At 43.4% G+C, this 72,089-nt stretch overlaps 2 protein-coding genes across 2 annotated transcripts; one reads left to right on the top strand and one right to left on the bottom strand.

Annotated features, from left to right (window-relative positions):
* The first annotated feature begins 5,059 nt into the window (after window positions 1–5,059).
* On the top strand, window positions 5,060–43,641 carry ABRAXAS2 (abraxas 2, BRISC complex subunit). Its single transcript, XM_089669083.1, has 9 exons — window positions 5,060–5,188; window positions 28,245–28,335; window positions 28,429–28,465; window positions 31,118–31,184; window positions 32,343–32,533; window positions 34,569–34,688; window positions 38,403–38,487; window positions 38,577–38,691; window positions 41,865–43,641. Exons 1-9 carry the CDS (start codon window positions 5,117–5,119, stop codon window positions 42,251–42,253), a joined length of 1,167 nt encoding a protein of 388 aa, XP_089525209.1. The 5' UTR covers window positions 5,060–5,116; the 3' UTR covers window positions 42,254–43,641.
* LOC149474219 (uncharacterized) lies at window positions 17,797–21,657 on the bottom strand. The gene has a single exon (XM_089669070.1). The coding sequence runs from the start codon at window positions 20,187–20,189 to the stop codon at window positions 18,387–18,389; it is 1,803 nt and encodes a 600-aa protein (XP_089525196.1). The 5' UTR covers window positions 20,190–21,657; the 3' UTR covers window positions 17,797–18,386.
* Window positions 43,642–72,089: the final 28,448 nt, after the last annotated feature.

Here is a 72,089-nt window from a genome sequence, read left to right on the forward strand (position 1 = left end):
ACAGATTCCCTTTAGTGGGCTATGATTGGGGTCAGTGACACCAATGTTGGGGGCTATTATTACAGCCACTTACGCCATTGTTGGGAGGCTATAATTGGGGTCGCAAACACCAATGGTGGGAAACTATTATTGTGTGCTCACTGACACCTATGCTGGGTGCTATTATTGAGGTCCATGATACCAATGCTGGGGGCTATCATTGGGGTCACAAACACCAATGTTAGGGATTTTTATTGTGGACACTGACACCAATGGCGGGGGTATTATTATGGTCAATGACACCAATGGTGGGGGTTATTATTGAGGTCATTGACAGCAATGTTGGGGGCTATCATTGTGATCACTGACTCCAATGGGAGGGGGGACGACTATCATTGGGGTCACAAACACCCATGTTGGGGATTTTTACTATGGTCACTGACACCAAAGTTTAGGGTTATTATTGTGGTCACTGACATTTTGGGGGGGGGGGTTGGTTATTACTGCAGTCACTAACACCAAAAGCTATTGTTGGGGTCACTGTCACCAATGTTGGGGGTTATTTTTGTGGTCACTGAAACCAATGGGGGTTTATTACTGCAGTCACAAACACCAATGGTGGGGGCTATTATTGAGGATACTGACACCATGGCTCCAACACTGTATTCAGCATGCATTGCAGTGTGATGCAGAAATTTCCAGACATTAAGCTGCGTCATATTCATTTTGAATAGGTTGCTAAATTTATTCGAGGTACCTCAGTGCCCAAGCGTCAAGGGTTGTACTTGAGGCTCTCTATTATTTTACAGTTGACTGCCCATACACTATCATGCACATGTGTGCTCACATACACGTCTTCAGGTCCTTGTACACTTATCACAAAACGGTAGTGCAGTGCTAAAATACATTAAAATGTATGTGCAATACAATAGTGCAATGCAAAATATATGTGTCACCACAAATGGAAAAAATAACGGAATCCAAATGTGAAGCCAAAAGCTGAGTTCAGTAGGTAGAGACGGAAGACACGCCGCTATGCATACATAATCCCAGCCATCTTGGATTTTGGAATACGAGTTGTTTATATGATGTGAAGTGCCTGATTGTCATCTTTTCATTATAAGTGAATTTACCACATTAAATTGGTGTTTTAATCAGGATTGCACTATGGAGAGCCTGTCTTTTTCTTTTTCATGATTTTCATGATGTCCAACTGGGTATATATGCACAGTGATCTGATATAATGCAGCAGTATCATCGTTTGACACATGGTTTTCAGGAAAGCTGAATATTTTGGATTGATACACAAGTGCTGATTGACCACTCTTTATATGACTCTAGTAAGCCTCCCTTTGTTGTACACCGAGGTGCTGGGTGCTTCATCATTAAGAAGTTTTGGTGGTGTTTGACATCCACATCTGTCATATCCCTCATAATCAAAGAACCACTGAATTCAGTTTTTGGCTTCACATTTAGATTCCTTTATTTGTTGAATTTGTGGTGACACTTAAAGAGTTTGACATATTTGCATTGCGCTATGGTATTGCACATACATTTTAATTCATTTTAGTACTGCACTATTGTCTTGTGATGTTTATTATACTATGTATTATGGTATCGTGCTAGCTGCTATGTTTTTTTTTTTTTTACATCCAATGGCATCTTAGCGCGGTTTTTTTCGTTCTCATTCCTGGTACACTTATATTGGTCCAAATTACATCCCCTGGAATGGGATGGGTATGTTTTTTTTTTGTTTTTGTTTTTATGGATCTGAATGCAGCAATACTATGTCCATAGATGCATTGGCTGTATTTAGATCTGTACAGAAAGCTCTGTATGGCATAGTTGCCAACTGTCACCGATTACCCGGAACAGTCCCGATATTCTGAAAGATGTCCTGCCATTGCTCAGTCCCGGCCAGTGTCCCGGAAATCTGAGATCAAGGTAGGGACAGCTGCAGATAGTAGTTCGTAATTCTGTGTGAGCCTAGGGCAGTGAATAAAAATTAAAAACTTTCCTGTTGCCATTTGCTATGCGGGAAGGGGGGCTGCGGCAGTCTTTTTCTTTATGATGTACGAAACTCCTGGCCACTTTTGTATCAATCCGCCAGATTCCCCCGACGGCATTATGTAGAAAAGGCTGGGAAATTAACTTAATTCACGGGAGCCTCTGCACTGCAGATTAGTCTGCCAGACTCGAAAATGGAAAAAATAGTCCTCAGGCTGCTACGGCCCCCCCTTCCTGCATAGCAAATGGCAACAAGAAAGTTTTAAAAAAATTTTTTTAAATGCTCTAGGCTCATGCAGAACTACGAAGCACTATCTGCGACTGTTTCCCCCCAAATCATGAGACACAGGACAAACTGGACCAGGGGATCAATCACTCCAGAATCTTCAGCAGAGAACAGAATGGATTGGTGAACTGCATTTCTCAGTGTAAGTACCTGTCACCATACACAGATTAACACAGATTTCCACGTGTTGCGCATAGGGCAGCCCATTCACTTCAATGGACTGTCCTATGTGTGCTTGTCCCCAAATAGAAGCTCCTCCTTTTTGGGTGACAAGCTTTGCACAGTTTTTAAACTCAGACCCTCTCCTGTACTACGCCTGCAGCCTCCGACCCTCTCCTGTACTATGCCTGCAGTCCCTGACCATGGTCCTTGACTACGCCTGCAGTCCCTGACCATGGTCCTTGACTACGCCTGCAGTCCCTGACCATGGTCCTTGACTACGCCTGCAGTCCCTGACCATGGTCCTTGACTACGCCTGCAGTCCCTGACCATGGTCCTTGACTACGCCTGCAGTCCCTGACCATGGTCCTTGACTACGCCTGCAGTCCCTGACCATGGTCCTTGACTACGCCTGCAGTCCCTGACCATGGTCCTTGACTACGCCTGCAGTCCCTGACCATGGTCCTTGACTACGCCTGCAGTCCCTGACCATGGTCCTTGACTACGCCTGCAGTCCCTGACCATGGTCCTTGACTACGCCTGCAGTCCCTGACCATGGTCCTTGACTACGCCTGCAGTCCCTGACCATGGTCCTTGACTACGCCTGCAGTCCCTGACCATGGTCCTTGACTACGCCTGCAGTCCCTGACCATGGTCCTGTACTACGCCTGCAGTCTCAGATCATAGTCTTTTACTACGCCCGCAGCCTCCGACCCTCTCCTGTACTACGCCCGCAGTCCCAGACCATAGTCCTTGACTACGCCCGCAGTCCCAGACCATAGTCCTTGACTACGCCCGCAGTCCCAGACCATAGTCCTTGACTACGCCCGCAGTCCCAGACCATAGTCCTTGACTACGCCCGCAGTCCCAGACCATAGTCCTTGACTACGCCCGCAGTCCCAGAGCATAGTCCTTGACTACGCCCGCAGTCCCAGAGCATGGTCCTTGACTACGCCCGCAGTCCCTGACCATGGTCCTTGACTACGCCCGCAGTCCCTGACCATGGTCCTTGACTACGCCCGCAGTCCCTGACCATGGTCCTTGACTACGCCCGCAGTCCCTGACCATGGTCCTTGACTACGCCCGCAGTCCCTGACCATGGTCCTTGACTACGCCCGCAGTCCCTGACCATGGTCCTTGACTACGCCCGCAGTCCCTGACCATGGTCCTTGACTACGCCCGCAGTCCCTGACCATGGTCCTTGACTACGCCCGCAGTCCCTGACCATGGTCCTTGACTACGCCCGCAGTCCCTGACCATGGTCCTTGGCTACGCCCGCAGTCCCTGACCATGGTCCTTGGCTACGCCCGCAGTCCCTGACCATGGTCCTTGGCTACGCCCGCAGTCCCTGACCATGGTCCTGTACTACGCCCGCAGTCTCAGACCATAGTCCTGTACTACGCCCGCAGTCCCTGACCATGGTCCTTGACTACGCCCGCAGTCCCTGACCATGGTCCTTGACTACGCCCGCAGTCCCTGACCATGGTCCTTGACTACGCCCGCAGTCCCTGACCATGGTCCTTGACTACGCCCGCAGTCCCTGACCATGGTCCTTGACTACGCCCGCAGTCCCTGACCATGGTCCTTGACTACGCCCGCAGTCCCTGACCATGGTCCTTGACTACGCCCGCAGTCCCTGACCATGGTCCTTGACTACGCCCGCAGTCCCTGACCATGGTCCTTGACTACGCCCGCAGTCCCTGACCATGGTCCTTGACTACGCCCGCAGTCCCTGACCATGGTCCTGTACTACGCCCGCAGTCTCAGACCATAGTCCTGTACTACGCCCGCAGTCTCAGACCATAGTCCTGTAGTACGCCCGCAGTCTCGACCATAGTCCTGTACTACGCCCGCAGTCTCAGACCATAGTCCTGTACAACGCCCGCAGTCTCAGACCATAGTCCTGTAGTACGCCCGCAGTCTCAGACCATAGTCCTGTAGTACGCCCGCAGTCTCAGACCATAGTCCTGTAGTACGCCCGCAGTCTCAGACCATAGTCCTGTAGTATGCCCGCAGTCCCTGACCATAGTCCTGTACTAACTGCAGTAACCTCTAGAATCCAATCAGTGAGCGGTAATGATGTGCTGTAACCTCCAGCAACCAATCAGTGAGAATGAACCAGTTCTTTATGTTAGGTTTTTTGAGATAAATCTATGATTGTGCTTATTTGTTTTTTGGGATTTTGGGGTGGAGAGCTAAATTACATGGGGGGAGCCCAAGAGAATCTCTGACTCTGTTTAACCACATCCCCTTTAAACCACGCCCATTCCACCATTAGGCCATACCCATTGATGAATGCCCCACCCCTAATTAATATACTGCTTACCTACACTGTCTTTCTTGACATACAGGAAAAAAGTGTCCCTAAAAATGATTTTGAAATGTTGGTGACTAAGTGTATGGTAATGAATGTTGTGGTTTTAATATGAGTTGTAAAAACATGTCCATATACACACAACCAGAGCACTGGGTATTTTTATCAGGCTTATCTCTGTTAAACACATATGTTACAAAGAATGAATTGACGCCCCCCTATCAATCACTCTCTTCCTGTATGGGGGTCCAGCCCCATGCTGGAGGGCCGATCTCAGACTACAACTCCCAGGAGGCTTAGCGCAGGAGTGCGCCTGACGTCATGACAGGGCGGCGGCGCGCTGCGTTGTGGGAGGGAGCGGCTCCACCATCATGGCGGCTTCCATTTCGGGTTATACGTTCAGTTCCTTGTGTTACCACAGCGCTAATAGTAACTCAGATCACGTAAGTGCGGGGAACCGGGGGGACGGGGCCCGGGGAGGGCGGCATGGGGGACCTGTCACTGGGGGAGGAAGAGGCCGGGGTGAGTGCTGGGCTGTGACAGGGAGCAGGGGGTCAGGGTGTGGCTGTCATCCTCCACTCTGACATCTCCTTGTGCCGGCTGTGATTCGGGGAGACCAGCACTGCTAGAGGGGGGCACAGAGCCTGAGAGGGGGAGGGGAAGAGGGCTGTCATTTCTCATAGGGATGTGTGGGCTGAGCACTGGGGTGTGGGACCATACTGGGGGGCAATGGGGGGATGTGGGGTCTGTGCTGTAGAGAAGGGGGGGCATGGTAACAGGGTATTTGGAGTCAGTTCTGTGGGGGTACATAGGGCTACAGTAGGGAGTACAAAGAGACTGGGTGACGGTAGGTGGATCTGGTGCCAGGTCTGTAGGAGGACATATGGTGACGGTAGGTGGATCTGGTGCCAGGTCTGTAGGAGGACACATGGTGACGGTAGGTGGATGTGGTGTCAGTTCTGTAGGAGGACATATGGTGACGGTAGGTGGATCTGGTGCCAGGTCTGTAGGAGGACATATGGTGATGGTAGGTGGATCTGGTGCCAGGTCTGTAGGAGGACACATGGTGACGGTAGGTGGATCTGGTGCCAGGTCTGTAGGAGGACACATGGTGACGGTAGGAGGATCTGGTGTCAGTTCTGTAGGAGGACATATGGTGACGGTAGGTGGATCTGGTGTCAGTTCTGTAGGAGGACACATGGTGACGGTAGGCAGATTTGGTGTCAGGTCTGTAGAAGGACACATGGTGACGGTAGGTGGATCTGGTGCCAGGTCTGTAGGAGGACACATGGTGACGGTAGGTGGATCTGGTGTCAGGTCTGTAGGAGGACACATGGTGACGGTAGGTGGATCTGGTGTCAGGTCTGTAGGAGGACACATGGTGACGGTAGGTGGATCTGGTGTCAGGTCTGTAGGAGGACACATGGTGACGGTAGGTGGATCTGGTGTCAGGTCTGTAGGAGGACACATGGTGACGGTAGGTGGATCTGGTGTCAGTTCTGTAGGAGGACACATGGTGACAGTAGGTGGATCTGGTGTCATTTCTATAGGAGGACACATGGTGACAATAGGTAGATCTGGTGTCAGTTCTATAGGAGGACACATGGTGACAATAGGTGGATCTGGTGTCAGGTCTGTAGGAGGACACATGGTGGATCTGGTGTCAGGTCTGTAGGAGGACACATGGTGACGCTAGGTGGATCTAGTGTCAGTTCTGTAGAAGGACACATGGTGACAGTAGGTGGATCTGGTGTCATTTCTGTAGGAGGACACATGGTGACAGTAGGTGGATCTGGTGTCATTTCTGTAGGAGGACACATGGTGACAGTAGGTGGATCTGGTGCCAGGTCTGTAGGAGGACACATGGTGACGGTAGGTGGATGTGGTGTCAGTTCTGTAGGAGGACATATGGTGACGGTAGGTGGATCTGGTGCCAGGTCTGTAGGAGGACATATGGTGACGCTAGGTGGATCTAGTGTCAGTTCTGTAGAAGGACACATGGTGACAGTAGGTGGATCTGGTGTCATTTCTGTAGGAGGACACATGGTGACAGTAGGTGGATCTGGTGTCATTTCTGTAGGAGGACACATGGTGACAGTAGGTGGATCTGGTGCCAGGTCTGTAGGAGGACACATGGTGACGGTAGGTGGATGTGGTGTCAGTTCTGTAGGAGGACATATGGTGACGGTAGGTGGATCTGGTGCCAGGTCTGTAGGAGGACATATGGTGATGGTAGGTGGATCTGGTGCCAGGTCTGTAGGAGGACACATGGTGACGGTAGGTGGATCTGGTGCCAGGTCTGTAGGAGGACACATGGTGACGGTAGGAGGATCTGGTGTCAGTTCTGTAGGAGGACATATGGTGACGGTAGGTGGATCTGGTGTCAGTTCTGTAGGAGGACACATGGTGACGGTAGGCAGATTTGGTGTCAGGTCTGTAGAAGGACACATGGTGACGGTAGGTGGATCTGGTGCCAGGTCTGTAGGAGGACACATGGTGACGGTAGGTGGATCTGGTGTCAGGTCTGTAGGAGGACACATGGTGACGGTAGGTGGATCTGGTGTCAGGTCTGTAGGAGGACACATGGTGACGGTAGGTGGATCTGGTGTCAGGTCTGTAGGAGGACACATGGTGACGGTAGGTGGATCTGGTGTCAGGTCTGTAGGAGGACACATGGTGACGGTAGGTGGATCTGGTGTCAGTTCTGTAGGAGGACACATGGTGACAGTAGGTGGATCTGGTGTCATTTCTATAGGAGGACACATGGTGACAATAGGTAGATCTGGTGTCAGTTCTATAGGAGGACACATGGTGACAATAGGTGGATCTGGTGTCAGGTCTGTAGGAGGACACATGGTGGATCTGGTGTCAGGTCTGTAGGAGGACACATGGTGACGCTAGGTGGATCTAGTGTCAGTTCTGTAGAAGGACACATGGTGACAGTAGGTGGATCTGGTGTCATTTCTGTAGGAGGACACATGGTGACAGTAGGTGGATCTGGTGTCATTTCTGTAGGAGGACACATGGTGACAGTAGGTGGATCTGGTGCCAGGTCTGTAGGAGGACACATGGTGACGGTAGGTGGATCTGGTGTCAGGTCTGTAGGAGGACACATGGTGACGGTAGGTGGATCTGGTGTCAGGTCTGTAGGAGGACACATGGTGACGGTAGGTGGATCTGGTGTCAGGTCTGTAGGAGGACACATGGTGACGGTAGGTGGATCTGGTGTCAGGTCTGTAGGAGGACACATGGTGACGGTAGGTGGATCTGGTGTCAGGTCTGTAGGAGGGCACATGGTGACGGTAGGTGGATCTGGTGTCAGGTCTGTAGGAGGACACATGGTGACGGTAGGTGGATCTGGTGTCAGGTCTGTAGGACAGTTTAGGGGGGGGTGACCTGAAGCACTCAGAATCTGGGGCAGCTGTACATGGTAGCCAATCAGCTTCTAATTTCAGCTTGTTTAATTTAAAGTGCTACTAAACCCACAACAGTAAAATCAGTTTGTATATGCAGTAAAGAATGCTTGTTATACTCACTGTGGAACCTAAGGGGTTAAGCCTCCGCATTATGTAAAAAGCCTGTTCGATCCTGTCTTCTCTGATCCTCTTCTTCCACAGTCCCCAATCCATCTGCTGATAGCACAGAGCCCTAGGTGACACTCTACACATGTTCAGTTTGGTGTGTATTGCTAAAGAGTTTTTTTTTTTGGGGGGGGAGGGCGCTGAGGGTGCATGTTATACACACAGGGCTAATCAGCACTGTCCAGACAGAGGGTCAGGGGTCATGCAGCCTCATAGGACATTCAGAGGAGAATGAAAACTCCTACAAGCTTTAACCTGTGCTCAAATGGACACTGATAGAAGTCACAAGACTGCTCTAACTGCTGATGAGGAAAGGTATTTAGCAGTTTATATTTACTACAATAATTGCACTTCCATCTTCTGTGTACTGTGAGAGACCAGATATAGTGAATGGAGGGTCCGGGGAGACCAGGTATAGTGAATGCAGGGTTCCGGAGAAACCAGGTATAGTGAATGCAGGGTCCGGGGAGACCAGGTATAGTGAATGCAGGGTCCGGGGAGACCAGATATAGTGAATGCAGGGTCCGGGGAGACCAGATATAGTGAATGCAGGGTCCGGGGAGACCAGGTATAGTGAATGCAGGGTCCGGGGAGACCAGATATAGTGAATGCAGGGTCCGGGGAGACCAGGTATAGTGAATACAGGGTCCGGGGTTTTGTAACACTTAAGCTTTGGCAATAAAACCTTGAAGCTGATTGGTTTCTCTACAGCAGTGACACTGATTTTTTCCACACTCAAGTTGTAGTAAATAACACCCGGGGTGTGCCTGTGGAACCAATATCCTTTCTTCCTGCTCAGTTGTTCTTTTAGTCATAAGGCTGGCCATACATTATACAATTTTCTTGAGAATTTAGATTTACCAAAAACCATTTAATGAGGTCAAACCTAAACAACACTTTCAACTGTATCCAGTTAGGCAGGCTTTTGCACTACATAGTTGAAGGTAAATCTCAAGGAAATTGGACAGAAAATTGTAAGAAAATTGTATAGTGTATGGCCAGCCTTAGTATAGACCTGTAGATGTATCGCACCTGATCCTTAGGCTGGCCATACATTATACAATCTTCTTGAGATTTTTGCTTTATATTTACCTAAACCATATAATAGGTGGTCAAACCTAATCAACACTTTCAATTGTATCCAATTAGGCAGGCCCTTGCACTACATGGTTGAAGGTAAATCTAAAGGAAATTGGGCAGAAATGGACAGAAAATTGTATAGTGTATGGGCAGCCTTACTTCTGTAAGTGCCCCAACTAATCCCTGCTGCTACTTATCTGAAGATGGTGTCACTGTTCCGGGTACCTGTACCAAATGTGCCTTTATTTTTAATGTGTTTACCCGATGGGAGTACTAAACTACATTTTACAGTGAGGGGGTTACTATGCTTCCCTTTACCTTTTACCAAGCTGCTGGATCCCAGTTCCTGCTTTCTTGCTCTGCTGATCTATTGATGGTGGTGGACCTGTCATTCATTACTGTCACTATACTGTATGGATACTGTTAATCTTTCTATGGTAATTTCCGGCTTGCAGGATGGGCCTTATTGGCTTCATGACACCCCCTGACCCGTTTGTGGGACTGCCACTGGGCCTTTTGGTTTTTGTTCTTTTTTTGGGACTCCAGCTCTCTGCGTTTGGGATGGATGAGCAGGGTGGGATTGGTGGGGGCAGGGTGGTTAGTTTTTTTTTTGACTCACAAATGTTGTGGATTTTTTTTTTGTGTCTCACGAGTTCTCACTTCTGTGTCCTGCTACTAGTTCCTCAACTGAGATCACTCTGGTATGGTTTACTGCAGGGCTTAAAATTTCAAGTCCTGAGCTACTAGTCTGGCCTTAAGAGTTACTATCCACCAACAAACAGAGACACCTGTACACACACACACATACAGACACATGTATACACACACAGGCACGTACAGACACGCATACACACAGATACATGTACATACATACACAGACGCATGTACATACACACACACACAGAAACATGTACGTATACACAAACACACATGTACACACACACACAGACACATGTACATGCATACACAGACACACACAAGCACACACACACACACACCCCCCCCCATAAAAAGTTGCAGTACTTTGTTGTTCACTCACAGATCCGAGTACTGCACTCTAGGGGGAAGCAGAGAGCACAGCACACACTCCTTCCTTTGCTGTCACTGCGCTCAGAACAGTCTGACGGCTCCCAGTGCCAATGACAGATCTGGCCTGAGCTCTGAGCCTGCTCAGCAAGACAGCCCTGGGGGACACACTCGCCCCCACCATAATTTCCACTCGCCATTGGCGAGCAGGCGAGTGGAAATTTCAAGCCCTTGTTTACTGTACTGTGTGCTTCTTTATGCTTGTGGGGGTGTAGACATTTTTTTAAAAAAGTGCTTGTCCAGGGGCTAAATCAGTGTCGCAGTCTACTTGTCCCTCATGACAATCTACATGTCCTGATTAAAAAAAATAAATGTGAACCAAAATCATATTTAAATCTGAATTGCTTTTTGGAATGTCAGGGGCTTTTAAAATCAAAAGGGGTATTAAGGTCACTTAAACATGTAATACTTTTAGCATTGCGCTGTTTATCTCCTCCTCCCCTCCCTGCCTCTTTCCAGCCCCGCACCCGGGGACTAGCAGGGAGGGGAGAGACCTTGCAGTGTAATGAGCATGGATTGGCTGCTTGTTGGGAAGGGGGAGTGTCAAGCTTATCATTTATCCCTTTCTTTGCCAGAGCCATTTTTGCGTTTTTTGCACGTTTAAGAAATAATTTTAGGCCTGAAGGTTACACAAAACCCCAAACATTATATATTTTCTGAAAGCAGAGACCCTACAGAATAAAATAGTGGTAGTTCCAAATTTTTATGTCGCATGATATTACCGCAAAATTTCAGTAAATAATACAGATGAGTTAATTTTAGGGCACAAAAAAAAGCAATAAATTACCCCATTTTTTTTGTAAAATATAAAAGATGAGGTTTCATCGAGTAAATAGATATCCAACATGTCAAACCTTAAATTTGCGTGCATCTGTGAAATGGCGGCGATCTTCAGTACCCTGTATTTTCTATAGGTGACACTTTTAAAGCCCTTTTATAGGTCATCAGTATAGTGTATGGAGGGGGTCTCATGCTAGAATTATTGCTGTCATTCTGGCGTGTGCTGCGATATGTAACGTGTATTGATCGATGTTTCCAATCGACATTTCCATACATAGATGCCCCAGCTTGTGCCTATATGTGGGAGGGCCTTTATTGTTTGGGGGGGGGGGGGGGCCCAGAGATGTTATGTATTTGGGTGTAACTTTGATGTTTTACAATTTAAACAAATTGTTTTTTTCTTAATTTTTTTTTATATTCACATAGGGGACAAATGTGATGATTTTTGATGACAGGTTCTATTTATTGAGATATCCAGCGCCTAAAACACCCTGAAAGCCTCTCCTGAATGTAATGCAGTGCACATCGCACTGCATTACATTCTTTCCTGGCTTCAATGGCCTGGAAATCTTTGACTGGGGAACAGGAAGTGACATCATAACGTCACTTCTGGGTCAGGACAAGAAGAGGAGGGGAGCGGATTTGTCAGTCTCCTCCCTCCCCTCTAGCAGATGACAGTGTGCCAGTCCCGGGCCCGCAGATGGGCAAGTGGAGCCCGGAAAACAGTGGGCGGTTCACACGGGGGGGTTGCGGAGCGGAGGCTGGAAGCAATCGGCAGCAGCGCTGCCGCACTAATGCTTCCACCTGACAGGTGAGCCCTGCTGCTTGTCCACAGCATGGCTGCAGGATAAAAAAAAAACTACCTGCCCGGCGCCCGGAACTACAAGTCGGGCGATACAAATTCAACATCCCTGTGGTTCTATGTACAGTTGTGTTCAAAATAATAGCAGTGTGTTGAAATAAGTGAATAAAGCTCAAAATCCTTCTAATAGCTTTTATTTCCATCCACACAAATGCATTGGGAACACTACACATTCTATTCCAAATCAAAACATGAAGAAAAATATATCAAATTTGTGTTGTTCCTCTAAAAAAATTGAAGAAAAGTGAATATTAGACTGTTCAAAAAAATAGCAGTGTTTGTATTCTTCTTTACAAACTCAAACATTCGCTATATAAACTGAAAAATGTTTGAAGATTTTGCTTTCCTTTGAATCACTTAATGCAGGGGTGTCCAAACTTTTTTCAAAGAGGGCCAGATTGGATGAAGTGAACATGGTGGAGGGCCGAACATTTTTCCAAACATTCTTTGAACCATTACAATTAAATGCAAATAAATTATTTTATGCCAAGTTACCGTATTTTTCGCCGTATAAGACGCACCTGACCATAAGACGCACCTAGGTTTTAGAGGCAGAAAACAGGAAAAAAAAATTCTGAACTAATGGACTGCAGACACAGTACAGGAGATGACCAGAGACTGCGGACAGCACAGGGATGACCAGAGACTGCGGACAGCACAGGGATGACCAGAGACTGCAGACAGCACAGGGATGACCAGAGACTGCGGACCGCACCGGGATGACCAGAGACTGCGGGAGACTGCGGACCGCACCGGGATGACCAGAGACTGCGGACCGCACCGGGATGACCAGAGACTGCGGACCGCACCGGGATGACCAGAGACTGCGGACCGCACCGGGATGACCAGAGACTGCGGACAGCACAGATGACTGCTGACCTTTGGGGAGGTGGGGAGTGGGTACCTGAATTTGACAGGTACCCGCTCTTACTTCCGCAGTTGTTCTTTGATCTTACCTGTTCCTCGATCCAGTCGTGTGCTGTCTTCCCGGCTTCTGTAATGGCGCTCGGCATGACAGCCGGGTGCCCAGTGCGCATGAGCGAGAAGCACTTGCTCTTTGTGATTGGTCCGGCGGCTTCTGGGATCTGTCATGTGTCCCAGGTACCGCCTTACCATTCGCAAAAAGCACCGCTTCTTGCGCATGCGCACTTGGCACCCGGCTGTCATGCCCAGCGCCCACACTACAGAAGCCGGGAAGACAGCGCGCCGCTGGATAGAGGAACAGGTAAGGTCCCGCTGCAGAGCTGAGCGGCCGGCCCGGTATTCTGACACGGCCGCAGTGGAAATACCGGACCGGCCGCTCCATAAGACACACTGACACACTGACATGGAGGGCCGTATTAAACCGACCCTCGGGCCGGACTTTGGACATGCCTGACTTAATGAATATTTAGTTGTATAAGCACTGTTTCTGAGAACTGCTGTACATCTGTGTTGCATGGAGTCAACCAACTTCTGGCACCTGTGAACAGGTATTCCAGCCCAGGATGATTGGACTACATTCCACAGTTCTCTATTTCTTGGTTTTGCTTCAGAAACTGCATTTTTGATGTCACCCCACAAGTTTTCTATTGGATTAAGATCCAGGGATTGGGATGGCCACTCCATAACGTCAATCTTGTTGGTCTGGAACCAAGATGTTGCACGTTTACTGGTGTGTTTGGGGTCGTTGTCTTGTTGGAACACCCATTTCAAGGGCATTTCCTCTTCAGCATAAGGCAGCATGACCTCTTCAAGTATTCTGATGTATTCAAACCGATCCATGATCCCTGGTATGCGATAAATAGGCCCAACACCGTAGTATGAGAAACATCCCCATATCATGATGATTGTCTTGTGTCTTCACAGTGTACTGTGGCTTGAATTCAGTGTTTGGGGGTCGTCTGACAGACTGTCTCCGGCCATTGGACCCAAAAAGAACAATCTTACTTTCATCAGTCCACAAAATGTTGCGCCATTTCTCTTTAGGCCAGTCAATGTGCTCTTTGGCAAACTGTAACCTCTTCAGCACAAGTCTATTTTTCAACAGTGGGACTTTGCGGGGGTTCTTGCAGATAGCTTGGCTTCACATAGGAGTCTTCTAATTGTAACAGTACTCACAGGTAACTTTAGATCTTCTTTGATCTTCCTGGAGCTGATTGTTGGCTGAGTCCTTGCCATTTTGGCTATTCTTCTATCCATTTGAATGGTAGTTTTTCGCTTTCTTCCACGTCTTTCAGGTTTTGGTTGCCATTTTAAAGCATTTGCGATCATTTTAGCTGAGCAGCCTATCATTTTCTGCACTTCTTTATATGTTTTCCCGTCTCCAATCAATTTTTAATCAAGGTACGTTGTTCTTCTGAACAGTGTCTGGAACGACCCATTTTCCTCAGAATTTCAGAGAGAAATGCACTGTAACCAGCATGTACAACATTTGCTGCCTTCCTTCCTTAAATAAGGGCAATAATTGCCACCTGTTTTTCAAAGAATGAATGACCTCACTAATAGAACTCCACACTGCTATTATTTTGAACATGCCCCTTTCAATTAGTGATTCAATTACACAGAATCAGCAGCATGCATGTCATGACTGTTGGGTCTGTTGGATTTCTATTACTCTACTACACCTGCTAGTAAATTATTTGCCATGTAGAAATATCATTTCTACCAAAAACAGTGATTGATCAGGTTAGTGATGTCTGACTGCTATTATTTTGAACACAACTGTATTTCTTATGGCTACTGCATTGAGCATAACTTCCTGAAATACTAGAGGGTTAAACTCACCTCAGAACTGATCCCTAGTGTTCTCTTTTCTCAAAATATATAAACCTCATATTGTCTGTTTACAGGAGATCCACCTACTCAATTCTAAAATTTTAGCTCTTGAACGTTACTGGATTGCTAAATCCTTTCATGCCACCCACACTGCTAATGCTGGATTCACACTTGAGAAATTTGTAGCTTGAATCCCGAAGCTCCGAAAATGCTCAAACTTAAAAAAATCAATTGTTCTTTATGGTGCCTGTTCACACCTTATCACAAGAACGGGCATCAAAGAGAACAATTGATTTTTTTTAAGTGTTTTGGAGCTACGAGCTTCAAGCTACAAATTGCTCAAGTGTGATTCCAGCCTTATTCCAGTGGAGTGTCTATTCTGTTGGCCAAATCACTCCTTGTAGATATAGTACAAGTGTCTATAGATGAAGACGGACGTTTTGTTATGTTAAAGCTGCAGATTGTGTCTGTTACGTTCACTCTGGTAAATGTACAGTCAGGTCCATAAATATTGGGACATCGACACAATTCTAACATTTTTGGCTCTATACACCACCACAATGGATTTGAAATGAAACAAACAAGATGCGCTTTAACTGCAGACTATCAGCTTTAGATTGAGGGTATTTACATCCAAATCAGGTGAATGGTGTAGGAATTACAACAGTTTGCATATGTGCCTCCCACTTGTTAAGGGACCATAAGTAATGGGACAATTGGCTTCTGAGCTGTTCCATGGCCAGGTGTGTGTTATTCCCTCATTATCCCAATTACAATGAGCAGATAAAAGGTCCAGAGTTCATTTCAAGTGTGCTATTTGCATTTGGAATCTGTTGCTGTCAACTCTCAAGATGAGATCCAAAGAGCTGTCACTATCAGTGAAGCAAGCCATCATTAGGCTGAAAAAACAAAACAAACCTATCAGAGAGATAGCAAAAACATTAGGCGTGGCCAAAACAACTGTTTGGAACATTCTTAAAAAGAAGGCACGCACCGGTGAGCTCAGCAACACCAAAAGACCCGGAAGACCACGGAAAACAACTGTGGTGGATGACCGAAGAATTCTTTCCCTGGTGAAGAAAACACCCTTCACAACAGTTGGCCAGATCAAGAACACTCTCCAGGAGGTAGGTGTATGTGTGTCAAAGTCAACAATCAAGAGAAGACTTCACCAGAGTGAATACAGAGGGTTCACCACAAGATGGAAACCATTGGTGAGCCTCAAAAACAGGAAGGCCAGATTAGAGTTTGCCAAACGACATCTAAAAAAGCCTTCACAGTTCTGGAACAACATCCTATGGACAGATGAGACTCAGATCAACTTGTACCAGAGTGATGGGAAGAGAAGAGTATGGAGAAGGAAAGGAACTGCTCATGATCCTAAGCATACCACCTCATCAGTGAAGCATGGTGGTGGTAGTGTCATGGCGTGGGCATGTATGGCTGCAAATGGAACTGGTTCTCTTGTATTTATTGATGATGTGACTGCTGACAAAAGCAGCAGGATGAATTTTGAAGTGTTTCGGGCAATATTATCTGCCCATATTCAGCCAAATGCTTCACAACTCATTGGACGCCACTTCACAGTGCAGATGGACAATGACCCAAAGCATACTGCAAAAGCAACCAAAGAGTTTTTTAAGGGAAAGAAGTGGAATGTTATGCAATGGCCAAGTCAATCACCTGACCTTAATCCGATTGAGCATGCATTTCACTTGCTGAAGACAAAACTGAAGGGAAAATGCCCCAAGAACAAGCGGGAACTGAAGACAGTTGCAGTAGAGGCCTGGCAGAGCATCACCAGGGATGAAACCCAGCGTCTGGTGATGTCTATGCGTTCCAGACTTCAGGCTGTAATTGACTGCAAAGGATTTGCAACCAAGTATTAAAAAGTGAAAGTTTGATCTATGATTATTATTCTGTCCCATTACTTTTGGTCCCTTAACAAGTGGGAGGCACATATGCAAACTGTTGTAATTCCTACACCGTTCTCCTGATTTGGATGTAAATACCCTCAAATTAAAGCTGACAGTCTGCAGTTAAAGCACATCTTGTTCGTTTCATTTCAAATCCATTGTGGTGGTGTATAGAGCCACAAATGTTAGAATTGTGTCGATGTCCCAATATTTATGGACCTGACTGTATATGTCCCTCCTCCCTTTTTCTTCAAACCTCCTAACTGCATTGTCTCTTAAGACCTTATCCCTCTCTAGGGGCCAATTCATTTATATTGATGATTTCAATGCAGTGGTGGACCCTACTATGGACCGCTTAGAAGGGAGTGGAACACTCAATCGGAAATTTCTAGTTTGGATACAGGTTTGTTGGCGGTGGGAGCATCCGAATACTCTACAGTATTCCAGACTGTTTTCATACTATGTCTCGTATAGATCTGGGTTTTGCTACTCCTGTCATTCTTCCTTTAATTTCTCCTATTTTCCTAGAGGCATCCCTAACCCTGCACCCCTTCTGTTAGAATTACAACTTCTCCCTCATATGGGCTCCACTCTCTCTAGTGTTTAAACCCACTGTGGTTAGAGGATGAAGTGAAACAGGGAGAAAGTAAACAGGGCGTTGGCGGTTATTGGACTACGAACCTGCATTCTGCTACCCCATCTGAGTAGGAGGCCTTTAAAACCACCCTCCATGGAACTTCTATGTCTATTATGGGTGCACTCCTTAAAAATAGTCACAAACCGAGGAGCTGGAAGCTGCTATGCTCCAGGCTAAGGGTAAGAGAGAATATGAGCTTTACCTATCGGATTTAACTAAGAAAATAATTCTTTATACTACACACAAAATCTTTGAACACGGTGTTTTGCCTCAAAACAAAGTGTTTTTAACACTACTACAATCGCTCACTAATACACGGATTAGGCTTAATAAATATTACAGCAAAACATGATTTATTGAATAAGTTCTGTTAGTATAAAAACATAAGAATTGTCAGAATTGCAAATCATATTTAGATCGTATTATAGCAAGAATAAAGCATCAATACATCACCGGATATTGTAGCATCACCCACTGCCCAGTGACTGGGGGACTCCAACAGTCAGCAAAGGGGAATCCGGGAAATCACCGCAAGGCACGTCTGCCGCATCTTCAATGAGTCCCAAATTCCCCTAGAATCCCCCGTCTTTTATATACATAGTTTGGAATGTCTTTATCTACTGCCATGCGCAGTATCTCCTGGTTGTATAACGTCATGTATGATTCTGCGGAGTAGTTAGAGTCAACGCGTGATCGGCTGTGCCATCACGCGTAGTTACCTATTTTGATGGAATGCACATCTGGTGAATATCAGCCACATCTCTGGTTTCAACTGGTTTTAACTGGTTTAATGTACACTTCCAACATGTTATTTTGAACTCCAGTTACCCATCTAATGGTTATAATCGTTAGCATTATGACAGTTGAGTGTCAATCACTTCTCATCCATACACCCTATACGCTCATGTCACATATGTATCACAATCGGTCCTTGATTGAAACTCAAATGACATAAGTTGCCATAACCACCGTTGGTTTTTTGCAAAATAATTTGTAAGCTATGTAACAATTCCATAATGTCAATAATGCTATAAATATCATAATAACCAGTAGAGGGTGCGCTAGAAAATTCAAAACCTTAGTAGCTGAGGGAGAATAACCCAGAAATACATCCCACCAATGATGGGAGGTAGCGTTAGCTATGCTAGATCCTAGTTTTATCAGTCTTCCACTTGATATGGTCGTAGTCACCACATGTTGTGCAATTGTAGTGTTCAAATATTCAATATGTTGTTGAACTTCGATTGATTTATCCATTAATTGTTTCAAAATTGTTAAATTAAATTCCCAATTGGGAATTTCCAATGAATCACTTTTCCAATATTCCTGAACCGACTCATCCTTATCTCCTTGTAATATAAAAGTTTCATTATGCCACATTAAAGAAGATATATTAATGATACAACCTGAAAAGGGAACTTTCATTCCTCTGACTGCAGGAATGTCAGTTACCATACACACAGTTTGTGGCGCTATTTCTACCATCATTTCATAAGACATAGGTAGAATGGTCCATTTACATACATTTACAGTGTTCTGCAACAAACATGGCTCATATACAGAAGACTGCAACTTACATATTTTTCCCTCAAGAGTATTATCACAAAATGAAAGATCATGAGTTTTGTTATTATTGTCTACATGGGTGCCATAAAACTCTGGACTCCAATAATGCTGAGCACCAGGTGCACCAATAATCAATGGCATTACAACATATTTACACATTGTAGTAGTTTTAGTAACATTATACATTAATATTGTTCCAAGACAAGTAGTGTCATTGCAGATCATTTTCTGAGCTTCTAAATGTACCCACATGTTTACTGGGATACTTTTGTTAAATGCGGTCCTCCACACTAATTCATTTCCCGTCATTAACATAGCCTGCATATTCATTTTCTGTTGTTGCTCATATATGGTCTGCAATGTACATACCGTCCAATTAATAAACTTTGTAATGTTAGTATCAAAATCTGTTAAAAAATTATTTGAAGCATTTACTAAATGGAGCATCGCATCATCTATTCCGGCAGCTATACTAGCTGGACGGAATATAGTAGGCATCCATTTAGCTTGCATAGTTAGAGCATCATTAATCTTACTCCCAGCATTAGACATTCTATTTGCTAGTGTCTCAATATCAAACCCATTTAAGGTTCCTGTTAGGGAGCCGTAACCCCCAAGCAATGTATCATACCACGCTCTTTTTTTTCGTTTCATACAGTATTTTACAGTACTTGGGAATGTTATTTGAGCATGTATCACAGTTTTCTGTGCATGTTGACCCACTTTTTCACATGTAGAAGGCAATCTTTTAATATGTCCGGGGTCGATATGAGTAGTGTTTGAATTTACAAAGATTAAGTACTGACCCCACCATGATCTTCCTTGGATTTCACTGGCGTTGGTACAAGTCATAATGATTGTCTCATTAAGAGCAAACTGAAAGACAGCACTTGGTTTAGTCTTAGCGGTACAGTTTCTTGTTACGGACCTCCTATTTGCAGCTGACAAATAAATGAAGCTTGCTTCCTGTTGGCAACAGCAAAGGCTAACTTCAGAGATTACATTTATCACACCTTCATTTCCATGAACCGCATATGTTGGCTTGTAACCCTCTATTGGAGCTCCTGTCCATACAGTACCATTGAAGGTTATATTTAGAATGGGGCAGGGCTGATTAGCCGGGCATATAAAATCGTCTTGAGTTCTATTCGTACGCATGCTTTTCCAACCCCAGCTCATTCTGGCATTGCCGGTATCTGTTACTTTAACTCCCGGCGTCCACGCTCCGACCTCTAAGTCCACCAACCACACGATACCAAGGATTCCAAGACTGAAGATAAGTACATTGTTGTTCTGTGAAAGACAATACAGTATGAATCATTCCCGCAAGTAACATTTTTCTTGTGGGACATATTCCCACTTTTCTCTGCCTGGTTTCATGATCAGTAGGGTGCGGTCCTTACCTACAGCTATTACTTCTGCAGGTTCCGGGGGACCAGATGCCCCCTGTACCCAAATTTTAGCCCCCACATTAACTGTGTTAGTAGAGCCAAAGCCTTGGTCTTCTCTAACCGTTATCTTTGTGGAAGCTTCGCCTTCTTTGATGTTAGCGATATACAAAGGAATCAAAAGCAATTGAGCCACCCGGTCCTGGGCTGGCAAGATCATGGACTCCATACCAATAATATATTCTTTTATAGGAACTATCAGTACAGGGTATTTTTGTGGAGGTATTTTCCCAATTTTTAAGGTCACTTCAGTTTGTACACCTTCAGTCACCTTCCCCCCCAACCCTGATATTTTTACACTAGGGGTCCTTTGAATTTATTTAGATTACCATAAATTAGAGTAGCCTCTGCCCCCGTGTCTACTAATGCTAGCACTGTTTGTATATTACCCCCTTCCCAATGGATACTCACCTGTAAATATGGCCTATCATCTTTTTTTAATCCGTATGGGGGCTTGGCTGGCTACTCATGCCAAATTATCCTCTTGCGATCCTAACAGATCTTTGGGAGAAGCTGAGGCTGTCTGAATTTTTAAAGCTACCATGGTTGCTATTTCTTCCCAGGGATAGATTTTCTGAAACTGATCCCAATCAGGGAAATCTCCTATACCCCTTTTCCCCTTCTCCTGTTCCCTTTCTTGTTTCTTGTCTACATCCTTATGTTCTTTTAATCTTACTTCGGCACTCTTCTTATCAACCTTCCTTCCTGACAGCACTTTTTGCTTGTATAATTTCCACAATACTTGTGTATCTTTCCCATCAATGTGTTCTTTAGGAACTCCAGCTTTAAGTAAAGCCTGGAACATATCTTTCCAGGACAGGTGATTATCCACATTCCCCTTCTGTCAAAGGGGAGGTGAGTTATTGCTCTCTCTTATCTCTGGAGGAGGAAGATTTAACCCATTCTCCCATATCCTGAAATTCAGCTATCTTATCCACTATCTCTTCCCATCTACTGTTATTTAATGATATTAACAATGTCATGATTACATATTTATACATGATTACAGGTTTATACATTCCTAATTATCCTTTTTCGGGCAGCTAAGGTCATGGAAGTATCCAGATATCTATCTGTTTCATCCATAACCATTGCTACCTTCATAGCTTCCTCCTTACACCTCCTGTTTCTATGTTCTTTCTTCTAGTAACTGGTTCAGGGTCCAGGCAACCGGGTCCTCCTGGACAGTCATCCCAAGCATCATCTGATGAGGAATCCCATACATCAGCATCCCATTTACCTGGATCCCAATTAACTGTGGCTGCTGCTATTGCCTGCTGCACTTTCCCACGGTTCACCCTTCCCCTTCGTTTCCTATACTTATTTTGGGCCACTTTTACTGCTGCCATCTCAGCTATATTTTGATAATGTTCTAATTTATCTTTCAACAATTTTTGCCCACATTGCAGAAGAACAATTTTACCTTCTTGTTCTATGGTCTTCTGCTCTAGCTGATGGTAATCCTTCATTACCTGATGTAATTTCTTATGAATCTTCCTGTATGCAGTTAGCAAAATCCAACTGCGTCTGCCTAAAGCTACTGCATCACCTGCCTTGGCAGGGATCCCCTCAAGTACATTTACAACATCAAGGGGTTCGATACCTTTAAACTTACTATCCCACGATTCTGCCAACCCTGCACCTGACAATTCCTGTGCTAAAATATCATATGGAGTCTCGGTCCAGCCGGGAATCTCCACCTTATCAATCTTACCCTTCGCTTTTCGCTTAAACATATCTGGTTCTTTTCTAAAATGCCAGGTAGCTAAATCTCCGAAATTTGTTGGCAAAATGCCAAATGTCAATATTTTGCACAGAGGCCCCCTGGTACCTAGGGGTCAACGTGCAAAAATCAATTTTTCAAAATAAACTTCCTATTAGGAGATATCTCTACTTGGCATCCTGCCGACTACGCCAATTTATGTTTTGCCTCAAAACAAAGTGTTTTTAACACTACTACAATCGCTCACTAATACACGGATTAGGCTTAATAAATATTACAGCAAAACATGATTTATTGAATAAGTTCTGTTAGTATAAAAACATAAGAATTGTCAGAATTGCAAATCATATTTAGATCATATTATAGCAAGAATAAAGCATCAATACATCACCGGATATTGTAGCATCACCCACTGCCCAGTGACTGGGGGACTCCAACAGTCAGCAAAGGGGAATCCGGGAAATCACCGCAAGGCACGTCTGCCGCATCTTCAATGAGTCCCAAATTCCCCTAGAATCCCCCGTCTTTTATATACATAGTTTGGAATGTCTTTATCTACTGCCATGCGCAGTATCTCCTGGTTATATAATGTCATGTATGATTCTGCGGAGTAGTTAGAGTCAACGCGTGATCGGCTGTGCCATCACGCGTAGTTACCTATTTTGATGGAATGCACATCTGGTGAATATCAGCCACATCTCTGGTTTCAACTGGTTTTAACTGGTTTAATGTACACTTCCAACATGTTATTTTGAACTCCAGTTACCCATCTAATGGTTATAATCGTTAGCATTATGACAGTTGAGTGTCAATCACTTCTCATCCATACACCCTATACGCTCATGTCACATATGTATCACACACGGTAACAAAGCTAGTTGTTTACTTGCCTATCTAGCTTGACCAGATTCAGCTCCCACTTCCATTCCCCGTATCTATTTACCTACTGGTATGATTGGTACAGCTTCTCACAAAGTACTGGATGCTTTCCTGTCCTTTTATTCCTCACTATATAGGTCCAAGGCCCAATACATGGACCAGCACTTACTTGATTATATGGCTCAGATACCTCTCCCATCTTTGTCTACTAGTAAAAGGGAGGAGCTAGACGCCCCAATATCTGTAGAAGAGATTGACCTGGCCATCTCGCAGCTGCCTGCTCATAAGACCCATGGCTTCCCATCTGAATGATATGTTAAATTTAAGCATTTAATTAGCCCCTTTCTTCTCCAAACATTTACAGAAGCATTTGATGCAGAAGTGCTTCCTCCATCCATGGGGGAGGCATTAACTGTCCTTTTAAAGCCACGTAAGAATCCCCTTAAATGTGACTCCTATAGACCCATTTCCTTAATCAATGTAGATGTAAAGATTTTAGCCAAGGTCCTGGCAAATTGCCTGGGTGCGGTGGTTGCGAGACTGGTACAGGGAGACCAGGGAGGCTTTATTTCTGTTAAAATTAATATTTACATATTATTCCAGAATCTTTATTACCCTCATGATTGCCCTCCTTCTCATGTTATCATCTCCTTAGACACTTGTAAGGCCTTTGATAGGGTTAAATGGCCCTATCTTTTTCCATTATTGCAATAACATGGCTTGGCCCCCTTATAATTGCCTGGACCTGGATCCGCCTTCTATATACTGCCCCTACGGCCAGGAATAGGGTGAATTCTCGCATTACTAATGCCTTCCACATACATTGCGGTACCCGTCAAGGCTGCCCGTTGTCCCCCCTCCTATTTTCATTGGCTATAGAACTGCTCATTGTTCGTATCCACACCTCTCCCACCATTAAAGGCGTTTGTATTGATACGATCAAAGAACGTATATCTCTGTATGCGGATGGCACTTTGGTTTACCTTGCTGATCCATATGATTCTCTCTCCTCGTTATTGTAAGAAATTTTTATTTTTTGTGCTTACACTGGCTTCTGGGTGAATTGGGAGAAGTCCAGCCTTTTCCCCTTGAATCTAGCAGCTGTGTCAGTAATTCACCCTGACTCCAAACTACAAGTGCAGGGATGTTGAATTTCTATCGCCCGATGCCTGGGACATGCGGTTTCGGGCAAGAAGTTTCTTTTTTTTATACATTTTGCCCTGCAGCGGGCAAGCAGCAGGGTTTAGGGACTATGTTGGGCTCTTGTAAAAGCGATCCAAGCGGCTCCAGGGAAGGAGGAGCAGGGTGCGTCCCCTCTCGCTGCCTTCTGCAGGCTGTCCAGACGTCTGTGGAACCCCCCTTCCGCTTGGCAGAGGCACACTTCGGTCCAGTACCGCCTCCCCCATTGCCCCCCCGCTGCCCATTAGCGGAGAGCGCTGCCAGTCAGAGTCAGGTGTTCTTCACGTCCAGCAGCTCTCCATAAGAACGCAATCCAGGCCGGGTGGCCATACAGAGAACACCGCAGGGCAGTATTCCAACATGATAATGACCCCAAACACACCTCCAAGACGACCACTGTCTTGCTAAAGAAGCTGACGGTAAAGGTGATGGACTGGCCAAGCATGTCTCCAGACATAAACCCTATTGAGCATCTGTGGGACATCCTCAAACGGAAGGTGGAGGAGTGCAAGGTCTCTAACATCCACCAGCTCCGTGATGTCGTCATGGAGGAGTGGAAGAGGACTCCAGTGGTAACCTGTGAAGCTCTGGTGAACTCCATGCCCAAAAAGGTTAAGGCAGTGCTGGAAAATAATGGTGGCCACACAAAATATTGACACTTTGGGCCCAATTAGGACATTTTCAGAGAGTTCTTTGACATGAGGTGCCATGTTGAACTTCCAGTGAGCAGTATGAGAGAGTGAGAGCGATAACACCAAATTTAACACACCTGCTTCCCATTCACACCTGACACCTTGTAACACTATCAATCACATGACATCGGGGAGGGAAAATGGCTAATTGGGCCCAATTTGGACATTTTCACTTAGGGGTGTACTCACTTTTGTTGCCAGCGGTTAGACATTAATGGCTGTGTGTTGAGTTATTTTGAGGGGACAACAAATTTACACTGTTATACAAGCTGTACACTCACTACTTTACATTGTAGCAAAGTGTCATTTCTTCAGTGTTGTCACATGAAAAGATAGAATAAAATATTTACAAAAATGTGAGGGGTGGACTCCTGTGAGATACTGTATATCTTTAAAAAATAAAAAGTAGTGGATGTGTATAGATTGCTTTTTGGAGGGTAAGGATATTGTTTAGTGTCACTTTAAGGATTGCATGGGGTGACCATGTATAGGATTGTTCCTGCACGGAATAAGGATCTGGTTGTCGCATGTGTATTAGGGGCCACACTGTGACAACATGTAAATCTTGAAAAGGGGTCCATACTGGATTATGGAAAGAGTAAAAGCCACTAAATTCTGCTCTGGTAGGTTTGAGGCAGCATTCAGAAATAACTGACAGCATTTCAAGCGGCTTTCTGTCAGTTGTGTATGGAAAACATTCAACTAAAACCAGACATGTGGTGGCTGTCGGTTCTCTAAAAGGTTCAGATAAACATTTCTAAGAGGCGCTGTAATTTAAAAACGTGTTTGTGCAATCAAGTGAAGGGAGAACTTCAAACAAACTTAAAGTGCTCATAAACCCAGGACCCTGCATTCACTATATCTGGTCTCCCACAGTACACAGAACATGGAAGTGCAATTATTTTAGTAAATATAAACTGCTAAATACCTTTTTATATCAGCAGTTAGAGCATCTTGTGACTTCTATGAGTGTTCAGCAGAGCACTGGTTAAAGCTTGTAGGAGGAGTTTTCTTTCTGCTCTAGGAGGATGAAAAACCCCTGACCTCTGTTTGGACAGTGCTGATTGGCCCTGTGTTGATCACATGCACTCTCCCAAGAAAAAAAAAATAAACACCTCTCTAGCAATGAACACCAAACTGAGCATGTGCAGAGTGTCTGCACACAATACCTCTTATCAGGAGATAAGGGGGGGGGGCATTGGAAGAAGGGGAGGATCAGAGAAGTCAGGATCAAACTGCCTTTTTACACAATGCAGAGGATTAACCCCTTCGGTTCCACAGTGAGTATAACAAGCATGCTTTACTGCATATACAGACTGATTTTACTGTTGTGGGTTTAGTAACACTTTAATAGCGCTGGTGAGGCAGCTCTCACATGGCAAGGCTGCCCTCAGTGGGTACTCCAAATAGAGAAATATTTTTGTGCCAGACCAACATGGATGAGAATCCAAGATCAATTTTGTTGAAAAATTGGTCATACAGACAGCCAATGTATTTCAGTGGCCAAAGTAATCCCCTTCATCAGGACTACTAAAACAAATTAAACACATTCATTTTCATGGGAAATTGTCTAAACATGCACAGAATGCATATGAAAAAAAGTGTGTGTGTGAGATACAAGAGAGTCTTCCAGCACTGTTCCTAAACGATGGTTAATAGATCCGGATTCTAAAAACACAATAGCAGTGGGTAGTGTGTTTAAATTCATAAAATAGTCAAAGGGCTTTTATGTAGAAGAGATTCAGGTGATCGTTTGACTTCTGCCGGAATTTTTCCTAGGCTCTTCTGTCCCACCTACAGACCTGGGACTGGCATGGTGGGTGTCAGTGGCTAGAACAGAATACTGGCCCCAGTGTACAGGCAAAGCAATTTATCTTGAGTCCTGAGTTACATTCAGATCACGACACTGCACTGATGAAAGATAAGACACATTGAGCTTTTTTTTTTTTTTTCCTTTTTGGTGCAGCATGTTGCTAATCCAACTGCATTGCAAGTAAAATGTCATTTTGTGATATTGCATTAAAGTTGAAAAAAAATAACCTGTGTAATGCTCCATAATACCACCTCTCCCCTCCAGCGCACACCAATGTCCAGGGTATAACACAGTTTCTGAAGTAAACAATCTCTTGGATTGTAATTATTAGGGTTGCACCAATCCTGTGTTTTTGTTTTTTTTAAATCGACAAGTACAAGTACTGATTCTGGTTACCAATACCTATGTATATGTGATATGAACCCATACAAAATGAATGGGCTCAAATTGTCCTGCAAAGAATGATATGCCATTTTCACAAGAATGTGGTGCAAATCCTGTCCAACTCGCATGCGGTTTCCCTACCTGCTCCTGTGTGATCCCAGGCTGAAGTCACTATGACAAGCATGGTTTCACACTAGTGGGGGGAAACCACATATGATTTGGACTGGAATTGCACCACATTCCTGTTCAGATCACATGCAGTTCTTTGCAGTGCGATTTGAGCCCATTCGTTTTGTATGGGCTCAAATCGCACCACAAAGGTACCGGTATATGTTTCAGGTATCGGAGTATTTGCACTAGTGCTCGCGCAAATGCTTAGCATCGGTATCGGTGCAACCTTAGTAATTTTCCATCACTATCTGGAGCAGATATTTATTTATTTATTTCAGGTACTTATATAGCGCCATCAATTTACGCAGCGCTTTTACATACATATATATTGTACATTCACATCAGTCCCTAACCCTCAAGGGGTGTACAATCTAAGGTCCCTAACTCACATTCATACAATTTAGACAGGACCCAATTAACCTACCAGCATGTCTTTGGAGTGTGGAAGGAAACCGGAGTACCCTTAGGAAACCCACGCAAGCACAGGGAGAACATGCAAACTCCAGGCAGGTGGTGCCATGGCTGGGATTTGAACCAATGACCCTAGTACTGCCAGGCGGAAGTGCTAACCATTTAGCCACTGTGATGCCCATGATATATTGGTACTGTCCAAACAGCTAGTGTTTCCTTTTTTTATCTATATTTTGGAAGATAACACCTTAAATCTCTTTGCTGGTGGCAACCGTCTTCTGTATTTTAGTAACAATTTATACAAGATTCTGATTTATTTAATCAGGAGCCATTAGGATTGCAAGTTTTCTTCTTAGCAGCACCTTAGATTCCAGATCCTTTTTACTTTGTTAATGATGGATGGCCTACTAAAGGCAACATCCATGCTCAGTATTGGTTCCATTATAAACCAGCATCTGTATGTACTGTAATTCTATTTGTATCTTGATCGATTATAAAATGTTTCCTTTTTAATGTTCTGTACTTTATTTTCAGGAAGGTTTTCTGCTGGGCGAAGTCAGGCAAGAAGAGTCTTTCTCTATAAGTGATTCTCAGATTAGTAACACAGAACTACTGCAAGTTATAGGTGAGTCTAAATCGTCTTATCTTTACTATGTGTCTACTTGTCTGTTTGTTTCTTTTTTTTTATATAACCTGATTGTTTTGTTTTATCTTTCAGAGATCCATAAACATGAGCCATGTACAAAGTTATTCAGGTTGGCATTCCAATATATTTAACTCTTTACTATAATTTGTTTTTAATGACATGCAAAAGTATTGTTAATGAAAACAGACCTGCATTGCACAATTAAGTAGTTACAGGTATGTTAATAAGCTCTCTAAATCGGAATTTGTGGAACCTGCACTTGTTTAGTATCTTTTCTTCTAACCTCCTCGCCATTGTCTGCCTTTTTTCACTGGCTATCTGATTTTTCACAGGCTAACCAGATTGCATGAAGGGAGGGAAAAGGGTGCATTTCCCATTAAATTAATGGGAAAGGTCTTTTGGGCATTGTAGTTCTGGGTCCATGCCTACACCTCTAGGAACTGAACTCCCTGCAGGTGCTACAGGAACAAAAATTAATGCTGGGACATTTAAATTAAATTTGTTTATTGCCAGGACATATACTTTAAAGTGTGTGTGTGTTACACTTACCTTTAAATGAATTGCTGTTGCTGGTCTCCCATGTTCTTCCATTTGAATTAACCCCTGAAGGGTCTTTAAGCTGCCTTGGGGGTTTGTGCTAATGGCCTCAGTGCCACACGATGGGCTGGAGAATGCAGCAGCCATTAGATAGGATACATATAGGATTTTAAATGCAGAAGAGACTACATTAAAATTCCTTACCTGCCTGTACGCCCTGTGTGTACAGGTGATGTAATCTCGACCCAGCCAATGAAAATGGGCAAAGATCAGACCAGCTGATGGGGGGGGGCTCTGGGGACACTGCAGTGCTGGAGAGAGGGTGGTTAAAGTTCCACTATAAAGCCCTTATCCCTCACCCCTATGATGATAAGGATTGTGGGAAATGTAGTTTTTAATTAACTACATGATAATCCCACATACAAGCCCACCTTGGGGAAGCTCACTGAGGAGCAACGCACCCCTATCAGCAAGACAGAAGAGGAGCCACAGAGTACATACATGTGAGTAGCTGCGGTCATTAGTGATGAAATCTCATGAGACAGTGCATTGACTCTTCCTTGCATTTCCCTTTTGCTGATGTCCAGCTCTAGGTGTAGAGGATGAGTTCAAGTAGAACTTTAGGTAAAAAAGAAAAAGGCAAACAAATTGGATTTTTAATGTATAAGTGACTGCATTAAAGTTCCTTACCTGCCGGTACGTCCTGCATGTGCAGGTAACACCATCTAGACCCAACCAATGAAAGATCAGACTGGCCGGCGGGGATCTCTGGGATGCTGCAGTGCTAGAGACGGTGAGTATAATTCTGGGGAAGGCCACTGAGGAGCAACACGCTGCACTATCAAGAAGACAGAAGGGGTACCCCAAATACAAGGGCTTGAATCACTGTGGTCATTAATGATGAAATCTAACAGTCGTGACATGGCGCTCACATAAGTCTTCCTCTCTCCACTCCTTGGTTTAGGCAGTATCATTAAAGGGAACCAATTGTTTGGCAAAGTACAGGTTTACTTTAAAGTCCTAGCTTATTTATTTGTTCATTTTTTTTAAAGGAGAAAGAGTCAAGAATTTGTTTCTATGCAAAACATTTTTTCCTAACCTTTGCTATGAGATATTTAATTTCTCGGGTGTGGCCAAAGGAGATACATGAAGTTAGGGGTACCTCTCCAGCTGGAGTAGCGTGATAACACTTGTCTTTAGTAGAGTTTGGAAGGGATAGAACCCGGAGAACACAAATAAGAAAAATCTCTAGAGCAGGGATGTCCCTGCAATAAAAACCCAAAAGAGGATCTAACCCTTCACCACGCTGTTGAAAACATAACATAGTTTTTGCTGTAGATAGGCTTGAATTTAGAAGTATTTCACCTGTGATGCTAAGTAACGATTCACACAAAAATTGGCAGGATTTTTGTTTTATTTTATTTTTTTAAAGCGAGCAACATTGATTGCTTGGCACATACAGTATGTATAAGCTCTCTTACTCCCACCAACATCTTCATCCGGTTGTCTTCTGGGTTTGGGATCTTCAGCCAACTTGATTGACTGCACCGAGATAACGCCTGCGCATAGAGGTTCACAAGATCGCAAGTCTATCGCTAGACTTTCTCAATCTGTTTGGTTTGAATGACATGCAGCATCTTTGAATTCAAACATTTGTGGACATACTGTTAGTGAACAGTGTCATGGACCCACTCCCTGAGAGACAGTCACCATGGCACTCTGCACTCACACCAGCGCCGCACTCTGCATCATTCAGAACTAACCCAATGCTGGAGATAAGGCCATAGCAAGTCAAATGACCAGCCTAAGGACATCTGGGGAAGGTTAGAATGAAGCAAACTAAAGGATAACATGCTCCAGAGGGAACTTTTAAGGAGAGGGAGATTGAGCCTGAAGTTGGGGAAATTGTGCTTATGTGCATTTTCCCTGTTGCTATCCCTTGTCCCTGCAACCAAATAATATGAATGGGTCATTTAATGAACTAATAACAAAATAGTTGTAATAACTCGGTCAGAGTAATATAAGGCTCAGACTGAGAAATGGACGTGGTGCTTTACAGTGACAACTCACCTGGACATGAAATGCTACATGCAGGCTGTGTTGTACAAGGATCCCAACAGTTATTGTATAGTATAGGTTGTAATTATTTTTTTCATCCAATTTGTGATATTTTAGATAACACTTCATCTGAGTGTGATTATAACTTTGTTTTTAATTCTGACAGTTACTATGATTACGCTGGCACTGTCAACGAGGAAAGGCTTGATCAGATTCTCAAAGACAGACGGAAAGTATGATCATTGTTCCAGTATGGCGTTCTTGAAAATATGTTTGCTTTATATCTCTGTAATCAATAATGACTGGCTTTATCACTGACTGTTTACACCGGTGATCAGTGATTTGGTGATCAAAAATAAATAAATAGAATGTTCTGTTATACCATGAGGCAACAGATTTTGTAACCAGTTATACTATTTGGTACCTAGCAGTTTCTAATGTGCAGCCATGTGCTTTTTTCATGGCTGTCATTCTTATGTTTATGGCTTCACTGCTTAAAGCTGAACTGCAGACAGACCGCGAAATGCATATATGGATGCTGTTTTACCTACCAAAGGATTTGTGATTGTGTTCATCCATTATTGAGATTAACACAGCCCCTTCACACAGTACATCCACCATGTACAGTCAAGAAGTACTGTGGTGTCTCCTTTCCCACCTTAGTTTTCTGAATAGATTTTGAAAGCAGCAGCAAACTGATGAAGTCACTCTCTGCTCACTCCTATCAGTATGATACATGTTTAACACATTTTGCATGCAGCACACATAGTTGTCTCTCATTTAAATTATATATGTAATTATGTTAGTACTGAATATATATCTACATTAATTTGTGTCTTTTATATCTTCCCGGGGTTCAGCTTTAATTTGTTACTAATTTAACAAGTATGCAGGTTAAAACGTCTGTCTTTATTGGCCTTGTGTTTACTTCAGGTCAGTGACTGCTGAATAGCCATGAGCTGAACATGACAGGAAGAACTAGCAAAAAAAGACAGTAGTGACATTTTTAACTGATTGCTTTGTCGTAGTAAACTGTGCAAATAAATCCAGAGTAAACAACCGAACTTTACATTTTAAGGGGCATATTTACAGAAACTGGGATGGTGACATTCACTATTCATAGTTGGAGATTGTCTGCTGTATGTGTTTTAAATGACAGCGATTGACTCACTACCAGTGAATATTTGGTGAGTCACAACCGCTGCCTTATAAATATGCCCATAAATGCAGGTCCACTTTTAAATACTGTGATTTGATTTGAGTGTCACATCAGTCTGTCATAACTGTGATTTGATTGTTTCTGATCTGTCATTTTGTCCACTGAGAACACACCTTGATACATTGTGACACATTGTAAAACCCAGTTTGTCTTAATCTGGTGTGTTGTGTAGAACGTGATTGGCTGGTACAAGTTTAGAAGAAACACGCAGCAACAAATGTCATACAGAGAACAGATTTTGCACAAACAGCTGACTCGTATCCTCGGAGTACCTGACCTCGTCTTCCTTCTCATCGGCTTTATCTCAACTGCCAACACTTCCACTCATGCCTTGGAATATGTGCTTTTCAGACCTAATCGCAGGTAGGTTCACTGTGAATTCAGAAATAAACCCATCAATTTAATGGTCTGCCAAAACAGTTATATTCAAGGCATCACATGAGTGATAACTCTCACATCTGCTTCTGCCAAACTATTAAACCATCAAATGGCTGTTGTTGTAACTGATCATATGTGCAGCACCATGGCAACTGCAGATCAAACGGAGGCTAGTATGTCAGCTTCTTTGGCTGCAAAGGATAGGAGGGTTTAGTTTTGCTTTAATGATTGTCAGTGATAATTACAGAAGTTGACCACAACAGAAAGTACAGGACCCTCATTCATTGATCAGGAGGTCATAATAGGAGGGAATTGTGCAAGTATTTCTTATAATAATCTTGCTGTTATTCAGCACTCAATTTAAAACGAAACTTCGCCCTGAAATTAAAATTTGGAAACAGGAAGGATTATTATTGCAGAAGAGACATACCATGTCTCTTCTGCAATAAAGGCTTCCCACCTTCCTCCTTGCAAGATGCTTTAGAATGTATGCTGATCTGTGCTTGCTCCACAATGCACATGTTTTTGTTTAAGTTTGATGTTTCATTTATTGTGGTATAAAATAATCTATTAATAGTTGCTTGATCATAAAGTGAAAATGATGTCATGTGAGTGTTTGGAGAGCTTTTCAATTCCGTCACTAAGGCCTTGTACAGTAATTATTAAAGGATAAGTTCACCTTTCGTAACATGTTACACCCATACTTATTCGGCTTGAAGTTCTCAATGAAGTATGGGCTGACAGTTCACATTGACAGTCTGCAGGAGTCCTGCATGGCACCAGCAATCTGCTGATTGCTGGTGCAAAGCTTTCCAGGCTCCTAAAGAAAAAAATAGTAAATTTACATTTTTTTAACCTGCAAAAGATGTGCATTTATTTTTTTTTTTGAAAATGTGAACTTATCCTTTACAGTAGAACAGTACCCAGGCTGTGAACATTTTATTATTGACATATCCTTAACAAGTATTAAATGAAGGTAATACAAGCCCTAACTGATCTCTGTAGCTGCAGGCACTCTGGAACAATTCTTCAATTTCACAATAGAAACGGTGAAGTCCATCAAGTCATACTGTTAGCAGCTTAGCCTCTCTTGCTCCCCCAAACCAGCAGTGACCTCAGCAGCCTTCTAATTTTTAATGTAAATACGAAAGAAGCTATGAAGAGAGGGGAAGACAGGCTATTGAGAAAAAGATTTAGATAACGTCACGGCGTCTCCTGTGATCTTAAAGGATCAGTTGCTTCTAGTGCCTTGCAGATACAGGTTAATTCGCTTATTGCCTTTCAAGAATATGTAAATATTTAAATGTATATAGCCTGCCCAAAGTTCTTTTCTACCCTTTTTCTGGTTACCACTCTAGAGCTAGATAAATAGACCTCACCTCCAGTAGCCCAATTAGGCACCCGAGCAGGCCGAAGGGTGTCAGGCAGAAACTGCTCTCTCACCAGACTGCTCTATGTGACATAAAATAGTTTGGAATGCCTGAATTGAATGTCCCTGTGCCCTTGAATCTCTTATGAGATACCCTTTTTAAAATTTTCATATAAATGAATACAGATCACACTGTAGAGCAGAAGTACACTTCCAGGGCTTGTTTGTGCAAGGCTAATCATAAAAGATCTGTTGTGTAAGGTTAGCAAGAGTCCACATTATAGCTAGCTCAGTTTCCTGCCATCTGTGGTCCAGAATATTGCATCTTTAAAAGTTATGGAAGTGCTTTATCATGGTCCATTATACAGCACTCTGAAGCAAACAGACAAGTCCAACCTTCATTACTGTAGTTATGGCTTACGTCGTGTCTCAGTTTTCCTTTTATATGTGCTTCTGATAGATTGCCAAGGCCTATATGGCCGCTTCCCAACCTTAAATGAACACAGAGAAGGAAATAACTCAGAAAATAGAGTAGTCTATGTGGAATGCTTTGAAATTGAGATGTTAAATATATTCTTTATTAATGCTCATCGTTCTCTAATCCAGCCTCACTCTATGGTTTAAAAGTCATTTGTCTTCTTTATTATCCAGGTATAACCAGAGAGTGTCTCTTACAATTCCAAACCTGGGCACAACCAGTCAGCAGGAATATAAAGTGACGTCAGTGCCAAACACATCTCAGAACTATGCCAAAGTGATCAAAGAGCATGGGTTAGTATGTTCATCATGTGTAACTGCACTTGTTTATTATAATATAAAGGGTGTTATTGCAGACTGCATTTTGAGAATGTAATTGCTCTAGCTGTTATGCTGACCTACTCTCTTCAGTACTTTGAGTCACTGACTGACAGAGTGCTTAATTGTTCTCAGTCAGTGTTTGAAAAAGAGTTTCTCAAGGGAACAATTTTAAAAAAGCTATATTTTTCAAAGTCCCAATATGTATATAATAACAGTATGCTCTTTTAAATGGTTTTTAATTAATATAAGTAAAATATCTGGTGATTCTTCCATTTTTCTGCTTATGGCCTTAAGTCTAGGTCCGGCCCAACAGAGCTAAACAGCTGCTATTGAATTGGCCGATCTCCCCAGTTTTGAAAGAACTGTACAGTGATACCTCGGTTTACGAATTTAATGCGTTCTCCGGGACGTTTCGTACTGTGAAAAATTCTTAAACCGAAACGCGGTTTCTCATAGGAATGAGTTAAAAACCAATTAATCCGTTCTGGAGGTAAAAAAAAGTAAAGAAAAAAAAAAGTCTTTTATCTGCTCAAAGCTCTTTATAAAGTGCACTTTAAAGTCATAAATACTGTACAGGGACATGTTAAAACATTTCCTAATGGCTCCAAAACTCGATGAAAAAAATGCTCCAACACCTCCACACTCGACGTCATGTGCTACCCACAGACTCCAGCATGCACGGGGCTGGTGCTATAAACCTCCCAGGCGCAATGCATCCTGCGGAAACGTGCTTCGTATTGCGAAAAAAAATTCTTATACCGAGGCATTATTTTCAATGGATTTTCATTTGTAAACCAAAAATTGTTAACCGAGAGGTGTTCGTAAACCGAGGTACCATTGTATACTTGGAATGCTTCCTCCATTGCACATGTGCTGGATTTGTCAGACTCATCGGGGTTGATTTACTAAAATTGGAGAGTGCAAAATGTGGTGCAGCTCTGCATGGTAGCCAGTCGGCTTTTGCAGTTTGTTAAGCTTTGACAAAAATAACTGGAAGCTGATTGGTTTCTGTGCAGAGCTGCACCAGATTTTGCACTCTCCAGTTTTAGTAAATCAACCCCATTGTCTCAGAGCTCCGGCGCTGCTCAGTATTGATGGGCATTGCATCTCCTCCTCTTCCTCTCTTCCATGCTGACTTAAGTAAGCTCTATCACTCACCAGGAGCAGGATCAGGGCAGAGGATTAGCAGACATATGATATGATTAAATGCCAGTCTATTAAATCTTAACATCAGAACGTTGCAAACCATTGCTATGGGAATCGTCTGGACAGCTGGTAACAAGTAATAAGTCACAAGATCCTGCTGCAGGGGCTGATCTATTTTAAAAAAATTGTAATCACAGTGCAGACCTAGACAGGCGCCAGGATTTACATGACTGTTTATTATCTGAGCCAGTATTTCAGTCCAGGAGTAGATGATGACTCTGGACCATGCGTGAATAAAGATGGTGCTATCCATCTAGATAGAACAACAAGTGACGGCTTTGTCAGTGTGAACACTGTGATCCCTCTGAGACATAATAAATACCTGTAAGTGTGGCACTTACAGATTATATGTATACATGTGAAAAGTATATATAATGACAGGTACACTTTAAGGTCCGATTCACTTTTGCGAATAGGGCCCATTTGCAGTTACATGTGTGGGTTCCCTGTGACTAGTTGCGGGCGGTAAGTCCCTTTGGAAAACCATGAGAGGCTAACAGCTTCTGCAAATACCTGTGGCTGCTCACAAGTAATTACAGTCAGGTCCATAAATATTGGGACATCGGCACAATTCTAACATTTTTGGCTCTATATGCCACCACAATGGATTTGAAATAAAACGAACAAGATGTGCTTTAACTGCAGACTGTCAGCTTTAATTTGAGGGTATTTACATCCAAATCAGGTGAACGGTGTAGGAATTACAACTGTTTGCATATGTGCCTGCCACTTGTTAAGGGACCAAAAGTAATGGGACAATTGGCTTCTCAGCTGTTCCATGGCCAGGTGTGTGTTATTCCCTCATTATCCCAATTACAATGAGCAGATAAAAGGTCCAGAGTTCATTTCAAGTGTGCTATTTGCAATTGGAATCTGTTGCTGTCAACTCTCAAGATGAGATCCAAAGAGCTGTCACTATCAGTGAAGCAAGCCATCATTAGGCTGAAAACACAAAACAAATCCATCAGAGAGATAGCAAAAACATTAGGCGTGGCCAAAACAACTGTTTGGAACATTCTTAAAAAGAAGGAACGCACCGGTGAGCTCAGCAACACCAAAAGACCCGGAAGACCACGGAAAACAACTGTGGTGGATGACCGAAGAATTCTTTCCCTGGTGAAGAAAACACCCTTCACAACAGTTGGCCAGATCAAGAACACTCTCCAGGAGGTAGGTGTATGTGTGTCAAAGTCAACAATCAAGAGAAGTCTTCACCAGAGTGAATACAGAGGGTTCACCACAAGATGTAAACCATTGGTGAGCCTCAAAAACAGGAAGGCCAGATTAGAGTTTGCCAAACGACATCTAAAAAAGCCTTCACAGTTCTGGAACAACATCCTATGGACAGAGGAGACCAAGATCAACTTGTACCAGAGTGATGGGAAGAGAAGAGTATGGAGAAGGAAAGGAACTGCTCATGATTCTAAGCATACCACCTCATCAGTGAAGCATGGTGGTGGTAGTGTCATGGTGTGGGCATATATGGCTGCCAATGGAACTGGTTCTCTTGTATTTATTGATGATGTGGCTGCTGACAAAAGCAGCAGGATGGATTCTGAAGTGTTTCGGGCAATATTATCTGCTCATATTCAGCCAAATGCTTCACAACTCATTGGACGCCGCTTCACAGTGCAGATGGACAATGACCCAAAGCATACTGCAAAAGCAACCAAAGAGTTTTTTAAGGGAAAGAAGTGGAATGTTATGCAATGGCCAAGTCAGTCACCTGACCTGAATCCGATTGAGCATGCATTTTACTTGCTGAAGACAAAACTGAAGGGAAAATGCCCCAAGAACAAGCAGGAACTGAAGACAGTTGCAGTAGAGGCCTGGCAGAGCATCACCAGGGATGAAACCCAGCGTCTGGTGATGTCTATGCGTTCCAGACTTCAGGCTGTAATTGACTGCAAAGGATTTGCAACCAAGTATTAAAAAGTGAAAGTTTGATTTATGAATATTATTCTGTCCCATTACTTTTGGTCCCTTAACAAGTGGGAGGCACATATGCAAACTGTTGTGATTCCTACACTGTTCACCTGATTTGGATGTAAATACCCTCAAATTAAAGCTGACAGTCTGCAGTTAAAGCACATCTTGTTTGTTTCTTTTTAAATCCATTGTGGTGGTGTATAGAGCCAAAAATGTTAGAATTGTGTCGATGTCCCAATATTTATGGACCTGACTGTACGTAAGCAGCGATTGCCAGCGGTTGATCAGCGCTGGACACAGACCGTCTTCTTCCTGGAGCGATAATTTGCAAAAAGGTAGGTGTAGACCGTACATATTTTTCATACAGGTAAATCAGCATGGCTGTTGGGGGAGGGGGAAGGGGGAAGCATTTTTCAGACTAGTTAGATTTTGCCTGAAATTCTACTTTGTTATTTAGCATTTTATTTTTATTTAGCAGTGCTAAATTTCATATGTGTGGATGAGCTGTCATTTTCAAAGTAACTTCTCATTTTATTTATTTTTTTGTTTCAGTACCAATTTTTTTGATAAAGATGGTGTGATGAAGGACATCCGATTAATTTATCAGGTTTATAACGCTTTGCAGGAAAAGGTGCAGGTAAGCATCTCTCATTGTGGTGCAAAGTTTTGTGTTAGGAAATGTATGAATGTGCCACTCATTGCCTCTCATGTCTTGTCACTGGCTAGGCTGTGTGTGAGGAGGTGGAGAAAAGTGAGAGGATTGTTGAATCCCATCAACTAGAAGTAAATGAGCTGCGAGCGCAAATCGCCAAGAGGAAAGCAGAAAAGCAGCGTAAAGAAAGTAAGTCTGGGAACCTGATTGGGGGACTATTGCTTCCCTTTCAAGCAGAGATGTACCGTCATAGAGACCTCGGAATATTATGGGGCATGTTAGACAATACATGGCTATAGCTATTGGGCAAAGAGTAATCTGCTAAGAAAAGTAGATTTTTATAAAGATGTTTTTTTCACGTTTTTCGTATAACATGTTACAATCAATTGACATAGCAACCGCCATGTCAAAATATGGGGAAAAGGAATCAAAGTTTGGCTGTGCAGAACCATAATAGTTATATTGTAAAAACAAACAGTCCTACGTGCTACCCTTTGTACCCTGATGCTTGAACACTTCAGCTACCCTTCAAAAAAAAAATGTAAGCAAACTTTGTCGTTCATTGATTCACAGGGATCTGTGAATCAATGATGCAACCATGTGAGCAGAGTTTTCTTTAATTGTGGCAGCGAGCTCGGGGAGAAGATCCCCGGGGCTTGCTGCCATAAGGAGGGGGGAGGGAGGGTTAGAGGGGTATGGTGCAGAACATGTTATACCCTTAAAAAGCCCGGGAAAGCATGTCAAGGTTTTTTTTGGGGCATATTGTAACCGGGCTTTTTTGTGGCATTGGCCCAGTAAAGGCTTCTTTCTGGCAGCTTGACCATGCAGCTCATTTTTGTTCAAGTATCGTCATATTGTGCTCCTTGAAACAATCACTCTGTCTTTTTCCATAGTAGTCTGTATTTCTCCTGAGGTTACCTGTGGGGTTTTTTTTGTATCCCAAACAATTCTTAGTATCAAGATCCCAGAACTTTCCACTTCTTAATAAGTGATTAAGAACTGATTGGCATATTCAAGGCTTTGAATATCTTTTTATAGCCTTTTCCAGCTTTATAAAGGTCCTTTTCCTTGCTACGCAGGTCTTTTCTGCACCCCATGGCTCAGTGTTTAGCCTGCTCAATGCATCCATGTAAGACCTAACAAACTTAATGAGTATTTATACACAGACACTAATTACAATTTAAAAAGCCACAGATGTGGGAAATTAACCTTTTAATTGCTATTTTAACGTGTGTTTCACCTTGTGTGTCTGTACAAGGCCAAACATTTCAGGGTATGTACATTTTTGATCAGGACCATTTGGGTGATTTTTGTTTATCATTATGATTTACTCTTGGTTCACATCTGTGCGGATGGTGCAAATACCTGCAGCCACACCACCCACACAGAGGAATGCGGGACCTGCAGACGTATGCCATTCTAATGGCACGCCGCCCGCGCTGGAAATTGCAACCATACTGGGAACCTTGGATCCCATGTGGGCTACGATTTCCAAAGTAGTGCAGGGACTTCTTCCCTGCATGTCCCAGGGCATGGGAGTCCATTCAAATTAATGGGCTCTTGTGCCCGTGAAAATCGCAACCCGCACGACCCCACAGTTATGAACCAGGGCCTAAAAGGGAGCCAAACAACTATGTGACCATAAATTGCTTCATTTGATCCATATCCCTTATAAACGTATTTGGCATGATCAGTCATATTTTCAAAATAAATGCCAATATGTTGCGATTTCTGCAAGGGTATGCAAACTTTTGAGCACAACTGTATATACATACTACACACACTAAGTATACATAATGTTCCCTCAATATATAACTGGTCCCATTCCAGCCAACATATTATCAGTCTTTCCATATTTTACAGAAGACATTGTGAGCTTTAAGGCATCTGAAGCATTGCTTTGGTGGGATACAGATATTAACATTCTTTTGATATCGTTCATTTGCCAAGAAGAGAATATTCCACACCAAATTATACTGTTTCAGACAGCTAAAAGGGGTCTTTTAGTATTCTTAATAAGCTTTTCACAAGGTCTAAGCTATTTAAGACTGAATGGTTTGGCGTAAATCTGTATATCAGTTAGGAATTTTTGAACCTAAAAAAAGAAATTTGCTTCTAAACTGATCACATTAAAGAACCTCAGGCCAGTTTTGTAAAAGTCTATGGCAAAGTTTAATTGCATTCCAGACCTTTTATAGCTGAACACACAGGGCTCTACTTAAACCTGGGAATCACTCAGTACATCGGCCAGCCCTGTCCAGCCACAGTTTGCCATAAACTTTGATAGGCTCCCTGAAATGGGACTGGAGGCTGCACCTGTGCCTCCCGAGCACACTAGAACAGCAGGAGGGGTGCATTACTCCTAGACAAGCCCATGTGCAAGGGGCCTAACAAAAACATTAAAAATCTGGTAACAGTGTGGGTGAGTACAAACACTACTATGGCTACAACTAATTATTTTAAAACAGAATAGGCATATAAAACAAATTCTTCTTTCTGGTTAAGAGATCAGCTGATTTGTATGTTATCCTTCCGTTTTCAGAAAGGGTAATTGAATTGTCAGTAGGTTATATATTTAATAATCTCAATGGCTACATCATTTGAAACTACAGAAAAGTTTGTTTATAAATTGAAGTTCCATGTTGATATGTTGAAACATTCAGGCAACAGACATACAGGGAACTAGTATTTATAGAAGCAGAAGCAATGGTAAACCTCATGTTTTTTCTCGGTATAGGTTTCCTTTAAACCAGTGATTAGCTGAGTCAACTAATGTAGGTACCTGACTTTGACTTGGTATCAGCCTCTTGTAATCTCATGTACAGCAGAGCTGAACCTGGGTGAGGGAGAGGCGGCACAAAGAGCCTATCAGTTTTGCTGCAATGTTCATGTGCGGCTAACAAGAAACATGTTGACAGGAGGAGTCAAAGTGACAGAGGGAGCTAATCAGCCTGTCGCTGCTCCTTCACCATTCGATCACAGGCAGGGTGCAGGAATAAGGCTTTTGATTCTTCTGCTGGTAGAGCTGTGTAATTCTCAGTAATGAGTAAACAGATATACAGGTGTTTGGGAAGGAAAGCAGCTTCCATGTATGTATTTGATCTGTGTATTTAGATGTTTGCCTGGAGTTCAGCTTTAAAGCATAGTAATGATTTGCAACTTTTAAAATTCAAACGTTTGCATTAAATAAAATTGTCCAGATGTGTATCATTTATTTAATATGATTGAGTTTAAATCTACATTTATCACACATCAATTTATTGCTGTCATCGGTCTGCTGCATTCATTTTGGCTTTTCTTTGCTGCTAAAACATTTAATTTTAAATTTGTTTTCTACATTTTTTTTTTTTTTTTTTTTTTAGACCTGTGTCAGTCCATGTTAATCCAGACAGAAGTGCCTGCAGAGAACATGGTAACGTTTTTTTCCGGGGACAATGAAGGTGCCACATCTAGACCACAGGACCTGCTTCCACCACCTTATTCAGAAGATCGCATCAATGCGGATGACGGTGTGGATAGCCCCCCTGACATGCCAAGGCCGCAGGCCGTGGGCTCAGCATGCCGCCTCCTTCAGGGGATCAAAGACGGCGTTCAAGGTGCCTCTAAGACATCCGTGAATGAAGACACAGACAACTCACAGAGCGAACATAAAAAACTGCGGCATCGTTCAGATTCCCCTGACAGCGAGATGGCAGAGGATCAGACATACCATGGCAGCACACAGCCGGACGGAGAGTTGGCACAACAGTGACTGTCCCTCCTTGTGCCCAGAGACCAATAAATAGGGATTCTGGCAATGTAACGTGGAATGTAAGCAATGTGAAGCTGTCAGCTATTTGGGAGTTTCCCAGCCACTTATGTGTGAGCTTTTAACTCCCATCAGCTTCCTGTACTCACTGATTTCTGCAACATCAGTTCTGTTGAGCTGAAAGTACACTGAGCTGCCTGTCATATATCTCATGTATATTTCGAGCCAGTACTGTCAACCTTGTGGAGACATTATGTAGATTAAAGGGATGACTTGGTAAATAAGGGAGGCGGGACATGCAATTCACAGCCTACCTTTTTTTTTTTTTTCTCTCATAATTGATCACTGTTAACCTCTGTACTGCCAAAAGCATTCACAGTGCAGCCTGGGGGCTATGCATCATGAGGGAGCACAAAAAACATGATTGTTCGCACATTAGGGGTTCTCCGCTCTGGTTCCTTGGCTAATTCAGGATCCATTTAGACATCTAATGCTTATTCTGCCTAATGCCTCATTCTGTATTCACCGATCCATGATTCTTTTAAATTATACGATCGTTTTACTAAATTGCACATAAGCCGTTACCCTTGGAAATATGTGTGTTCCGGTTTATATCCATTGATTGTTATAGTTAAAGGTTTCACTGCTTACAACTTCAAATGAAGCGGGAAATTCCATTCAACTCTTCTTTACAACGTACAACTTTCTTACCAACCTCAACATTTAGCTACTGCCTGAGCGGTAGAAACCAAAGTGTCCTCTCTCTGCATACACTATGTGTTATTGCTAACAGATAAGATGCTGGAAAACTTTTTTTTTTTTTTTTTAGCATGGGGGTGGGGGCTCAGCTTGAAATAGATCCTGCACAAGCTTTTGGGACACTCCACATGCCACCCTAAATGAAGAGCTCACTTGCATAGTTCTGTTTTATTGGTGTGAATACAGCAATGGATCCGTCATTAAGCTGCCTGCCATATCGCTTGTTATCCAGTTTCTCGATTACGGGAAACATTACAATCCGTTCTCAGTTTCTTCCTCTCTACCTTCAATAATGTGACAGTGAGTACAGCGGGTTCAAATGTTTTATAATTAGTTGCACTTTTTAAATAAATTGACTAAATGTTATCCCTGTAAATCCATGAAGAAGGATAAATTTGGGGCAACACATCTTCTAGAGAAGATCACAGAGGGGTCACTGCTGGTTGCCGGACTATGTTCTTTATGTCATTGGCGCATCAGAGCTGGACGTATAAAAGTTGAGTTTACTGCCGATTAAATTTGCCAGGACAATGGTATCAAAATGCCTGTCTTATCTATGGACTGGTGCAAATGTTTTTCAGCCTTAAGACTGGTACAAATCAAACATAATAAATGTGCTTTAGTTTATTGAACTTGGTCAAAGATTATGTGCCTGATTAGTATTTTCTTCTGAAATCAATTTATTAGGGACAATTTTCATGAAATTGTGAGAACAGGAAAAAGGGGAGGTGTACCTATGTCAGCTGTGTGCTGTCCTTAACTAACATGACAGTGAAAGTTTGTGTCATTGCTGAAAGCGATATATGCTTCTTTTGTTAGGTTTTTGCACATCAGCCTCTATGCGATTCTAACTGATCATCTCAATTGCAAGTCTTCAAGGTTACTTGAAGAGGGTTTATTTTATCATTGGCTTGCCATACAGTGGTTGCCTAGCTAAGATGTTTAAAAAAAAAAAAAATAGCCCAAAAGGTTACAACACTTTGCATTGTGAGGTTACTAATCACCTTTATTCACCGAATCACTACATATTTGCTTTGTAGTGCTGCTTCAAAAATAATTACATTTAAAAAAGATTTTGTTTTCAGATTTGCACACATGTTAAATACATAAAGCGGAACTCCCCCAAAAGGGAAAGTTCCGCTTTTCCGCCACCTTCCCCCTACTCTCCCACTTTTGGACACTTCTTTTTTTTTGGTGAGGTAGCTGGTATCTAGTTTTGATAGGTACCTGCTCCCACTTCTGCTAGGATTGCCTAGCTGATCCGAGTGGAAGTTTGGCCCCCCTCTCTTTGCCAGCAGTCTTCTGGTACTAGTCACAGGTCCCAGGAGGCTGCAAGACCATTCCCAATGCGCAGCATGAGACACAGCCAGCTTCCCCCAAATAAACATGCTGGAACCAGGGACCCGAAGACCAGCGAAGAACCTGCCTGGGTGGGTATGACGCTGGAACCCTGGACAAATAAGTGTTCTTTTATTAAACGTCCGCTACAGTAGCTGTAGCTGATTACTTTAATTCGTTTGGGACAGGGGCTGAAGATCCTCTTTAGCCATCCTCATTGATTTAAAAAAAACAAAAACAAAAAACTTTTTGACATAGCTTGCAAATGGTAAGTACTCATGTGCTACTTAAAGAGCATCAGTCTAGAATGTATCATGAGTTGTACATATAATTAATTTTAGCAGGGGTTCCATGAGACCAGAAAATTATATCAAGGTTTCCTCTGTGCTAAAAAGGTTGAGAAAGGCAGGTCTAGAATGTTCCAAGTTCTATTTAACCCATTCGATGCCATAGCCATTTTTGCAATTTTTTTGTATTTTTTTTCATTTTAGGTCTGAAAATTACATAAAATCCCAAAAACATATTTTCTGAAAGCAGATACCCTAGAAAGTAAAACAGTTGTAGTTCCAGGAAACGCAAAATTTCAGTAAAAAATACACTAACATTTATTTTAGGGCATGAGCTTGTAAATAGATACCCAACATGTCACAACTTAAATGTGCTTGCGCCTGAGAAACGACAACACACTTCAGCACCTTATTTTTTCCATAAGCAACACTTTAAAAGCCTCCTATAGGTAATCAGTTTAGCATTATGGAGGAGGTTTTGTGTTAGAAATATTGCTCTCACTCCGGTGTATGTGACGATATGTAACGTGTATTGCAATCAGTGTTTTCATGCTTAATAATAATAATAATAATAATAGGCACCCCTGACGCATTCATTTACGTTCATACGTGCGTATATGTGGGGGTTGGGGCCTCAAACATTTTTGGATGGAGATTTTATATGCTTAAGTGTAATATTAATTTTATGCCATTTTTTTTTTTTTAAACTTTTTTCTCATCACGTAGGGGACAAAAAGTCCCCTATGTGATGATTTTTTTGTTTTGGTGACAGGTTCTCTTTAATGAGACAGCCAAGGTCTAAAAGATGCTGGATGTCTCCCTTGTGCTCCACTGAATGTAATGCAATTGCAATGCACTCTTTCCCTGCCATGCTAGCCGGGGACACCAACGGATGGACCCCAGAAGTGACATTTTATATGTAGCTTTCTGGACCAGCAACAAGGAGAAGAGGGGAGAGTGGACATATGTCCACTCTGCTCCTGCCCCTATACCCAGCAGCACCCACTGTGTCGGTTCTGAGCCCGCAGATAGGAAAGCGAAACGTGGCGGGGGCATGCACGGGGGTGCTGTTACTTAGGTTGTGTGGAAGCAATCGGGTGGCAGCGTAGCTGCCTAAATGCTTCCATCTGATAGGCAGGAGTCTGCTTGCCAGATATACACATAATCGGCCACTGGGAATGTGTGTAAAACGCCCCGCGGTCAGGTTTGTATGATGTACGGACCTGGCAGCAAAAGGGCAACTATCATGGTTTTGAGTCAATTTTGTTTTATTTTTATATCTTTTATTTACAAATTGAGCAGATGAGAAAGGATTCCAAAAGGACTATGGGTTAGCTAAAGGGGTAGCCCATCAGTCAAAGCTTGTTTTATAGGTTCCTTAGACTGATTAAATTCCTTCTGTGCAATCTAATAAGTGATATCTGTTTTGTAATGACTACAGTGCCACCTGCTGGCTAGAGAGAAAACTGCATAAAACTCCATATTTACCAGCTGAAAGAAAAAAATAATTTTAAAAATTACTGACAATAAATGACTAGAGAAATAAAATTCAAATCAGGTATACATTCCATTAATATAAAATAAAAATGGCAGAGCTGTTTAAAACGCATGTACATTGTCAAGTGGACTGTGATGTGCTCAGCAAAAACTTACTCATTTTTGGTATTCACAATCTGTAACATGTTCAGTCAGTCCTACAATGTATGACTGCAGTTTACAAGGAGTATTGAGAGCAATCTTTAATTGCTGGAAAATATTTGTGGTCATGCTAAAAGATGTCTGGGGATTGTATAAATGGTAAATTAGCAATAATAGTGTAAGTTGCAGTTACCTTTCATGCTTAGACACCAATCACATGTTAAACATTGGGCATACATAATGCTGAACCCCAGATAAGAAGATAGAGATTTAGAATGAGAGTAGGACAACAGAGGCAGGGGACGTCCCAGAGGCTGTCAAGGAGGAAAACGTAAGGATAAGGACTTTAGGCATGTTGGAAGAACCAATGGAGTTTAGAAAACGAGTAAGACAATAGAGGATAAAACATGGGGAAGAAGAAAGGTCCAGAGGGTGGGACAGGTTGGTGGGGAGGAAAGGGGAGTCCCAGAGGCTGTCAAAGAGGGCAGCTCTAGAAAAGGGTCTAGGTCAGGGTTATTCAACTAGGGTTCCTCCAGAGGTTTCTAGGTTTTCCTTGAATAATGGGCTATTTCTGCCTCCTAGACAAGTTCTCACTGACACCAATGATCTTTTTTAGCTATCTGTAAAAGTTAATTCCTCCCAAAGACCACAAATGTAAGGACCATTCTTCCCACTGCCCATCACACTAATGTATCATGAATTATAGATAGATATAGTAATTGTTAGCAGGGGTTCTAAACACCAGAAATTTGTTTCAAGGGTTCATCTGCATTAAAAAGGTTGAAAAAGGCTGGTCTAGGTAATAAGGGTTATCACTGGAGCAGCAGGTACACTGTTGCAAGGGATGAGATATGATAGGCCATATATGTACTAATATTTTTGGGAAATCCGTCAGTAATATAATACATTTTTCATTAAGTGTGCCGGTTCTTGACTTTTATTTTCAAGAATGTTAAGGGAGGGAGGCTGCCAAGCTCGAGTTATAGTTTATTTCATGACTATCAATGTGGGTTACTGGGGTCCTGTCTGCGGGGGCATTTTTCCAATGGGCTTGTGAAGCTTTGCAGAGGTTAATCACAATAAAATTTCTCATGATGTAGACCCTAATCCATAAGTGTTGGCCTTTGGGGCAGGTACACCATACAGTATGTGTGTCATAGTGCCTGCGGTCTGGCACCCTTGGAAGCATCCAAGACAGTACATTGATATGCATGTTGGTGAATAGTACCAGCATGAAAGATTTTCGTAGTAATTCTATAAAGTCTGGTGTTTTTAAGGGAGGGTTAGCCATATGTTCTTAAATTCTGATGAAAGTTTTATTTAGATCCATCTCCCAATGGGAGCAATAGGAGGGGGTGAAGGTAGAAGGGTGGTGTTCAAGATATAGTAGATAGATTGTTCCCTTCCTAGAGGGGTTGAATCTGTGAGGGGTTTCAAAAGCTGTTCTAGATGAAGGTGCCTCATTCCTTCCTTACACATTACATAGTGGCATATCTGTAGGTGTGGAACAAATTTTTGCAAATCTTTGAGTTCTTGGAATGTTTGGGTGCCTTTCAGATTTAGCATGGCATATATACACTGCTCAAAAAAAATTAAAGGAACACTTTGAAAACATATCAGATCCTAAAGAGGGAAAATCTCATGCTGGATATCTATACTGATATGGACTGGGTAATGTGTTAGGAACGTAAGGATGCCCCATCATTTGATGGAAATGAAAATTGTCAACCTCCAGAGGACTGAATTCAAAGGTACCCCAAAAATCAAAGTGAATAGATGATGCAGCAGGATAATCTATTTTGCTGAAGTTTCATTGCAGCAACTCAGAATGGTACTCAATAGTTTGTATGGCCCCCACGTGCTTGTATGCATTCCTGACAAGGCCAGGGCATGCTCCTAATTAGATGATGGATGGTGTCTTGGGGTATGTCCTCCCAGATCTGGACCAGGGCATCAATGAGCTCCTGGACAGCCTGAGGTGCAACCTGGCGGTGTCGGATGGACGAAACAGGATTTCGCAGAGGTATATTTAGGTCAGGCGAACGTGGGTGCCATTCAAAGTATCAATTCCTTCATCCTCTAGGAACTGCTTACATATTCTCTCCACATGAGGCCGGGCATTGTCGTGCACCAGGAGGAACCAAGGACCCTCTGCACCAGCGTAGGGTCTGAATAGGTCCAAGGATTTCATCCCGATGCTTAATGGCAGTCAGGGTACCATTGTCAAGCCTGTGAAGGTCTGTGTGTCCCTCCATGGATATCCCCCCCCCCCCCCCGACCATCACTGACTCACCACCAAAACGGTCATGGTGAACGATGTAACAGGCAGCATAACGTGCTCCATGGCTTCTCCAGACCCTTTCACGTCTGTCACCTGTGCTCAGGGTGAACCTGCTCTCATCTTTGAAAAGCACAGGGTGCCACTGGTGGACCTGACAATTCTGGTGTTCAATGGCAAATGCCAATCGAGCTCCATGGTGCCGGGCAGTGAGCACAGGGCCAACTAGAGGATGTCGGTCCCTCAGGCCACCCTGATGAAGTCTGTTTCTGATTGGTCAGAGACTTTCACACTAGTGGCCTGCTGGAGTTCATTTTGTAGGGCTCTTGAAGTGCTCATCCTGCATAAAGGAGCAGATACTGGTCCTGCTGATGGGCTAAGGACCTTCTACAGCCCTGTTCAGCTCTCCTAGAGTAATTTCCTGTCTCCTGGAATTAACTCCATGCTCTTGAGACTGTGCTGGGAGACACAGCAAACCTTCTGGCAATGGAACATATTGATGAGCCATCCTGGAGGAGTTGGACTGCCTGTGCAACCTCTGTAGGGTCCAGGTATCACCTCATGCTACCAGTAGTGACACTTATCCTAGCCAAATGCAAAACTAGTGAAAAACAGTCAGGTTGAGTAGGGAAAAAATTCTCAGTGGCCTCCACCTGTAAAACCATTCCTGTTTTGGGGGTCAGCTCATTATTGCCCATCTAGTGCACCTGTTGTTAATTTCCATAAAACCAAAGCAGCTGAACTGATTAACAACCCCCTGTGCTACTGAACTGACCAGATCAATATCCCAGGAGTTTCATTGACTTGATGCTATACTCTGATTAAAAAGTGTTCCTTTCATTTTTTTGAGCAGTGAATATTTTGAGTACGCTTTGGCTCCACTAAAAGAACTAGTGGAAGGAAATAAGGGGCAGTGTATTAGTAAAGAAGTGGACGGGGAGGGCATATTAGTCCAGTGGAATATTGAACCAAATAATGAATGGGTCAGCTTTGGGGTTAAGGGGTTTGGGCTATAGGAAAGGGTGGCATCCTAATTACAGCAAAAGGGGAATTTGTTGAGTGTCCCGTTTATCTAGTACTGCTCATAAAGGTACAGTCAGGTCCATAAATATTGGGACATCGACACAATTCTAACATTTTTTGGCTCTATACACCACCACAATGGATTTGAAATGAAACAAACAAGATGTGCTTTAACTGCAGACTGTCAGCTTTAATTTGAGGGTATTTACATCCAAATCAGGTGAACGGTGTAGGAATTACAACAGTTTGCATATGTGCCTCCCACTTATTAAGGAACCAAAAGTAATGGGACAGAATAATAATCATAAATCAAACTTTCACTTTTTAATACTTGGTTACAAATCCTTTGCAGTCAATTACAGCCTGAAGTCTGGAACGCATAGACATCACCAGATGCTGGGTTTCATCCCTGGTGATGCTCTGCCAGGCCTCTACTGCAGCTGTCTTCAGTTCCTGCTTGTTCTTGGGGCATTTTCCCTTCAGTTTTGTCTTCAGCAAGTGAAATGCATGCTCAATCGGATTCAGGTCAGGTGACTGACTTGGCCATTGCAGAACATTCCACTTTTTTCCCTTAAAAAACTCTTTGGTTGCTTTTGCAGTCTGCTTTGGGTCATTGTCCATCTGCACTGTGAAGCGGCATCCAATGAGTTCTGAAGCATTTGGCTGAATATGAGCAGATAATATTGCCCGAAACACTTCAGAATCCATCCTGCTGCTTTTGTCAGCAGTCACATCATCAATAAATACAAGAGAACCAGTTCCATTGGCAGCCATACATGCCCACGCCATGACACTACCACCACCATGCTTCACTGATGAGGTGGTATGCTTAGGATCATGAGCAGTTCCTTTCCTTCTCCATACTCTCTCTTCCCATCACTCTGGTACAAGTTGATCTTGGTCTCATCTGTCCATAGGCTGTTGTTCCAGAACTTTGAAGGCTTTTTTAGATGTCGTTTGGCAAACTCTAATCTGGCCTTCCTGTTTTTGAGGCTCACCAATGGTTTACATCTTGTGGTGAACCCTCTGTATTCACTCTGGTGAAGTCTTCTCTTGATTATTGACTTTGACACACATACACCTACCTCCTGGTGAGTGTTCTTGATCTGGCCAACTGTTGTGAAGGGTGTTTTCTTCACCAGGGAAAGAATTCTTCGGTCATCCACCACAGTTGTTTTCCGTGGTCTTCCGGGTCTTTTGGTGTTGCTGAGCTCACCGGTGCGTTCCTTCTTTTTAAGAATGTTCCAAACAGTTGTTTTGGCCACGCCTAATGTTTTTGCTATCTCTCTGATGGGTTTGTTTTGTTTTTTCAGCCTAATGATGGCTTGCTTCACTGATAGTGACAGCTCTTTGGATCTCATCTTGAGAGTTGACAGCAACAGATTCCAAATGCAAATAGCACACTTGAAATTAACTCTGGACCCTTTATCTGCTCATTGTAATTGGGATAATGAGGAAATAACACACACCTGGCCATGGAACGGCTGAGAAGCCAATTGTCCCATTACTTTTGGTCCCTTAATAAGTGGGAGGCACATATGCAAACTGTTGTAATTCCTACACCGTTCACCTGATTTGGATGTAAATACCCTCAAATTAAAGCTGACAGTCTGCAGTTAAAGCACATCTTGTTTGTTTCATTTCAAATCCATTGTGGTGGTGTATAGAGCCAAAAATGTTAGAATTGTGTCGATGTCCCAATATTTATGGACCTGACTGTATATCCAGTTCAGAATGTAATTGGATCAAAGGTGTGATTTGAGAAGCTTTATAGTAGAGGCTAATGTTGGGAACTCCCAGTCATTCTGACCATTTTGGTTTACAGATAGTGGTCATTAAATGTATTTTTTAAATGCAAGCATGGTAGGCACCTGAATCTGACTTCAGATAGGCATCTTGCGGTCCCTGTACACGAGGGTTGAAGTGTGAGAAGAAGAAGCAGAACAATGAGCCAGCCCCCAGCCTTCTTACTGGACAGTGAAAGAGCAGCAGCAAACTGATGATATATCTCTGCTTACTCTGCTCTCTCCAGTCAGCATGCTCCTTGTCAGCATATTTGTATGAAATACACTTGATTGGTTTCCAATCCTCCCCCTCCTTTTTGCAGACCAAATGCTGCTGTATAGGGAATGGCAAGTGGCGTATACCCAGTTGAATTCAGGTACTTACACTAGCTGCATACAAATGAATACTGAGCTGCAATATGTTATCTTTTTATAAGCTTGTCAACAGAAACATGAAGGGACATTTACACCAGCTTGGCCTGCTTCAGTGCGTTAAACACGTGTTTTGGTGTGCACATTAACATGCATTATATTAAAAAAGTATGGATTTGAGTAAAAAAAAAAAAAGAAAATGATCTATCTATCTATATATACAGTTGTGTTCAAAATAATATCAGTGTGTTGAAAAAAAGTGAATAAAGCTCAAAATCCTTCTAATAGCTTTTATTTCCATACACACAATTGCATTGGGAACACTACACATTCTATTCCAAATCAAAACATGAAGAAAAATATAGCAAATTTGTGTTGTTCCTCAAAAAAAATGGAAGAAAAGTGAATATTAGACTGTTCAAAAAAATAGCAGTGTTTGTATTCTTCTTTACAACCTCAAACATTCACTATATAAACTGAAAAATGTTTGAAGATTTTGCTTTCCTTTGAATCACTTAATGAATATTTGGTTGTATAAGCACTGATTCTGAGAACTGCTGTACATCTGTGTTGCATGGAGTCAACCAACTTCTGGCACCTGTGATCAGGTATTCCAGCCCAGGATGATTGGACTACATTCCACAGTTCTCTATTTCTTGGTTTTGCCTCAGAAACTGCATTTTTGATGTCACCCCACAAGCTTTCTATTGGATTAAGATCCGGGGATTGGGCTGGCCACTCCATAACGTCAATCTTGTTGGTCTGGAACCAAGATGTTGCACATTTACTGGTGTGTTTGGGGTCGTTGTCTTGTTGGAACACCCATTTCAAGGGCATTTCCTCTTCAGCATAAGGCAGCATGACCTCTTCAAGTATTCTGATGTATTCAAACTGATCCATGATCCCTGGTATGCGATAAATAGGCCCAACACCGTAGTATGAGAAACATCCCCATATCATGATGCTTGCGCAACCATGCTTCACTGTCTTCACAGTGTACTGTGGCTTGAATTCAGTGTTTGGGGGTCGTCTGACAAACTGTCTCCGCCCACTAGACCCAAAAAGAACAATCTTACTTTCATCAGTCCACAAAATGTTGCGCCATTTCTCTTTAGGCCAGTCAATGTGCTCTTTGGCAGATTGTAACCTCTTCAGCACAAGTCTTTTTTTCAACAGTGGGACTTTGCGGGGGCTTCTTGCAGATAGCTTGGCTTCACATAGGCATCTTCTAATTGTAACAGTACTCACAGGTAACTTTAGACCTTATTTGATCTTCCTGGCGCTGATTGTTGTCTGAGTCCTTGCCATTTTGGCTGTTCTTCTATCCATTCAAATGGTAGTTTTTCGCTTTCTTCCACGTCTTTCAGGTTTTGGTTGCCATTTTAAAGCATTTGCGATCATTTTAGCTGAGCAGCCTATCATTTTCTGCACTTCTTTATGTTTTCCCCTCTGCAATCAACTTTTAATCAAGGTATGCTGTTGTTCTGAACAATGTCTGGAACGACCCATTTTCCTTTAGAATTTCAGAGAGAAATGCACTGTAACCAGCATGTACAACATTTGCTGCCTTCCTTCCTTAAATAAGGGCAATAATTGCCACCTGTTTTTCAAAGAATGAATGACCTCACTAATAGAACTCCACACTGCTATTATTTTCAACATGCCCCTTTCAATTAGTGATTCAATGACACAGAATCAGCAGCATGCATGTCATGACTGTTGGGTCTGTTGGATTTCTATTACTCTACTACACCTGCTAGTAAATTATTTGCCATGTAGAAATATCATTTCTACCAAAAACAGTGATTGATAAGGTTAGTGATGTCTGACTGCTATTATTTTGAACACAACTGTCTATATAGTGGATATAAAAAGTCTACACACCCCTGTTAAAATGTCAGGTTTCTGTGATGTTTAAAAATATGACAAAACTAAATCATTTCAGAACTTTTTCCACCTTTAATGTAACCTATAAACTGTAAAACTCAGTTGAACAACAAACTGAAATCTTTTAGATGGAGGGAAGTAAAAACAAAAAACTAAAATAATATGATTGCATAAGTGTGCACACCCTTAAACTAATACTTTGTTGAAGCACCTTTTGATTTTATTCCAGCACTCAGTCTTTTTGGGTATGAGTCTATCAGCATGGCACTTCTTGACTTGGCAATATCTGCCCACTCTTCCTTGCAAAAACACTCCAAAGCTGTCAGATTGTGAGGGCATCTCCTGTGCACAGCCTTCTTCAGATCACCCCACAGATGTTTGACCAGATTCAGGTCTGGGCTCTGGCTGAGCCATTCCAAAACTTTAATGTTCTTCTGGTGAAGCCATTACTTTGTTGATTTGGATGTATGCTTTGGGTCGTTGTCATACTGAAAGATGAAGTTCCTCTTCATGTTCAGCTTTCTAGCAAAAGCCTGAAGGTTTTGTGCCAATATTGACTGGTATTTGGAATTGTTCATAATTCCCTCTACCTTGACTAAGACCCCAGTTCCAGCTGAAGAAAAACAACCCCAAAGCATGATGCTGCCACCACCATGCTTCACTGTGGATATGGTGTTCTTTTGGTGATGTGCAGTGATGTTTTTGCACCAAACATACCTTTTGGAATTATGGCCAAAAAGTTCAACCTTGGTTTCATCAGATCATAACACATTTTCCCACATGCTTTTGGGAGACTTCAGATGTGCTTTTACAAAATTAGTCGGGCTTGGAAGGCTTCCATCTTGCCACTCTACCCCATAGCCCAGACGTATGAAGAATATGGGAGATTGTTGTCACATGGACCACACAGCCAGTACTTGACAGATATTCCTGCAGCTCCTTTAATGTTGCTGTAGGCCTCTTGGCAGCCTCCCAGACCAGTTTTATTCTCGTCTTTTCAGCAATTTTGGAGGGACGTCCAGTTCTTGGTAATGTCACTGTTGCGCCATATTTTCTGCACTTGATGATGACTGTCTTTACTATGTTCCATGGTATATCTAATGCCTTGGAAATTATTTTGTACCCTTCTCCTGACTAATACTTTTTAACAATGAGATCCCTCTGACCATGGCCTTTGCTATAGGATGCGACTAAGAAAATGTCAGGAAAGACCTACTGGAACAGCTGATCTTTATTTGGGGTTAATCAAAGGCACTTTAAATGATGGCAAGTGTGTACTGACTCCTATTTAACATGGTTTTGAATGTGTTTGCTTATTTCTGAACACAGCTACATCCCCAGTTATGAGGATGTGCACACTTATGCAACCACATTATTTTAGTTTTTTATGTTACTTCCCCCCCTAAAAGATTTCAGTTTGTTTTTCAATTGAGTTGTACACTTTATAGGTTACATTAAAGGTAGAAAAAGTTCTGCAATTACTTATCTTTGTCTCATTTTTTACATCACAGAAACCTGACATTTTAACAGGGGTGTGTAGACTTTTTATATCCACTGTGTGTGTGTATATATATATATGTATATACAGTCAGGTCCATAAATATTGGGACATCGACACAATTCTAACATTGTTGGCTCTATACACCACCACAATGGATTTGAAATGAAACGAACAAGATGTGCTTTAACTGCAGACTGTCAGCTTTAATTTGAGGGTATTTACATCCAAATCAGGTGGACGGTGTAGGAATTACAACAGTTTGCATATGTGCCTCCCACTTGGTAAGGGACCAAAAGTAATGGGACAATTGGCTTCTCAGCTGTTCTATGGCCAGGTGTATGTTATTCCCTCATTATCCCAATTACAATGAGCAGATAAAAGGTTCAGAGTTCATTTCAAGTGTGCTATATGCATTTGGAATCTGTTGCTGTCAACTCTCAAGATGAGATCCAAAGAGCTATCACTATCAGTGAAGCAAGCCATCATTAGGCTGAAAAAACAAAACAAACCCATCAGAGAGATAGCAAAAACATTAGGTGTGGCCAAAACAACTGTTTGGAACATTCCTAAAAAGAAGGAACGCACCGGTGAGCTCAGCAACACCAAAAGACCTGGAAGACCACAGAAAACAACTGTGGTGGATGACCGAAGAATTCTTTCCCTGGTGAAGAAAACACCCTTCACAACAGTTGGCCAGATCAAGAACACTCTCCAGGAGGTAGATGTATGTGTGTCAAAGTCAACAATCAAGAGAAGACTTCACCAGACTGAATACAGAGGGTTCACCACAAGATGTAAACCATTGGTGAGCCTCAAAAACAGGAAGGCCAGATTAGAGTTTGCCAAACGACATCTAAAAAACTCTTCACAGTTCTGGAACAACATCCTATGGACAGATGATACCAAGATCAACTTGTACCAGAGTGATGGGAAGAGAAGAGTATGGAGAAGGAAAGGAACTGCTCATGATCCTAAGCATACCACCTCATCAGTGAAGCATGGTGGTGGTAGTGTCATGGCGTGGGCATGTATGGCTGCCAGTGGAACTGGTTCTCTTGTATTTATTGATGATGTGACTGCTGACAAAAGCAGCAGGATGAATTCTGAAGTGTTTCCGGCAATATTATCTGCTCATATTCAGCCAAATGCTTCACAACTCATTGGACGCGGCTTCACAGTGCAGATGGACAATGACCCAAAGCATACTGCAAAAGCAACCAAAGAGGTTTTTAAGGGAAAGAAGTGGAATGTTATGCAATGGCCAAGTCAATCACCTGACCTGAATCCGATTGAGCATGCATTTCACTTGCTGAAGACAAAACTGAAGGGAAAATGCCCCAAGAACAAGCAGGGACTGAAGACAGTTGCAGTAGAGGCCTGGCAGAGCATCACCAGGGATGAAACCCAGCATCTGGTGATGTCTAGGCGTTCCAGACTTCAGGCTGTAATTGACTGCAAAGGATTTGCAACCAAGTATTAAAAAGTGAAATTTTGATTTATGATTATTATTCTGTCCCATTACTTTTGGTCCCTTACCAAGTGGGAGGCACATATGCAAACTGTTGTAATTCCTACACCGTTCACCTAATTTGGATGTAAATACCCTCAAATTAAAGCTGACAGTCTGCAGTTAAAGCACATCTTGTTCGTTTCATTTCAAATCCATTGTGGTGGTGTATAGAGCCAAAAATGTTAGAATTGTGTCAATGTCCCAATATTTATGGACCTGACTGTATATATACACACACACACACACATACATATACGTACATACACTCACCTAGGTGGTTGCTGCTTCGATCCAATACTGCATCTGTCCCCTTCTGGCTCTGATACTGAGAACCGAGTGGTCTTAAACTGCTGATCATTCAGATCTCAGTCTTCAGGCTGCAAAAAACTGGTGACTATCTGTCGCCAGCTCTCTGCTCTGCCCCTCCAGGGCTCACTGGAGTGCCAGACTGTGGAAGGGGCAGAAGTGGCTGGCTCAAGCTCACAGTGGCTCACTGAGAGGCTGAGCTAGTCATTGGTCCAGGCATCTGGGTGGATCCCAACCATATGGTTGGGGTCTTTTCAGAGCTTGGATCAGCTCTGTGACATCAGCCGACAGCAGGCTTCAGCCCTCTGTCTGCTGAAAACGGGCCACAGGAGTGCAGAACGAACTGCACACCTGTGATCCATAGGAGAAGTAGGACCAAAAAAGGGCTGGCTATACTCCTTTTACCCTAGGTTCACACTGATGCAGATTTCAACTTGCTTTCCAGTTTGCAGAACTGCACCATAGTTCATTTAACATGATTTCTTATGGATCTACTGTAGTTCACATTCGTGCATTTTGAGCCGGTGTGGATTTTTGAAAGGGTCAGGAATTTGTTTTCCTGCAGCAGATTGTGCTTTGCATGTAATACCTCAGTTCCCATTTGGGCTGCGACTTCCCAAATATATTGCCATATATTTGGAATACTACAATTTTGGCCATATTCAATATATATATATATATATATATATATACACACATACAAAGTATTTTTAACATATATTTTTACATATATTTGTAAATGCATTCCAAAACTGTAGATTTGTATATTTAAATACATACAGTATATTTGAAATGTATTTTTAAAAATATTTTTCATATATTTTGTAATAGAAAAGCATTTCAACATGCAGTATATATTTTTTTTATTGAAATATATTGAATATGGCCAAATTGTAGTATTTCAACTATATGGCAATATATTTGGGAAGAATATTTTTAAAATATATTTTTCTTCCATGTGGGTTCCAAAGGACTTCTTCCCTGCATGTTTCGGGGCACGGGAGTCCATTCAAATGAATGGGCTTTTGTGCCCAGGCACATCGCAGCCCGCTTGACCACACAGATGTGAACCAAAGCTAAAGGTACAGGGCTCAGGGCTGATCTGAGGTGTGAAGCGCATGCATTGGAGTTGATCTAAGGTGTTAAGCGCATGCACTGTTGGTGATCTGAGGTGTAAAGCGCATGCACTATTGGTGATCTGAGGTGTAAAGCGCATGCACTGTTGGTGATCGGAGGTGTAAAACGCATGCACAGTTGGAGATCTGAGGTGTAAAGCGCATGCACTGTTGGTGATCGGAGGTGTACAGTGCATGCACTGTTGGTGATCTGAGGTGTAAAGCGCATGCACTGTTGGTGATCTGAAGTGTAAAGTGCATGCACTGTTGGTGATCTGAGGTGTAAAGCGCATGCACTGTTGGTGATCTGAGGTGTAAAGCGCATGCACTGTTGGTGATCTGAGGTGTAACACGCATGCATTGGGGCTGAACAGGTTTTATGTGTACAATATTTAATCCATTTTTCCACTTACAGTTGTACTGCTAATGGCAAGTTATACATGTTAATAAATTACTTACCAGCTGAGCTTAACTTGCCATTACCAGTACCACTATGAGTGCAAAAAATGTAAACAAAGACTACAATGCACTATTGTTCACTGGTAAGCTGGTTGTCTGGTGCTTGTGACCATGACAAGTATGGGTAAAGGTTGCCAACCCTGATCTAGAACTCTGTTACCAAAGTAAATGATTGGTACAAATCTTTCCTTCATTGTACATTGTTTAATATTAATAACTCTACAGAATTGTATCCTAGTCAGTTAGCCCTTGGTCAGAATCTGTCAGGTCCTCCTAACCTTAGATAGATGTTGTTGCCAAGACAACTGTAAACAATCTGAAGTCCTTTGTGGCAAGGTATTGGTGGTACAGGTTCCGGGATCCTACTGTTACCCGTCTTGTTCAGCACCTGTCATGATACAAAGGGAACTTTCACACTGGTGGTTGGGAGGCAGTAAAAACCAGGTGGCTGAGCTGCAGTTTTGCTACACCTGGAATTCTAACATTACAGCCTGACAAGGCTTTACACATGCTCTGTGGCAATTATAGCTTGGGTTATAGAGTTTGACAGATGATCAAATCTTCTACTCCCATGAAGCTACACCTTAAAGCAGAACTCTGGGCAAAAACTTCTGTACATGTCCTTGTTGCTGATTTCCTACTGTCACTGAATATGTCATCCATCTTCTGGTTCACTCAGTAGTTGCTCTGAAATAGCCTATTCATTTTCAAATCAAACCATTAATTCTCTCCTGTTTTCCTGTTTGTAAGACCAGTGGCTGCTATGCCTCCTATTCCCCGAGCCACTGGTCTTGGCACATTCCTTCTGTAGTTCTTTCTCCAGGAAGCACTGATGCAATTCAGTCCCACTTGCAATGGTAGGCAGACTGGGACTCTGAGACACATTCAACATGTACAGGCCTAGTGTACCCATCCACATTCGTTACAATTCCCTTTGGTTTATGGGAACTGTAGTTTCCTTTTACTGCAAAAAGGGAGGAAAGAATATGATGTAATCCATGCTGTTACACCTGCTCCCTAACAGGGCAGATGCTGTTATCTTTTGAATTACAGAGATGAGGTGATAACTCTTTAGTGTAGGGGTTGTAATAATTGGTAATTTTTGCCTTTCCTGGAGTTCTTCTTTAAACTGTAAGTGCCCTATATACAGTATATAACAACTGTTTTTGCAGTTATAATGAAATCATGAAACAAAAGTACTACAGTACACCACTAGTACTTTGTTGCACCATCTCTGGCTTTTATAAACAGCTTGAATTCTCTGAAGCTTGGATTTAATGATCAACAAATCGTATTCTTCATCAATCCAGCTCCAACTTTCTCTTATTGCAGTTCCAAGATCAACTTTGCAGGTTGGAGCCTTGTCATGGACCATTTTTTTTTTTAATTTCCACCATAGATTTTCAATTGGATTGAGGTCTGGACTATTTGCAGGCCATGCAATTATGTCTGTCTTTGTTGAAGGAAAGTTTTTTCTGCTTTGCTCTATGGCAAGATACATTATCATCCTGAAAAATTATGTAATCATCACTAAACATCCTTTCAATTGATGGAATAAGAAAAAAGTGTCCACAATCTCAATATAAACTTGTGCATTTATTAAAGATTTAATGATGGTCATCTCCCCCGTACCTTTACCTGACATGCAACCCCATATCAATGATTGTAGAAATGTGCATGTTTTCTTCAAGCAGTTCTCTTTATACATTTCATTGGAACGACACCAAACAAAAGTTCCAGCATCATTACCCTGCCCAATACAGATTCATCACTGAATATCACTTTCATCCAGTCATCCACAATCCATGATTGATTTTCTTTATCCCATTGTAACCTTGTTTTTTTCATTTGGCTTTTCTTTATGTAAATCCCATTTCCTTTAGGTGATGTCTTACAGTTCGGTCACAGACATTGACTCCAGTGTCTTACCATCTGTTCCTCACTTGTCTTGTTGTGCATTTTCAGTTTTCAAGGCATATTGCTTTAAGTTTTCTATCTTGATGCTTTGATGTCTTCCATTGTCTACCAGTACACTTCCCTTTTACAACCTTCCCATTTGATTTCCACTTGGTCCAGATTTTAGACATACAGTGGGGATCGAAAGTTTGGGCACCCCAGCTAAAAATTTGTATTAATGTGCATAAAGAAGCCAAGGAAAGATGGAAAAATCTCCAAAAGGCATCAAATTACAGATTAGACATTCTTATAATATGTCAACAAAAGTTAGATTTTATTTCCATCATTTACACTTTCAAGATAACAGAAAACAAAAAAATGGCGTCTGCAAAAGTTTGGGCACCCTGCAGAGTTAATATCTTGTACTGCCCCCTTTGGCAAGTATCACAGCTTGTAAACGCTTTTTGTAGCCAGCCAAGAGTCTTTCAATTCTTGTTTGAGGTATCTTTGCCCATTCTTCCTTACAAAAGTCTTCCAGTTCTTTGAGATTTCTGGGCTGTCTGTCACGCACTGCTCTTTTAAGGTCTATCCATAGATTTTCAATGATGTTGAGGTCAGGAGATTGTGAAGGCCATGGCAAAACCTTCAGTTTACGCCTCTTGATGTAATCCCCCGTGGATTTCGAGGTGTGTTTAGGACTATTATCCATTTGTAGAAGCCATCCTCTCTTTAACTTCAGCTTTTTCACAGATGGCATCAAGTTACCATCCAAAATTTGCTGAAATTGTATTGAATCCATTTTTCCTTCTACTCGTGAGATGTTCCCTGTGCCATTGGATGCAACACAACCCCAAAGCATGATTGATCCAACCCCATGCTTAACAGTTAGACAGAGGTTCTTTTCATTAAATTCTGTGCCCCTTCTTCTCCAAACGTACCTTTGCTCATTCCGGCCAGAAAGTTCAATTTTAACCTCATCGGTCCACAGAACTTGTTTCCAAAATGCATCAGGCTTCTCTATATGTTCATTTGCAAAGTTCAAACGATGATTTTTGTGGTGAGGACGTAGAAGAGGTTTTCTTCTGGTGACTCTTCCATGAAGACCATATTTGTACAAGTATCTCTTTATAGTGGAATAGTGTACCACAACTCCAGTGTCTGCCAGATCTTTCTGGAGGGATCGTGCAGTCAAACGTGGGTTTTGAATTGTTTTTCTCACAATCCTGCGAGCTGTTCTGTCTGATATTTTTCTTGGTCTTCCAGATCTTGCTTTAACTTCCACTGTTCCTGATGACTGCCATTTCTTAATTACATTCCGAACAGAGGATATTGACATCTGAAAACGCTTTGCTATCTTCTTATAGCCTTCTCCAGCTTTGTGAGCGTCAACTATTTTCAGTTTCAGTTTTCTAGACAACTGCTTAGAAGAACCCATGGTGCTGATTGTTGGGGCAAGGTCAGATGAGTCTGGGCATTTAAAACCTTTGAGATTGACATCACCTGGTCTTCCCAGATGATGATTGAGAACAATCCATGACACTGGCAGGTCTCAGCTTTGCAAAGGGGGCGGTGCATGCTATAAATTCTGCAGGATGCCCAAACGTTTGCAGACGCCATTTTTTTGTTTTCTGTTATTTTGAAAGTGTAAATGATGGAAATAAAATCTAACTTTTGTTGACATATTATAAGAATGTCTAATCTGTAATTTGATGCCTTTTGGAGATTTTTCCATCTTTCCTTGGCTTCTTTATGCACATTAATACAAAATTTTAGCTGGGGTGCCCAAACTTTCGATCCCCACTGTAGCTGACTGGGAACAACCAAAATCTTCTGCAACATTCCGTGATGATTTACCTTCTTGAAGAAGTTTCATAATCCTCTTCTTAGTTTTGACTGACATCTCTGGTGTTGGAGCCATGATTCATGTCAATCAGCTTGGTGCAACAGCTCATCAAGGTGTGCAGGCGCTCTTTTTTAATTGCAGACTAATTAGCAGATGTAATCTGATGCAGATGTTTGTTTTAGTACTGAAAAGTATATGGTGATTCCAAAATATTTTCCTCAGAATTGAGTGATTCCATATTATTTTCTTCTGCTTGATCTGCAGAAACAGTTGCAACTGACTACAGCTTTCTTTTTTTTCTTTTTTTAAGTCTTAAAGCCAGAAGGTTGGAATGTTAAATGAAAATAGTTTTGAAGCATGTCTGTGATTGTTTTTAATTAAGCAATTGAATGAATATTTTCCAAGAGTGGTGATTCCTTACTTTTTGCCAAGGGTTGTATACACACACACACGTGATTATTGACGCAATACAATATTCCAATATGCTAACAACATAGGCCGCAAACCAAGGGCTTGACACGGACCTGAATGCAGGTGCTTGGGAGGCTCCTGACAACCACAATAGCAATAAAATAGCAATAAAAATATGTAAACCGGCACACGCTGGTTACATCACGATACTCTCATATTTAGCACAAGATTTAAAAACTAATTGTCCTTCTTTGCTTATGTGTTTCAGTCTACTAGCCACTGCTATACCGCCCTCTATAAAGCAATCCACTGTGGATCACTTTTCAGAGGGTGGTAAGCATTAGCACTGGTCTGAAAGAGCCTTACAGCTAAGTTTGCGGTTGAGCTGCTAAATCTAAAGCTATCATCCCTATAATTTGGCTTTACTATTGGTTACTGACTATAATGTATTAAAGGGATATGAAAAATTGTTTTCAGACTTTTTTAATCTGCTGCTTTTATTAACCACTTGTCCTCCAGAGGATTTACCTCCTTCCTGACCAGGTCACTTTTTGCTTTACATCACTGCGTTACTTTAACTGACAATTACGCGGTCATGCAATGCTGCACCCAAATTAAATTTATGTAATTTTTTCCCCCACATATAGAGCTTTCTTTTGGTGGTATTTGATCACCTCTGAGGTTTGTATTTTTAGCGCTATAAACAAAAACATTTTGAAAAAAAAAACAATATTTTGACTTTTTGCTATAAAATATATCCAATAAAAGATTTTTAAAAATACAATTTCTTCATATATTTAGGCCAAAATGTATTCTGCTACATGTCTTTGCTAACAAAAATCTTAATAAGTGTATTATAATTGGTTTATGTGAAAGTTAGAGCGTCTATAAATGGCGGTATTTATACTGGAGTTTTTTTTTTTATATACAAGTAATGGCAGCGATCAGTGACTTATAGCGGGACTACAGCGGGTATTCTGACACTGGGTGGGAGCTGACTGCCATTGACATCCCCAGCGACACCAATACAGTGATCAGTGCTAATAAAAAGCACTGACACTGTACTAATGACACTGGGTAGGAAGAGGTTAACATCTGGGGCGATCAAAGGGTTAACTGTGTGCTGTGTGTGTTTTACTATGTGCTGTCTGCTGTTTTACTTGGGAGACATGCTGCTATGTATCTCTTTGCTGTGCAGAGACACTATTAATTAAGTGGCAGTTGATTAGGAGCAGACTTAGATCAGGGAAACATCAAGCTAGTGTAGAAAAAACTTGACCTGTGTAGAGGGCTAAAAGGTGATGTCTGGATATTCACAAAGGAGTGGAAGGGAAGAGAAGCAAAAAGGAGTAAGGAGAAGGAAAGACGTGGAAGAGAGATGCAAAAGGTAAAATGAAGGAAGAATATGGGGAGGGGGGACGGCGAGCCGGTGTATTCATCAATTTTATATTTTACAATATTGTCAATGGACCTGTGGCTTCCGTGAGATATAGTACTTATAGGATCCAGTGCTGTATATCAGTGTATAGAGGATATATGGGGTCCAGGGCAATATACAGTTGTGTTCAAAATAATAGCAGTCAGACATCACTAACCTGATCAATCACTGTTTTTGGTAGAAATGATATTTCTACATGGCAAATAATTTACTAGCAGGTGTAGTAGAGTAATAAAAATCCAACAGACCCAACAGTCATGGCATGCATGCTGCTGATTCTGTGTAATTGAATCACTAATTGAAAGGGGCATGTTCAAAATAATAGCAGTGTGGAGTTATATTAGTGAGGTCATTCATTCTTTGAAAAACAGGTGGCAATTATTGCCCTTATTTAAGGAAGGAAGGCAGCAAATGTTGTACATGCTGGTTACTGAGGAAAATGGGTCATTCCAGACATTGTTCAAAAGAACAGGGTACCTTGATTAAAACGTTGATTGGAGAGGGGAAAACATATAAAGAAGTGCAGAAAATGATAGGCTGCTCAGCTAAAATGATCACAAATGCTTTAAAATGGCAATCAAGACCTGAAAGACATGGAAGAAAGCGAAAAACTACCATTCGAATGGATAGAAGAATAGCCAAAATGGCAAGGACTCAGCCAACAATCAGCTCCAGGAAGATCAAAGAAGGTCTAAAAGTTACCTGTGAGTACTGTTACAATTAGAAGACGCCTATGTGAAGCCAAGCTATCTGCAAGAAGCCCCCGCAAAGTCCCACTGTTGAAAAAAAGACGTGGTGAAGAGGTTACAATTTGCCAAAGAGCACATTGACTGGCCAAAAGAGAAATGGCGCAACATTTTGTGGACTGATGAAAGTAAGATTGTTCTTTTTGGGTCTAGTGGCTGGAGACAGTTTGTCAGACGACCCCCAAACACTGAATTCAAGCCACAGTACACTGTGAAGACAGTGAAGCATGGTGGTGCAAGCATCATGATATGGGGATGTTTCTCATACTACGGTGTTGGGCCTATTTATCACATACCAGGGATCATGGATCAGTTTGAATACATCAGAATACTTGAAGAGGTCATGCTGCCTTATGCTGAAGAGGAAATGCCCTTGAAATGGGTGTTCCAACAAGACAGCGACCCCAAATACACCAGTAAACGTGCAACATCTTGGTTCCATTTTTCAGTTTATATAGTGAATGTTTGAGTTTGTAAAGAAGAATACAAACACTGCTATTTTTTTGAACAGTCTAATATTCACTTTTCTTCAATTTTTTTAGAGGAACAACACAAATTTGATATATTTTTCTTCATGTTGTGATTTGGAATAGAATGTGTAGTGTTCCCAATGCATTTGTATGTATGGAAATAAAAGCTATTAGAAGGATTTTGAGCTTTATTCACTTTTTTCAACACACTGCTATTATTTTGAACACAACTGTATCAGTGTTATAGGAGGTATATAGGATGCAGTGTTGTTTATCAGTGTATAGATGATATATGAGATCCAGTGCTGTATATCAGTGTTTAGAAAATATAAGGATCTTGGCCAATATATCAGTTTATAGGGGTTTTAGAGGATCCAGTGATGTATATCAGGGCAGAGGATATCAGTATTATAGGACAGTATATCAGTGTATAGGGGGTTTATAGGTTCCAGTGCTGTGTATAAGTGTATAGAGGATATATGGGACCACTGCTGTGTATCAGTGTATAGAGGACATATGTGACCAGTGCTGTAGATCAGTGTATGGAGGATATACGGGCCATCAGTGCTTTGTATCAGCGTATAAAGGACATATGGGACTGTCAGTGCTATGTATCAGCGTATAGAGGACAAATGGGACCGTCAGTGCTGTGTATCATCGTATAAAGGACATATGGGACTGTCAATGCTGTGTATCAGCGTATAGAGGACATATGGGGCTGTCAGTGCTGTGTATTAGCGTATAGAGGACATATGGGGCCATCAGTGCTGTGTATCAATGTATAGTGGATATATGGGACCGTCAGTGCTGTGTATCAGCGTATATAGGACAAATGGGACCGTCAGTGTTGTGTATCAGTGTATAAAGGACATATGGGACCGTCAGTGCTCTGTATCAGCGTATAGAAGACATATGGGGCTGTCAGTGCTGTGTATCAGCGTAAAGTGGACATATGAGACCGTCAGTGCTGTGTATCAGCGTATAGTGGACATATGAGACCGTCAGTGCTGTGTACCAGCGTATAGAGGACATATGGGACCGTCAGTGCTGTGTATCAGCGTATAGAGGACATGTGGGACCAGTGCTGTGTATCAGCGTATAGAGGACATATGAGGCTGTCAGTGCTGTGTATTTGCGTATAGAGGACACACGGAACCATCAGTGCTGTGTATCAGCGTATAGAGGACATGTGGGACCAGTGCTGTGTATCAGCGTATAGAGGACATATGAGGCTGTCAGTGCTGTGTATTTGCGTATAGAGGACACACGGAACCATCAGTGCCGTGTATCGGCGTATAGAGGACACATGGGACCGTCAGTGCAGTGTATCGGCGTATAGAGGACACATGGGGCCGTCAGTGCTGTGTATCGGTGTATAGAGGACACATGGGACCGTCAGTGCGGTGTATCAGCGTATAGAGGACACATGGGGCCGTCAGTGCTGTGTATCGGCGTATAGAGGACACATGGGACCTGTGCTGTGTATCGGTGTATAGAGGACACGTGGGACCGTCAGTGCAGTGTATCGGCGTACAGAGGACACATGAGACCAGTGCTGTGTATCGGCGTATAGAGGACACATGGGACCGTCAGTGCTGTGTATCGGCGTATAGAGGACACATGGGACCTGTGCTGTGTATCGGCGTATAGAGGACACATGGGACCGTCAGTGCTGTGTATCGGCGTATAGAGGACACATGGGACCGTCAGTGCTGTGTATCGGCGTATAGAGGATACATGGGGCCGTCAGTGCTGTGTATCGGCGTATAGAGGACACATGGGGCCGTCAGTGCTGTGTATCGGCGTATAGAGGACACATGGGACCGTCAGTGCGGTGTATCGGCGTATAGAGGACACATGGGGCCGTCAGTGCTGTGTATCGGCGTATAGAGGACACGTGGGACCGTCAGTGCAGTGTATCGGCGTATAGAGGACATATGAGATCAGTGCTGTGTATCGGCGTATAGAGGACACATGGGACCATCAGTGCTGTGTATCGGCGTATAGAGGACACATGGGACCGTCAGTGCTGTGTATCTGTATATAGAGGACACATGGGACCGTCAGTGTGGCGTATAGAGGACACATGGGACCGTCAGTGCGGTGTATCGGCATATAGAGGACACATGGGACCGTCAGTGCGGTGTATCGGCGTACAGAGGACACATGGGACCGTCAGTGCGGTTTATCGGCGTACAGAGGACACATGGGACCGTCAGTGCGGTGTATCGGCGTACAGAGGACACATGGGACCGTCAGTGCGGTTTATCGGCGTATAGAGGACACATAGAACCGTCAGTGCGGTGTATCGGCGTATAGAGGACACATGGGACCGTCAGTGCTGTGTATCGGCGTATAGAGGACACATGGGGCCGTCAGTGCTGTGTATCGGCGTATAGAGGACACGTGGGACCGTCAGTGCGGTGTATCGGCGTATAGAGGACACGTGGGACCGTCAGTGCAGTGTATCGGCGTATAGAGGACACATGGGGCCGTCAGTGCTGTGTATCGGCGTATAGAGGACACATGGGGCCGTCAGTGCTGTGTATCGGCGTATAGAGGACACGTGGGACCGTCAGTGCAGTGTATCGGCGTATAGAGGACATATGAGACCAGTGCTGTGTATCGGCGTATAGAGGACACATGGGACCATCAGTGCAGTGTATCGGCGTATAGAGGACACATGGGACCGTCAGTGCTGTGTATCTGTATATAGAGGACACATGGGACCGTCAGTGCGGCGTATAGAGGACACATGGGACCGTCAGTGCGGTATATCGGTGTACAGAGGACACATGGGACCATCAGTGCAGTTTATCGGCGTACAGAGGACACATGGGACCGTCAGTGCAGTTTATCGGCGTATAGAGGACACATGGGACCGTCAGTGCTCTGTATCGGCGTATAGAGGACACATGGGACCGTCAGTGCGGTGTATAGGCGTATAGAGGACACATGGGACCGTCAGTGCCGTGTATCGGCGTATAGAGGACACATGGGACCGTCAGTGCGGTGTATCGGCGTATAGAGGACACATGGGACCGTGAGTGCGGTGTATAGGTGTACAGAGGACACATGGGACCGTCAGTGCCGTGTATCGGCGTACAGAGGACACATGGGACCGTCAGTGCTGTTTATCTGTATATAGAGGACACATGGGACCGTCAGTGCGGCGTATAGAGGACACATGGGACCGTCAGTGCTGTTTATCTGTATATAGAGGACACATGGGACCGTCAGTGCGGCGTATAGAGGACACATGGGACCGTCAGTGCTCTGTATCGGCATATAGAGGACACATGGGGCCGTCAGTGCGGTGTATCGGCGTATAGAGGACACATGGGGCCGTCAGTGCTGTGTATCGGCGTATAGAGGACACATGGGACCGTCAGTGCGGTGTATCGGCGTATAGAGGACACATGGGGCCGTCAGTGCTGTGTATCGGCGTATAGAGGACACATGGGACCGTCAGTGCTGTTTATCGGCGTATAGAGGACACATGGGACCGTCAGTGCGGTGTATCGGCGTATAGAGGACACATGGGACCATCAGTGCTGTGTATCGGCGTATAGAAGACACATGGGACCGTCAGTGCTGTGTATCTGTATATAGAGGACACATGGGACCGTCAGTGCGGCGTATAGAGGACACATGGGACCGTCAGTGCGGTGTATCGGCGTATAGAGGACACATGGGACCGTCAGTGCGGTGTATCGGCGTACAGAGGACACATGGGACCGTCAGTGCGGTTTATCGGCGTACAGAGGACACATGGGACCGTCAGTGCGGTGTATCGGTGTACAGAGGACACATGGGACCGTCAGTGCGGTTTATCGGCGTATAGAGGACACATGGAACCGTCAGTGCGGTGTATCGGCGTACAGAGGACACATGGGACTGTCAGTGCTGTGTATCGGCGTATAGAGGACACATGGGGCCGTCAGTGCTGTGTATCGGCGTATAGAGGACACATGGGGCCGTCAGTGCTGTGTATCGGCGTATAGAGGACACGTGGGACCGTCAGTGCAGTGTATCGGCGTATAGAGGACACGTGGGACCGTCAGTGCAGTGTATCGGCGTATAGAGGACACATGGGGCCGTCAGTGCTGTGTATCGGCGTATAGAGGACACATGGGGCCGTCAGTGCTGTGTATCGGCGTATAGAGGACACGTGGGACCGTCATTGCAGTGTATCGGCGTATAGAGGACATATGAGACCAGTGCTGTGTATCGGCGTATAGAGGACACATGGGACCGTCAGTGCTGTGTATCTGTATATAGAGGACACATGGGACCGTCAGTGCGGCGTATAGAGGACACATGGGACCGTCAGTGCGGTGTATCGGTGTACAGAGGACACATGGGACCGTCAGTGCAGTTTATCGGCGTACAGAGGACACATGGGACCGTCAGTGCTCTGTATCGACGTATAGAGGACACATGGGACCGTCAGTGCGGTGTATAGGCGTATAGAGGACACATGGGACCGTCAGTGCCGTGTATCGGCGTATAGAGGACACATGGGACCGTGAGTGCGGTGTATAGGTGTACAGAGGACACATGGGACCGTCAGTGCCGTGTATCGGCGTACAGAGGACACATGGGACCGTCAGTGCTGTGTATCGGCGTATAGAGGACACATGGGACCGTCAGTGCGGTGTATCGGCGTACAGAGGACACATGGGACCGTCAGTGCTGTTTATCTGTATATAGAGGACACATGGGACCGTCAGTGCGGCGTATAGAGGACACATGGGACCGTCAGTGCGGTGTATCGGCGTATAGAGGACACATAGGACCGTCAGTGCGGTGTATCGGCGTACAGAGGACACATGGGACCGTCAGTGCGGTTTATCGGCGTATAGAGGACACATGGGACCGTCAGTGCTCTGTATCGGCGTATAGAGGACACATGGGACCGTCAGTGCGGTGTATAGGCGTATAGAGGACACATGGGACCGTCAGTGCGGTGTATCGGCATATAGAGGACACATGGGACCGTCAGTGCTGTGTATCGGCATACAGAGGACACATGGGACAGTCAGTGTGGTGTATCGGCGTATAGAGGACACATGGGACCGTCAGTGCTGTTTATCGGCGTATAGAGGACACATGGGACCGTAAATGCTGTGTATTGGCGTATAGAGGACACATGGGACCGTCAGTGCGGTGTATCGGCGTATAGAGGACACATGGGGCCGTCAGTGCTGTGTATTGGCGTATAGAGGACACGTGGGACCGTCAGTGCAGTGTATCGGCGTATAGAGGACATATGAGACCAGTGCTGTGTATCGGCATATAGAGGACACATGGGACCATCAGTGCTGTGTATCGGCGTATAGAGGACACATGGGACCGTCAGTGCGCCGTATAGAGGACACATGGGACCGTCAGTGCGGTGTATCGGCGTATAGAGGACACATGGGACCGTCAGTGCGGTGTATCGGCGTACAGAGGACACATGGGACCGTCAGTGCTGTGTATCTGTATATAGAGGACACATGGGACCGTCAGTGCGGCGTATAGAGGACACATGGGACCGTCAGTGCGGTGTATCGGCGTACAGAGGACACATGGGACCGTCAGTGCGGTTTATCGGCGTATAGAGGACACATGGGACCGTCAGTGCTCTGTATCGGCGTATAGAGGACACATGGGACCGTCAGTGCGGTGTATAGGCGTATAGAGGACACATGGGACCGTCAGTGCGGTGTATCGGCGTATAGAGGACACATGGGACCGTCAGTGCGGTGTATAGGCGTATAGAGGACACATGGGACCGTCAGTGCTGTTTATCGGCGTATAGAGGACACATGGGACCGTCAGTGCGGTGTATCGGCATACAGAGGACACATGGGACCGTCAGTGCTGTTTATCGGCGTATAGAGGACACATGGGACCGTCAGTGCAGTGTATCGGCATATAGAGGACACATGGGACCGTCAGTGCGGTGTATCGGCGTATAGAGGACACATGGGACCGTCAGTGCGGTGTATAGGCGTATAGAGGACACATGGGACCGTCAGTGTGGTGTATAGGCGTATAGAAGACACATGGGACCGTCAGTGCGGTGTATAGGCGTATAGAGGACACATGGGACCGTCAGTGTGGTGTATAGGCGTATAGAGGACACATGGGACCGTCAGTGCGGTTTATCGGCGTATAGAGGACACATGGGACCGTCAGTGCTCTGTATCGGCGTATAGAGGACACATGGGACCGTCAGTGCGGTGTATAGGCGTATAGAGGACACATGGGACCGTCAGTGCGGTGTATAGGCGTATAGAGGACACATGGGACCGTCAGTGCTGTGTATCGGCGTACAGAGGACACATGGGACCGTCAGTGCTGTTTATCGGCGTACAGAGGACACATGGGACCGTCAGTGCGGTTTATCGGCGTACAGAGGACACATGGGACCGTCAGTGCGGTTTATCGGCGTACAGAAGACACATGGGACCGTCAGTGCGGTTTATCGGCGTACAGAGGACACATGGGACCGTCAGTGCGGTTTATGGGCGTACAGAGGACACATGGGACCGTCAGTGCGGTTTATCGGCGTACAGAGGACACATGGGACCGTCAGTGCGGTTTATCGGCGTATAGAGGACACATGGGACCGTCAGTGCTCTGTATCGTCGTATAGAGGACACATGGGACCGTCAGTGCGGCGTATAGGCGTATAGAGGATACATGGGACCGTCCGTGCTGTGTATAGGCGTATAGAGGACACATGGGACCGTCAGTGCGGTGTATAGGCGTATAGAGGACACATGGG

Source organism: Staurois parvus, unplaced genomic scaffold (assembly GCF_062004578.1).
Source record: "Staurois parvus isolate SC_StPar_1 unplaced genomic scaffold, SC_StPar_1.0 ptg000009l, whole genome shotgun sequence".
Taxonomy (NCBI): Eukaryota; Metazoa; Chordata; class Amphibia; order Anura; family Ranidae; genus Staurois; species Staurois parvus.

Bases quoted from the DNA above. Each gene is read 5' to 3' on its own strand.
- ABRAXAS2 (XM_089669083.1), top strand. From the start codon at position 5,117: ATGGCGGCTTCCATTTCGGGTTATACGTTCAGTTCCTTGTGTTACCAC. The intron at 28,336-28,428 runs GTGAGTCTAAAT...TTTATCTTTCAG, and splicing joins AGAACTACTGCAAGTTATAG to AGATCCATAAACATGAGCCA. The intron at 28,466-31,117 runs GTTGGCATTCCA...TAATTCTGACAG, and splicing joins CCATGTACAAAGTTATTCAG to TTACTATGATTACGCTGGCA.
- LOC149474219 (XM_089669070.1), bottom strand. From the start codon at position 20,189: ATGAGCTGGGGTTGGAAAAGCATGCGTACGAATAGAACTCAAGACGAT.